At 43.5% G+C, this 72,089-nt stretch overlaps 2 protein-coding genes and 1 long non-coding RNA gene across 8 annotated transcripts; 2 read left to right on the top strand and 1 right to left on the bottom strand.

The window, feature by feature from the left end:
- Positions 1–11,651: 11,651 nt before the first annotated feature.
- On the top strand, positions 11,652–18,633 carry LOC115157119 (aquaporin-4). Of its 2 annotated transcripts, none has more exons than XM_029705093.1 (5): positions 11,652–11,863; positions 12,833–13,250; positions 13,499–13,663; positions 14,317–14,397; positions 18,070–18,633. In XM_029705093.1, the coding sequence occupies exons 1-5, from the start codon at positions 11,775–11,777 to the stop codon at positions 18,343–18,345; spliced, it is 1,029 nt and encodes a 342-aa protein (XP_029560953.1). In that variant the 5' UTR covers positions 11,652–11,774; the 3' UTR covers positions 18,346–18,633. The 2 variants fall into 2 exon arrangements, with proteins under 2 accessions (XP_029560953.1, XP_029560954.1); XM_029705094.1 differs by having other exon boundaries at positions 11,808–12,011.
- Positions 18,634–46,994: 28,361 nt separating this feature from the next.
- LOC115157787 (uncharacterized) lies at positions 46,995–47,656 on the bottom strand. The gene is made up of 2 exons (XR_003868549.1): positions 47,464–47,656; positions 46,995–47,303 (listed from the first exon to the last, which is right to left on the bottom strand). It is a non-coding gene; the product is annotated as an uncharacterized LOC115157787 (long non-coding RNA).
- Positions 47,657–53,162: 5,506 nt separating this feature from the next.
- LOC115157118 (BTB/POZ domain-containing protein KCTD1) lies at positions 53,163–67,331 on the top strand. Of its 5 annotated transcripts, XM_029705089.1 has the most exons (7): positions 53,165–53,689; positions 53,869–53,944; positions 54,585–54,734; positions 60,509–60,687; positions 61,830–61,974; positions 62,865–63,170; positions 65,872–67,331. In XM_029705089.1, the coding sequence occupies exons 3-7, from the start codon at positions 54,705–54,707 to the stop codon at positions 66,034–66,036; spliced, it is 825 nt and encodes a 274-aa protein (XP_029560949.1). In that variant the 5' UTR covers positions 53,165–53,689; positions 53,869–53,944; positions 54,585–54,704; the 3' UTR covers positions 66,037–67,331. The 5 variants fall into 5 exon arrangements, with proteins under 5 accessions (XP_029560951.1, XP_029560949.1, XP_029560950.1 ...); XM_029705088.1 differs by lacking the exon at positions 53,165–53,689 and having other exon boundaries at positions 53,717–53,944; XM_029705091.1 differs by lacking the exons at positions 53,869–53,944; positions 54,585–54,734 and having other exon boundaries at positions 53,163–53,689.
- Positions 67,332–72,089: the final 4,758 nt, after the last annotated feature.

Raw genomic sequence — 72,089 nt, 5'->3', positions numbered from 1 at the left:
TGCCGACATGGCTGCATGTTTCAATTAACCTGATTACTTTTAAGGCCGAAAAGCAAGCAAATGTATGTTAGGTAGTCGGCAGTCCCTTAGCGTAATACATTCAAATGTACAGACTGTAATAATTATACTGATGGGTAACCTGTCTAAAAAGTAATCCAGTACACACAATGGTACCAACTCCCTCTAGGCTAATGAAACACATTGGTTAAAGTGCAGTGAGGAAAATCCACTATCTGCACCAACTGAATTCCAGTCTTAGCCTCTCATTGAAGGTTATACCTAGCTGGCCAATGTCCAATTCTGTTTTGGATTGTATGCCTACAGGGCAGGCTGAAGTAAGTGGTCATGTTACCTGGCAAGACAAGCACCCACACACGTCACTGGAAATATACAAGTGATACGACAACTCAACCAACAGTTCGTATTTGATGAAACAACACTAGTAGTAGTCATATGCTTCCAAACTCAAATATGTTTCAATGTCTTTAAGAATATCTGAATATCTGTAGTCTTGCAAACATACTTTCCCCTTAACAACATTTTCCGTGACCCTAAGGGAGTATGACTTGTTTTAGAATACTATTATTGTGATGTAATGGAAGATGAACTAAGCACTACGGATGTTGTGTGACAATCATTACTAATCAGAGCACTCACACTAAACCATTCTACTTCACATTTAACTGTTCCAATCTGCTGTCCTTGGGGACAGGGTCACCTACAAGCTATAAAAAATGAAAAGGTTCGCACTTTCACTGCAGGACACACTATGGTTGCGTTTACACAGGCAGCCCAATTCTGATATCTGACCAATCACATCAGATCTTTACACATGAGTGGTTTGTCAAAAGACCAATCAGAATTGGGCTGCCTATGTGTTTCTGCTGAACCACATACACTGACAGAGGCTTCATGACAATAGATTTGTCCTGTTGAAAAACTTTTTTGTTGTTGTTTCTCTATAATGCTACTATGAAGCTAGCTTTAGCTAGCCCAGATAGGTTTTCAATCTCCCAATCTCCCAACCTCATAATTAGCTACCAAGAAGCCATGTCAGGCTAACCTGTCTAACTACAGGTAACTGCCAAAATAAAATAAACAGTAACATAAAGTGTGTTTAATAGGGCGTTGGGCCACCACGAGCCAAAACTGCTTCAATGCATCTTGGCATAGAATCTATAAGTGTCTGGAACACTATTGGAGGGATGCGACACCATTCTTTCACGAGAAATTCCATAATTTGGTGTTTTGTTGATGGTGGTACTGGAAAACGCTGTCTCAGGCGCCGTTCCAGAATCTCCCATAAGTGTTCAATTGGGTTGAGATCTGGTATGGCTTACATTGATGTCATGTTCATCAAACCATTCAGTGACCACTCGTGCCCTGTGGATGGGGGCATTGTCATCCTATGGTGGTGTAGTCATAGTAAGCAAAATAAGGGCCGGCCCTAAGCATGATGGGATGTTAAGTGCTTAATTAACTCAGTAACCATGTGTGGAAACACCTGCTTTCAATATACAGTCATGGCCAAAAGTTTTGAGAATGAAACAAATATACATTTTCACAAAGTCTGCTGCCTCAGTTTGTATGATTGCAATTTGCATATACTCCAGAATGTTATGAAGAGTGATCAGATTAATTGCAATTAATTGCAAAGTCCCTCTTTGCCATGCAAATGAACTGAATCCCAACAAGTCCTGCCACAAAAGGACCATCTGACATCATGTCAGTGATTCTCTTGTTAACACAGGTGTGAGTGTTGATGAGGACAAGGCTGGAGATCACTCTGTCATGCTGATTGAGTTTGAATAACAGACTGGAAGCTTCAAAAGGAGGGTGGTGCTTGGGATCACTGTTCTTCCTCTGTCATCCGTGGTTACCTGCAAGGAAACACGTGCCGTCATTATTGCTTTGCACAAAAAGAGCTTCACAGGCAAGAATATTGCTGCCAGTAAGATTGCACCTAAATCAACCATTTATCGGATCATCAAGAATTTCGCGGAGAGCGGTTCAATTGTTGTGAAGAAGGCTTCAGGGCACGCAAGAAAGTCCAGCAAGCGCCAGGACCGTCTCCTAAAATTGATTCAGCTGCGGGATAGGGGCACCACTAGTACAGAGCTTGCTCAGGAATGGCAGGAGGCAGGTGTGAGGGCATCTGCACGCACAGTGAGGTGAAGACTTTTGGAGGATGGCCTGGTGTCAAGAAGGGCAGCAAAGAAGTGTCAAGAGTTGCTAGGAGTGGTGGTAGGAGTCAGGCGCAGAGAGCAGAGGTAAGGAACTTTGTGTTTATTAAATAAAACACAACACAAACGACGCCAACACAACCGGCGTGGAAAAAATGCAAATTGCCCAGAACAGGTGCATAGCATGAATATAAGATAATAGTAGTAGATCGCCAGCACATCCAAATACAAAAAACACAACCTGACGCTAAATAATCCCGCACAACACTGGGCGGGTTAACCAGGCTTAAATAACCAAAATCAATAAACCAAATGAGGAACAGGTGCAAACAATAAGACATACCAAACGAAAAGGAAAAAAGGATCAGCGGCGGCTAGTAGGTCGGCGACGACGACCGCCGAGCGCCGCCCGAGCAGGCAGGGGAGCCACCTTCGGTGGGATTCGTGACAGTACCCCCCTCCTGACGCGCGGCTCCCGCAGCGCGCCGCCACCGACCTCGAGGGCGACCCGGAGGACGAGGTGCAGGGCGATCCCCATGAAGGCGGTGGAACTCCCTCAGTAGTGGGGGGTCCAAAATGTCCCTCCTGGGTACCCAGCACCTCTCCTCCGCGCCGTACCCCTCCCAGTCGACGAGGTACTGTAGGCCCCCCCCCCGAAGTCTGGAGTCCAGAATGGCGCGTATCCTATACGCCGGGGACCCCCCAATGTCCAGCGGGGGGGGAGGAACCTCCGGCACCTCACCTTCCTGCATGGGACCAGCCACCACCGGCCTGAGGAGAGACACATGAAACGAGGGGTTAATACGGTAGTAAGATGGAAGTTGTAATCGGTAACACACCTCGTTTATCCTCCTCAGGACTTTAAACGGCCCTACACACTGCGGACCCAGCTTCCGGCAGGGCAAGCGGAGGGGCAGGTTTCTAGCCGAGAGCCAGACTCGATCCCCCGGTGCAAACACAGGGGTCTCACTGCGGTGCTGGTCAGCGCTCTTCTTTTGCCGTCCACTCGCCTTGGTGAGTGCGTCCTTGACGGCTCTCCATGTGTCCTTCGAGCGCTGTACCCAATCCTCCACCGCAGGAGCCTCGGTCTGGCTCTGGTGCCATGGAGCCAGGACCGGCTGGTAGCCCAACACGCACTGGAACGGTGACATGTTGGTAGATGAGTGCCGCAGAGAATTTTGGGCTATTTCTGCCCATGGCACGTATCTCGCCCATTCTCTGGGCCGGTCCTGGCAATACGTCCTTAGAAACCTACCCACCTCTTGGTTCACCCTCTCAACCTGCCCATTACTCTCGGGGTGGAAACCCGAGGTCAGGCTGACCGAGACCCCCAAACGTTCCATGAACGCCCTCCAAACTCTGGACGTGAACTGGGGACCCCGATCAGAAACGATGTCCTCGGGCACCCCGTAGTGCCGGAAGACATGGGTAAACAGTGCCTCCGCAGTCTGCAGAGCCGTAGGGAGACCGGGCAACGGGATGAGACGACAGGACTTCGAGAACCGATCCACAACGACCAGGATAGTGGTGTTCCCCTGAGATACGGGAAGGTCAGTGAGGAAGTCCACTGACAAGTGTGACCACGGCCGCTGTGGAACGGGGAGGGGGTGTAATTTCCCTCTAGGCAGGTGTCGAGGAGCCTTGCTCTGAGCGCACACCGAGCAGGAGGAAACATAGAACCGCACGTCTTTACCCAAGGTGGGCCACCAGTATTTCCCCCTCAGGTTCCGCACTGTCCTCTCAATCCCAGGGTGACCCGAAGAGGGGAGATTATGGGCCCATCGAATCAATCGATCACGGAGACCAAGCGGTACGTACTGAACACCTGCCGGACACTGCGATGGTGCAGGTTCCGACCGTAACGCCCGCTCGATCTCCGCGTCCAGCTCCCATACCACCGGAGCTACCAAACACGACGCCGGAAGAATGGGAGCCGGATCGATGGCCCTCTCCTCGGTGTCATATAGGCGGGACAGTGCGTCGGCCTTCGTGTTCTGTGAACCTGGCCGATAGGAGATCGTGAACCGGAAACGGGTAAAGAACATGGCCCACCTGGCCTGACGCGGATTCAGTCTCCTAGCTGCCCGGATGTACTCGAGATTACGGTGGTCAGTCCAGATGAGGAAAGGGTGCCTAGCCCCCTCAAGCCAATGTCTCCACACCTTCAGAGCCTTGACCACAGCTAACAACTCCCTGTCCCCCACGTCATAGTTCTGCTCCGCCGGCCCCAGCTTCCTAGAAAAGAAAGCGCACGGGCGGAGTTTGGGTGGCGTGCCCGAGCGCTGTGATAGCACGGCCCCCACCCCAGTCTCGGACGCGTCCACCTCCACTATGAATGCCAAAGAGGGATCCGGATGAGCCAGCACTGGAGCAACGGTAAACAGCTCCTTCAAGCGACTGAACGCTCTGTTCGCCTCTGTTGACCAGCGCAAGCGCGCCGGACCCCCCTTCAGCAGTGAGGTAATGGGAGCCGCAACTTGACCAAAGCCCCGGATAAACCTCCGGTAGTAATTGGCAAACCCTAAAAACCGCTGCACCTCCTTTACCGTGGTCGGAGTCGGCCAATTACGCACGGCTTTAACGCGGTCATCCTCCATCACCACCCCCGAGGTGGAAATGCGATACCCTAGGAAGGAAACGGCTCGTTTGAAAAACTCACATTTCTCAGCCTTGACGTACAGGTCATTCTCCAGCAGTCGTCCAAGCACCTTGCGCACCAGGGAGACATGCGCGGCGCGGGTGGCGGAATAAATCAAGATGTCGTCAATATACACCACCACCCCCTGCCCGTGCAGGTCCCTGAGAATCTCGTCAACAAAGGATTGAAAGACGGCTGGAGCATTCTTTAACCCGTACGGCATGACGAGGTACTCATAGTGGCCCGATGTGGTACTGAATGCGGTTTTCCACTCGTCTCCTCCCCGGATACGCACCAGATTGTAAGCGCTCCTGAGGTCCAGTTTCGTGAAAAACCGCGCGCCGTGAAATGATTCCACCGCCGTAGCGATGAGAGGTAGTGGGTAACTGAACCCTACTGTGATGGAATTTAGACCTCTATAATCAATGCACGGGCGCAAACCTCCATCTTTTTTCTTCACGAAAAAGAAACTCGAGGAGACGGGTGACATGGAGGGCCGTATATACCCCTGTCTCAGAGATTCCGTGACATATGTCTCCATAGCCAACGTCTCCTCTTGTGACAATGGGTACACATGACTCCTGGGAAGTGCAGCGTTTACCTGGAGATTTATCACGCAATCCCCTCGTCGATGAGGTGGTAATCGGGTCGCCCTCTTTTTACAGAAGGCGATAGCCAAATCGGCATATTCTGAGGGAATGCGCACTGTGGAAACCTGGTCTGGACTCTCCACCGTCGTCGCACCGATGGAAACTCCCTTACACCTGCCTGAGCACTCCTCTGACCACCCTCTGAGAACCCCCTGTCTCCACGAAATATTGGGATTGTGATTGGCCAGCCAGGGAATCCCCAGCACCACTGGAAACGCAGGAGAATCAATGAGGAAGAGACTAATCCGTTCTCCATGATCCCCCTGCGTTACCATGTCCAGTGGCACCGTGGCCTCCCTGACCAGTCCTGACCCTAATGGTCGGCTATCTAAGGAGTGCACGGGGAAAGGTTGGTCCAACGATACCAGGGGAATCCCTAGCCTTAATGCGAGCCCACGATCCATAAAGTTTCCAGCTGCGCCTGAATCGACTAGCGCCTTATGCTGGAAAGAGGGAGAAAACAAGGGGAAAGTTACTAAAACGAACATGTGACCAACAGGGGGCTCTGGGTGAGGTTGGTGCTTACTCACCTGAGATGGACGAGGAGTGCTCCGCCTGCCATCCCGATTCCCAGAGGAGCTCCCCCAGCACCGGTCGGTAGTGTGTCCTCTCCGACCACACTGGGGACAAGGGGAGCCTCCTCCTCCGGTTCCCCTGGACGCGGCCCCCCCTAGCTCCATAGGAATGGGAGCTGGAGGACCTGGAGGTGGAACCAACAGGACCCCGTCTGGACGCCCGCGCGCAGCCAGCAGATTGTCAAGACGAATGGACATGTCGATCAGTTCATCCAGTGACAGAGTAGTGTCCCGACAGGCTAGCTCACGGCGGACGTCCTCCCGGAGGCTACACCTATAGTGGTCCATCAGGGCCCTGTCGTTCCACCCCGCTCCAGCAGCCAAGGTCCGGAACTCCAGAGCAAAGTCCTGTGCGCTCCTCGTCTCCTGACGCAGGTGGAACAGCCGTTCACCCGCCGCCCGGCCTTCAGCTGGGTGGTCGAACACGGCCCGGAAACGGCGGGTGAACTCGGGGTAATGATCCCTTGCCGAGTCTGGACCATACCACACTGCGTTGGCCCACTCCAGGGCACGTCCCGTTAAGCAGGAGACGAGGACGCTTACGCTCTCCTCTCCCGAGGGAGTTGGATGAACGGTAGCCAGGTACAAATCCAACTGTAGCAGGAACCCCTGGCACCCAGCCGCCGCTCCATCGTACTCCCTGGGGAGAGCCAGGCGTAGGGCTCCGGGTCCGGACGTCGGTGGAGGGGTAGATGGTGGAGGGGGATTTGGGGCTGGGGATGCGGTAGGGAGGCCACTCCTCTCCCATCGGTCCATCCTTTCCATCATCTGCTCCATCGCTGAGCCGATTCGGTGGAGGATGGTGGTATGGTGAAGGACCCGTTCCTCCATCGATGGGAGAGGAGGGGAGGCTGCTCCTGCTGACTCCATAGCAGGTGCGGGATTCTGTCAAGAGTTGCTAGGAGTGGTGGTAGGAGTCAGGCGCAGAGAGCAGAGGTAAGGAACTTTGTGTTTATTAAATAAAACACAACACAAACGACGCCAACACAACCGGCGTGGAAAAAATGCAAATTGCCCAGAACAGGTGCATAGCATGAATATAAGATAATAGTAGTAGATCGCCAGCACATCCAAATACAAAAAACACAACCTGACGCTAAATAATCCCGCACAACACTGGGCGGGTTAACCAGGCTTAAATAACCAAAATCAATAAACCAAATGAGGAACAGGTGCAAACAATAAGACATACCAAACGAAAAGGAAAAAAGGATCAGCGGCGGCTAGTAGGTCGGCGACGACGACCGCCGAGCGCCGCCCGAGCAGGCAGGGGAGCCACCTTCGGTGGGATTCGTGACAAGAAGCCACTTTTCTCCAGGAAAAACATCAGGGACAGACTGATATTCTGCAAAAGGTACAGGGATTGGACTGCTGAGGACTGGGGTAAAGTCATTTTCTCTGATGAATCCCCTTTCCAATTGTTTGGGGCATCCGGAAAAAAGCCTGTCCGGAGAAGACAAGGTGAGCGCTACCATCAGTCCTGTGTCATGCCAACAGTAAAACATCCTGAGACCATTAATGTGTGGGGTTGCTTCTCAGCCAAGGGAATGGGCTCACTCACAATTTTGCCTAAGAACACAGCCATGAATAAAGAATGGTACCAACACATCCTCCAAGAGCAACTTCTCCCAACCATCCAGGAACAGTTTGGTGACGAACAATGCCCTTTCCAGCATGATGGAGCACCTTGCCACGAAGCAAAAGTGATAACTAAGTGGCTCGGGGAACAAAACATCGATATTTTGGGTCCATGGCCAGGAAACTCCTCAGACCTTAATCCAATTGAGAACTTGTGGTCAATCCTCAAGAGGCGGGTGGACAAACAAAAACCCACAAATTCTGACAAACTCCAAGCATTGATTATGCAAGGATGGGCTGCCATCAGTCAGGATGTGGCCCAGAAGTTAATTGACAGCATGCCAGGGCGGATTGCAGAGGTCTTGAAAAAGAAGGGTCAGCACTGCAAATATTGACTCTTTGCATCAACTTCATGTAATTGTCAATAAAAGCCTTTGACACGTATGAAATGTTTGTAATTATACTTCAGTATTCTATAGTAACATCTGACAAAAATATCTAAAGACACTGAAGCAGCAAACTTTGTGGAAATTAATATTTGTGTCATTCTCAAAACTTTTAGCCACGACTGTACTTTGAATCCCTCATTTACTCAAGTGTTTCCATTATTTTGGCTATTACCTGTATGTTAGCTGGCATGCCTGCTGGCAAGGTTGGTAGACTTTAGATAAGCACGCAATAACTAAATGTACTGAATTAGACTCAAATTCCTTTCAATATGTTACCCACATTTTAGCAGAGATGCAGAGAAGCATAATACGTTTCTTTAAAAAAAAAAAACCACCAGTCAGGTGGATAGTCAGCTCAAGAGGTATGCTTAGATGTGCAGAAAAATATCCATTTTTTATGTAGAATTAAGCATATTGATTATATCTCTAGATTGTAGGGAAAAGCTGTTTCAGGTGTTTGAAAAATGCCAAATTCTCCAACTTCCAGACAGTCCCCCTCCAGACCACCCCCCAGCCATCCTCACATACTTAGTGCCTCCTCAGATTTTTGGGGTGCATGACGCCCCTGTCCACTGATACTAACTACTACTACTACAGTATACATTCTTCTTTTGAATTCCTGGAGGGCACCACCACCACCACCAAACATAGCCTTATGAGAACAGGACAACCTTGAAGAGATTCTGTGGTTCCCGATTCCCTCGTAGCTACAACTTAACAATGTGCAAGACAGTCTGAGACATCTCAACATGCTGCTGGCTTTCTCTTTTCTAATCTAGCAAAAGATTATCTCACACAATGTAACAAATAACAGAAGATGGTATGCTGTTACTGCATCATGAAGCAGAGTCAAAATATAAAATATTGAGAAAATTTTAAAATAAATAAAGGCAATTTTGTAAGTGGTATTTTTTAAATATCTTTAGTTTATCCAATTAACCTATTCTCACCAATCATCTAGCTAAGGAGCTAGTCAGTCAGACCTTACGGTGTCTCCGCATATATATTCAATGCAGGGACAATGGAAATGTCATGTTTCTCCATTAACCAAAACTATCCCATCCATCAGACATGAACATTAATCAGTGGGGGAGTTCATTCGGGTTTAACCTACTTCACTTTTGTTTTGAGACGACTTTGCTGTCGGCTAAAACGGGGCACCTGGCTCACACTGGGAGGCAGTCCTGTTCCAAAACTAATGCAATCAACGCTAACCTGGTTCACTCGGGGCAGGCCCGGGCATTCATTGAAATCCCTTCTAGGACTTCATCAAAGACGGCAGCTGGCAAACAACAAAGAGTAAAAGTCAGAGGTGTGGATGGAAGGCCATTGGCCTCACCTAATCTCTGATAATTGAATGATATTACTCATACTCGTGATTCTCATCAGATATCACTAGTGTTGTAACACAAGCTGTGAGTTGTGCATACTAACTCCATTATGAAGGGTTAAAAGAAACATTGAGGTAGGTCCACATTCACACACTGTGATTAGAAAGATATTTGGAATTTTGGACATTCTGGATGAATATTAGGACAAATTCAGCTAAATAAAAAATATACAGAATTTCTGAGCATAGTGCTCGCAATGCCAGGATAGTGGTTCGATTCCCTGGATCAACCGAACATAAAATGTATGCACACATTTTCAGAACATCAAAAACACATTTTTCAGGCATTGAAAATATGTAATTTACAGACTTTGAAAATGCATCTTTTTTTTGTTAATAGATCCAATGAAGTAAGCACTATCACAATTTTCCAAACCTATTAATATAGGAAAGAGGAGGCAACTGAAGAATATTTATTATTGCTCCTATCTTTTTCAAAAGCTTTAAAACTGGCAGCAATAATGTTCAAAGTGATCCAACCTAGAGAAGAAACCAATAGACCAGCTCAACTACAATAACATTGTCACGTGTGCTCCCTCTAGGTCACCAGGCTGCTTGTTATGGCACACACCTGTCACCATCGTTACGCGCACCTGTGCGTCATTAGACTCACCTGGACTCCATCACTTCCCTGCTTACCTTCCCTATATATTTCACTCCCTTTGGTTCCTTCCCCAGGCGTCATTGTTTCTGTTTCAGTTTCATGTCTGTGTTGTTCGTGTTTCATATTTTGTATTATGTTTTCATGTATTTATTAAATGATTCACTCCCTGAACTTGCTTCCCGACTTACAAACATTCTCAGTAACGGTTACAGACATTTTTTTGCTAGGACTGTGATATGTTGTTTATCTACCTTAGTTGAATACATTGACGGTAAATCACTCTGGATAATTGCGTCTGCTGAATTACAAAAATGTCAATGTAAAAACACGTGCAAAGCATGCTGGATATTATTCAAATGAGCTCCGCCCCCAACCAAGCACACGTTTGGTCACTGCGGACCAGATCCAAATCTGAATGAATCATAGATGTCAAGATTGTTTTCACATTATAGTATGGCACGGTTTAGTACAGTAGAGCACTGTTAAGTACAGGACAGTCAAGTTTTATTCAGTAGAGTACAGTACGGTACAGTAGAGCAAAGTACAGTTTAATTCAGTAGAGTACAGTAAAGTTTAGTTCTGTAGAGAAGAGTACATTAGAGTAAAGTAGGGTACAATACAGTACACTATGCTTTACTGTACTCTACTGTGCTGTATAGTGCTGTACTGTGCTGTCCAAACATTGGCCTGGATCAGACCCAATCTGAACCAATTATAGACATCTATGTTTGGACCAAATAAAAACCAGACCAAAAATAAACGTCCTTGGACGTTGAAATCAAGTCCGGACTGCACAATAATAAAAATAAAAAGACGACCATTCTGGACAGGACCAAAAAAATACGTCCAAAAGACATCGTCGGTAAATGCTTAGTGGGCAATCATCACTCCAATCACAACTAATTTGGGTTGATGTCACCAATAGCACAATAGAGTTAGGTAACCATCACCTCTTTACTTTGATGGAGTAATCCTTGCAATCATCTTGTGTCTTGAGACAATATAGCTATATTGAGAGCCCAAGGGGGCCACCTAGGAGGACAGCTGGCTATAATCTCTAAGCTCTGTTTTAATGTTTAGATACATTATTAATCATCGCTAGCGATACTGTTTTTGAAACCTTTCGAATATAACTGTCAAGGCTCAGGAGAAGACCCAGATGCAGACAGTTTCAAAGTAACAAAAGTTTATTACAAAAACAGGGGGGCAGGCAAACAACAGGTCAAGGGCAGGCAGAGGTCAGTAGTTCAGAGCAGAGTCTGAAAGGTACAGAACGGCAGGCAGGCTCAGGGTCAGGGCAGGCAGGGGTCAGAAATCCAGGGTGGTGTGACAAGGTACAGAACGACAGTCAGGGCAGGCAGAATGGTCAAAAACAGATGCAGGAATGCCCACATGCAGGAACGCACCGAATTGCATGCAGCAATTGCACCCTTCTCTTACAATTGGGAAAATATTGTGTTTGTTTCAGCATGTTTATAATTCTGATAAGAACAATCGTTCTGAGTAGGCTATGAGGACAAAACAATATCGCGGTTGGTCGGGTGACTCCATCACTCTATGCAAGATTTCTGCAAGAGTTCTCGTGGGCGGGAACTGTTCTGCCCTTGATACTGACGTCTCCTCCTCTGCAAGCTGTTTGCTTAATTCTCGTGGGGGTGATTCCCCGTTACTAATGTAATAAAGCTCCTGGATGCAATCCACGGCACAATGCATGGATCATTTTCATCGGACAGACCCACTACTTCTTTCTCCTCCCCTCTCGCACTGTGTCATTACCAGCCAACTGCTGCCTGTCTGTAAGTAGACATTTTGGGACTATTTGTTGGATTTACTTATTGTGCAGTACAGAGAACAGGGAGACATTTCTCTCATTCAATCGGATTGTTGCAGAATGAGTGAAGAGAAAGCAATAGAGGAGAGTGGGAGATCTTGTATTTATTTATGGTAAGTTCTAAATGGAATTAGGAAAAGCTTTATTCGAGAAATAATAACGGGGTAGAACACAATGCAAACCTGTTATTTGCCGTGCTAATGCATATTTTTTTAACCCTCAAAGCAGTTAACTACTGAATACAAGATGTGAGTTGTGAGTGAGTTGATATCCTCAGTTAATGCATAACCTATTTATAAAACATGGAAGCATTTGCCACACTTATCCATGTAAATAAATGTATGTTATTTATGACATATTTAACTTGTTAGACTTAAATATGATATATCTGTCAAACATTTTATCTTCTGATATATAATATTAACTAAAGTCATAAAAGTCAAATATGAGTTCTGGTCAATCATTAGGTCACTGGGGTTAGGTTGTCTAGGGGTCAAGGATGTGACATATTGCAGCTTCCAAGAGAATCACCTGTTTTACTTGACAACCCCCCTCCCCTCTCTCTTTCTCACTCTCTTTCTTTCTATCAAGTATCTTTATGTCCCTCCTCTCTCTTTCACTCTTTCACTCTCTCCATTTCTCTCTCCTCATTGAACCTAGTCCATCGTTAGAGTCCAAGTGTACCCACAATTTGAAAGTAGTCTACTGTAAACTCATTGATTAGAAAATGTCATATTGCATCCCTCTGTGCTGCCTGGCATAGTGTGCATTGGAAAGTCACTGGTTCAATTCCCTAGTGGAGTTATAAATGTTGTGTCCAGGAGCAAGTTCCCTTCCCTGGAAGGGCTAAGTGAATTTCAAGGCATGCAGACAGATAGATATCTTCCAACTGGGGATAATCATTTCATTAATTCATGTATTATTACTTTGCCAGGAGCTGCCTGTCGGCGTGTAACCAGCATCCCATGATGGTGGCATTCAAAGGAATCTGGAATAAGGACTTCTGGAGGGCTGTTTCAGCTGAGTACCTTGCCACCATGATCTTCGTCCTCCTCAGCCTGGGCTCCACCATCAATTGGGCGGCTGAGTCAGACAACCCTCCCCCTGCAGACCTGGTCCTCATCTCATTTTGCTTCGGGCTGGCCATTGCCACAATGGTGCAGTGCTTTGGTCACATCAGCGGTGGCCACATCAACCCAGCAGTCACCGCAGCCATGGTGGTGACCCGGAAGTTGAGCCTGGCCAAGGGTGTGTTCTACCTAGCTGCCCAGTGCCTGGGAGCAATCACTGGGGCAGGGCTCCTCTACCTGGTGACACCAGTGTCTGTCAGAGGGGGCCTGGGAGTGACTATGGTAAAACATATAGATCGGCCTGTAATCACATAAATCTGGATTATAGCCAAACAAGTATAGCAACAGTCAGAGTTGACACTACGCATAAGATAGTATTTGAATCTATTTTTCTCTTTTGGGACTATTCCATCAGGCAAGCTCAATCAAGCACAGCTAAAGTATTTGAAAATATACTATTTGAACACAGGTCTGGGATAGTTTGATGTCATGAAAAGTATTGTTCATTTACTCTTACTCTTGTTTCCCAGGTGAATCCCAAGCTCAACGTGGGCTGCGGCCTGTTGGTGGAGCTCCTGATCACCTTCGAGCTGGTCTTCACGGTGTTCGCCACCTGTGACCCCAAACGCTCTGACGTTAACGGCTCGGCTGGCCTCGCCATCGGATTCGCTGTAGCCATCGGTCATCTGTTCGCAGTGAGTGTGATTCTATCTCTCACTTATTAGTGCTAGAATTACAGCAAACCTGAAGGCCTCAAGAGTCAGACATTACATTTAATTCAATGCATCTATGGAATAAAATGTGTAGTGTGTTGATGTAGATTGATGATGTAGTTTGTACTTTATCATAATGGTGAAATAGTCATAATGGTGAAATAGTACAACAGGTATACTATAGAACATTAGTTCACAGTACAGTAGAGTAAACAAATGTCTCTCAGACCTGCTCTCACATACACATCCTCAATGGGTACCGCTGTTGCAACTCCATGGCAACCAATCACTAGGGAACTACCTAAACCACATTGAGCAAATGAATGCTCCTGAAAGTGACATGCTACCTACCTCTCTTCACAGCACAGCTTGATTTCGATGTGCTGCCTACATGCCACTAGATTATCCCTGCTAAACTAGTACCTTGTATACCTATGGAATACCTGCATTTAAACTACAATTTCCACAATTATATAAGTTTTATTTTATTATGATCTACTTTATGGATTCATGTGGAACAATACGCTACTGTAGGTGTTGTGGCAGTTTGTGGCAGCTCTGCTAGGTCTTGCTCTATGTCTCTCTCTCTCTACAGTCCCCTCATGTTAGCATCTCTATGCCCTGCTTTGTTCTAGATTCCATACACAGGAGCCAGTATGAACCCCGCTCGCTCCTTTGGGCCTGCAGTCGTCACCATGAACTTTGAGAACCACTGGGTAAGAAAGAAACTGCTGCAGCCTTCTCACCCTCAAAGGCCCATCCAAGATAGCACATTTGGTTCCTTGGAAGTTGTGGAAACATACATTTTTGGTTTCCCATTGGTTCTGGGAATGAAGTCATAAGTTTCCCAAACTAGACATTTTCTAAACGTTCTAAGAACAGAAGTAAAAATGTTGCCTGTTCTGGGAACATACATTTTTACATTGCAGGGAGGTTCTGAGACTGTTTTTCTATGGTTCGCTGAAAGTTTTCTTGGAAGGTTTTATTAACTGAGAATGGAAATTCTAGGTTATATGGAGGTTTTTGAATAGCTTCCTTAAAACTTTAATTGAATGTTTCAATTACACTTCTAGATTTGTTTGAATTAACTATTTTGAACTCCAAGTACAGATAGGACACATGGAAATGCTCTCTCTCTGGGCTGGCAAGCGTAGCTACATACAATAATACCAAAGATAATATCATCATGTGAAGTGGCTAGCTAGCTGTAAAATCGCCCCTTTCCCACAGACACACAGGGTGCATTGGGAGATGGTATTTGAAGGATAAACTGTATGGTTATAAATAACATTCTTAGAATGTTCTTTGAACGTTACTAAAGTTCTCTTGTGTTTTTATGGAACGTTTTTTTCAAGTTCTGAGAACATGACTTTAAATAGAACCATGAGGAAACCTGCAAAAAACATTATGCTGAAGTACTGAAATTCCCACAGAATAACTTTTTTCTTAATGTTCTCTGAACAATTTGAGAACATTACTTCAAATAGAACCATGAGGAAACCTGAAAAAAACATTATGCTGAAGTATTAAAATTCCCACAGAAAAACTTTTTTTCTTCATGTTATCTGAACAATTTGAGAACATTATTTTAAATAGAACCATGAGGAAACCTGTAGAAAACATTATGCTGAAGTATTAAAATTCTCACAGAGAGATGTTTCTTATCGTTCTCAGAACAATTTGTGAACATTATTTTAAATAGAACCATGAGGAAACATTATGCTGAAGTAATGAAATTCTCAGAGATGTTTCTTATCATTCTCAGAACACTTTGTGAACATTACTTTAAATAGAACCATGAGGAAACCTGTAGGAAATGTTATGCTGAAGTAATGAAATTCCCACAGAAGAATGTTTCTTTATATTCTCTGAACTATTTGAGAACATTCCCAATGTCAAACCAGTTGGAGAATGTTCCTAGAACATTACCAAACATGTAATTAAATGTAACCATGTTTGAACTTTTAGGAAACATTCTCTTAAAGTAATGAAATACCAAGAAAATAAAGTTGCTTAAATGTGCTGAGAATGTTCCATTCCCAGAACAGAACGTTGTGGGAAGGTTGTATGCAAAATAAATATAGGACAACCATGCTCTCACCAAGCTCCAAGAAACATATGGTTCTCAGAACATTATGTGCTAGCTGGGATACTCATACACAGTTGTGGGTGAAGGGCAGGGATTACATTGGGCTGGGGCCTGCAGGCACCTACGGTATGAGCCAAATGAGAGCCAGGAGTGGATTAGGTTGTGTGAATTTTGTCTACAACAATATCTAATGAAAATCTAATCAGAATACTGGTATTGTACCCCGTGTCGTCCGTCCCGTATCGTCAAGGCATAAGAGACTCTTGTGCACATACTTTTCTGACTGCTCACACAGGCTGTGCCACTACTATAAAATTGCTGCAGACACACCAAGAAAAAGGAACATTACATTTTTTTTGGTCCAAGACGTACTTTGAAGACGCTATTGTCCACATTTACTTATCCTCAGCCAACAATCAGACAACCCCATAGTAGAATAGTTTACGTATTCAATTAACTTGTTGCATTCTATGTAAGAAAATAATATTCCTCTCGAGATGCTTTTAAATTGTGTGTGCCACAGGGAGAAAAACATGCATTGATATGCATATACCCAGCCATTGCACTGTCACGGGAAATACACACATTTGAAGGGGGTTAATGGCCATTGTTAAAAGAGGAGGATCCCAGCTTTCCATTATTACTACATTTTTTTTATTTCTCAACTCCTAATAATGAGTGAACTGCATCATTTTCAAACAGGAGAATCAACAGAATGGTTTAGGTGCGTTTAGCTCTTGCCTTTCACGTTGAGTTTAGCTCTTGCCTTTCACGTTGACCAGGGCCAAATGTTACATGGGTAAAGTGTAACAGGTAGGCCTGCATTATATTTTTGGGACATTCAAGTCATCAATATGATGCTATCTAGCAACAAGATAATGTTTAGAGTTTGTGAGCTAGCTAATGATTAGCCCAATGGGGTAAAAGCAGATGGGCATTCCCATTCTTATTAATTTGCCGTTGTGCCAGCCAGGTGATAGCCTAATGCTTTTTGCTAAATAGCACACCTGCCAGGCATGGACCAATATGTTATTGCACACTTTTATGGATGGGCAAATCATATTTTAGATCGTGCCAGCATCATTTTATTTCATTAAATTGGAGTACAATGGCCTTTTAAAAAGTCACCAGAACTGACCTTCTCACAGTCATTCTACAAAGAAAGAAAAAATGCCACCACTGCTAAAAGATTATCTGGAACACTGACCATCCATTGATGTTTTAGTTGTTAAAGCCTGGACACTTCAAATGAAGAAAGAGCTTCAGGCCAAAAGTGGAGTGACTTTTCATGTTTGAATATAAAAAGTCACTCCACTGAAATGTCATAATCTGAGCATAACACAGAAATCACAAGCTATTTGGTTGTGAAGACATGGGGTAAACAGATGCCAGTTATTACAGAAGTATATTAATAAAGAGCTTGTAGTATACTTTCATGTGTGCTTTTTGTTTATATAGTTTAGGTTAGTGCATCATTGTGTGATAAGTGTTCAGGTCATCTCTGTCCTCCAGTAGCTAATGTTGTCAATATTATAAGTGGGGGGCAACGGTTGGGGTGGGGGGGGGGCATACTGAAACATAATAAGGTCACAGTGCATATCACCATGCCATAGCAGCTACGAAGGATCCCATCGAGTGTCGATCAAGGACATCTTAACCCCCCATAGACAGGCATGAGCGCTACAGACTGACATCAGTAATCCATAGAAACACAGAGTGCTTCATAGGTAGAGAAACATTGAAATGGTCAGGAAATGCTCTTATAAAACATGTGTCATCAATAGTTCACTTGACCCTTGCTACTAGGTATAGATTCATTCATTCCAGCTTCCTATTTCAGAATAAAATGAAAAAGCACATCCATAGTATAGACAACTAAAGACAGGTGTTCTGGACATTACCCACAGCATGTGTTTCTTTAATTAATTATCCAGGGCAATTATTGTCACAGAGGTGTTCATAGTAGCATGGCACAGCATGGTGTGTGTGTGTGTGTGTGTTTATCTGGGTCTTGGGTATAATTAGGAAAGGTCCTCAGAACTGAGAGTGGTGTCATATTATCTGACAGGTGTTCTCTCTCTCTCCGTGACAAATGTTTGACTTGGCAGAATCTAAAGGTACCTGGCTCCAGAGAGGATGCCCATAAACAATGATTGCTGCCCCTTTACAGACATGACAAGACATGACATCTGGTCTAATAATGCATGACAGCTCTGTCAGAACACAGTATCCCCTAGCTCTGCCTGTGGTTATAGGTTCATATTTGTCTGAACAGAGTTTTACCTTACCTGTCTTGCAGGTGTACTGGGTTGGTCCAATCCTGGGTGGAATCATGGCAGCTGCCGTCTATGAATATCTGTTCTGCCCTGACCCTGAGCTGAAGAAGATGCTCCGTGAAGTCTTCCAGAAGGATCCAGCTTCGGGGAAGTACAGGGAGGTGGAGGGCGATATGTACCAGGGTGAACCAGACGACCTGATCATCAAGCCAGGCTCCATCCACCACATCGACCTGGAGAAGGGGGAGAAGAAGGATCCTTTCCTGGACTCGACGGGCGAGGTGCTGTCCTCTGTATGACTACCACGGGCACTGGAGAGGGAGACCAACCTGTAGAGCAGGGGGAGATCCAGAGAGAGACACTTTGATTCTGCGTCCTCCACCCCTGTACCCATACCATAAGCCCCGTACCCCCAAACCCCATGTCCCCATACATACCTAAACCCACACAGACTTACTTCTCAGGCAGGATTGGTGCATTTCCTCGCAATGCAGGTGTATTATTGTATATGGTGGTGAGCTTTCCTCAACATTTGTGAAGTAACTGGATAATATACACTACCGTTCAAAAGTTTGGGGTCACTTAGAAATGTCCTTGTTTTTGAAAAGGCAAACACATTTTTTGTCCATTAAAATAACATCAAATTTATCAAAAAATACAGTGTAGACATTGTTAATGTTGTAAATGACTATTGTAGCTGGAAACGGCAGATTTTTTACGGAAATTCTACATAACCGTACAGAGGCCAATTATCAGCAACCATCAGTCCTGTGTTCCAATGGCACGTTGTGTTAGCCAATCCAAGTTTATTTTGTTTACAACATTAACAATATCTACACTGTGTTTCTGATCAATTTGATGTTATTTTAAAAAACTTGCTTTTCTTTCAAAAACAAGGACATTTCTAAGTGACCCCAAACTTTTGAATGGTAGTGAAACTTTGCACACTGCTCACCCTAACCAATTACCCATCATGTGAAATCTGTCCCAGCTCTGTTTGCTTGTGGCACTGCAGAGTGATAACAAAAGACTACATTTCTGTCAGGGAAAAATGTCCAGGTCAACCAATTACATGGGGTCATGACACTGAATTGGTAAACCAGAGAGGAAACATCAAGCTTATTATTTTTGGATTAGTGTCACATATTGAATATGAATATGATGGCATAAGAGATCTTAACTACATATGGTCGTTAGGCACATTATAGAACTCATGTTGTGAAGGAAAAGTTCTTCCGAACATTTACAATCTTCAGCCCTCTCCTATATTGTTAGTATTTATTTTCCATTTTCAGTGCACATTGGTCAGGGAAAAAACTATTAAACTTTACATGTTTATTTCTTTGTAGAAACATATGTCTTAAAACAGATTTTAATTGCCAAGCAACAGATAAAAGACAAACCATCAGATATCAGTTATAGATATAGATTTTCATAACCATAAGCAGAAAATAGAATCAGCTCTTTTGATACATTTGGAATGATTGCATTATTATTATTGAATGTATTTTCATACTGAAATTATTCTTGTACTTACTTATGAAGTGGTCTGCCTGCTTTACATTGCTTGGTCTTGACAACCAAGGACCCATGAGGGAAATGCTCGCCTCCATACCAACCACTCTGGATTTGAGTATTGCATAGATTTTAATGCTATAATTGAATACTTGAAAACTGTACCTTGCTGCAGTTTCTGTGTTGATTTTGAATTTCATGAAATAAATTGTGATTTCCACATCTTTAGTGTGAACAATTTTGCTATTATACTGTAAGTACATGCAAGCCTTGGTTTGGCTTTTGTTAGTACCTCTCAAAACACAATACCATAATACTGAACGATATACCAAATAGATAGAAAAATGCATTTCTGTCTCTGACATATAGCACTTCTCATAACACAGCTTTCAACATGTTACAGTTTAAAGCCAGAGACTGGGTAGAGAATTGCTCCTGAAGAGTTGTATCACCTCACCGTAGAAGGCAGTAGCAGTTTACAGTAGCAGTACGACAGAAGCCAATCTCAGCCATGATGGATAGCCTCCTCCCCTCTAGATAGTGTCTCCTCATAGCCAGACAGATGGGGATGATGTGTATTATCTTTGAGTAAAGTCTGAGACTATGGCTCATAATCTCATTCTATCAGTGAAACACCACAGGAAACGCTGGGCCACTTTGCCATAAAGAATAGAGGTGATCTGTCACAATCTCACTTTATTTCCTTTGGAAAAATAACAGACAATTGAATGTGGAGGGAAGCCAAGCGAACTGCATATAATGCTAGCTAGGTGATGAAAAACTGGTTGACTTAGGTTGACTGATTGTGTTAATACTGTTTCTTTTCTTCTTTTTTCATGGTTCCACTAGTCACCAGAGACCGTCCTAGAGACATTAACGACACTCAGGTGTGTCCAATTTACTCATTATGATTTCCCTGTTAAAACTTCTCTAGGGTATGTGGGACGCTAGAGTTGCAGAGCGCCAAATTCAAAATACAGGAATACACATAATAAGCATTCATAAAATATACAAGTGTTATACATCGGCTTAAAGATGAACTTCTTGTTAATCCAGCCGCTGTGTCAGATTTCAAAAAGACTTTACGACGAAAGCATACCATGCGATTATCTGAGGACAGCGCCCCATGTAAAAAAGCATACAAACATTTACCAGCCAAGTAGAGGAGTCACTAAAGTCAGAAATAGCGATAAAATGAATCATTTACCTTTGATGATCTTCATATGATTGCACTCACAAGACTCCCAGTTACACAGTAAATGTTCGTTTTGTTCGATAAAGTCCCTCTTTATGTCCCAAAAACTCAATTTTGTTGGTGCTTTTTGTTCAGTAATCCAATGGCTCCAAGGCGGTCACAACAGGCAGACGAATACATACTAAAAGTACTGGTAAAGTTCGTCGAAACATGTCAAACGATGTTTATAATTAATCCTCAGGTTGTTTATTGTCTTTACAATCAATAATATTTCGCCAAATCAGGTCTGCAAACTTCCTCTGTCCTCTGGCTTTTTACTCGTTGTTTTTCAAAATAAAAGCCTGAAACCATGTCTAACCTGTTATGGATAGGGGGCAGTATTTTCACGGCCGGATAAAAAACGTACCCGATTTAATCTGATTATTACTCCTGCCCAGAAACTAGAATATGCATATAATTATTAGCTTTGGATAGAAAACACTCCAAAGTTTCTAAAACTGTTTGAATGGTGTCTGTGAGTATAACAGAACTAATTTGGCAGGCCAAAACCTGAGAAGATTCCAAACAGGAAGTACCCTGTCTGACCATTTCTTGCCCTCCTTGATCATCTCTATCCAAAACAGGGGATCTCTGCTGTTACGTGACACTTCCTACGGCTCCCATGGGCTCTCAGAAGGCGGCAAAAAGCTGAATGGTTGCTTTGCAGGCCCTGGCTGAAAAACATTAGCGCGTTTGGATAGTGGCCGGTCAGAGTACTATGAGACTGAGGCTCGTGCACGAGGGGAGACCATGTTTTTATTTTCTCTCTCTTTGTACTAAAACACGATTTCCCAGTCGGAATATTATCGCTTTTTTACGAGAAAAATGGCATAAAAATTGATTTTAAACAGCGGTTGACATGCTTCGAAGTACGGTAATGGAATATTTAGAATTTTTTGGTCACGAAACGCGTCGGGCGCGTAACCCTTATTTACCCTTTCGGATAGTGTCTTGAACGCACGAACAAAACGCCGCTATTTGGATATAACTATGGATTATTTTGAACCAAACCAACATTTGTTATTGAAGTAGAAGTCCTGGGAGTGCATTCTGACGAAGAACAGCAAAGGTAATAACATTTTTTTTTATAGTAAATCTGACTTTGGTGAGTGCTAAACTTGGTGGGTGTCTAAATGGCTAGCCCTGTGATGCCGGGCTATCTACTTAGAATATTGCAAAATGTGCTTTCACCGAAAAGCTATTTTAAAATCGGACATAGCGAGTGCATAGAGGAGCTCTGTATCTATAATTCTTAAAATAATTGTTATGTTTTTTGTGAACGTTTATCGTGAGTAATTTAGTAAATTCACCGGAAGTTTGCGGGGGGTATGCTAGTTCTGAACGTCACATGCTAATGTCAAAAGCTGTTTTTTAATATGAACTTGATTGAACAAAACATGCAAGTATTGTATAACATAATGTCCTAGAAGTGTCATCTGATGAAGATCATCAAAGGTTAGTGCTGCATTTAGCTGTGGTTTGGGTTTATGTGATTTTATATGCTAGCTTGAAAAATGGGTGTCTGATTATTTCTGGCTGGGTACTCTGCTGACATAATCTAATGTTTTGCTTTCGTTGTAAAGCCTTTTTGAAATCGGACAGTGTGGTTAGATTAACGAGAGTCTTGTCTTTAAAATGGTGTAAAATAGTCATATGTTTGAAAAATTGAAGTTTTTGTATTTTTGAGGAATTTGTAATTCGCGCCACGCCTATCATTGGATATTGGAGCAGGTGTTCCGCTAGCAGAACGTCTAGATGTAAGAGGCTAAAGACTTGACATCTCGCGGAAGCCATAGGAACTGCAATCTGATTCCTAACGAATTGGATTCTCTATAGGCATTGAGTTGAAAAACAGCCACATGAAAATAATTCCACTTCCTGGATGGATTTTTCTCAGGTTTTCGCCTGCCATATCAGTTCTGTTATACTCACAGACATTATCTTAACAGTTTTGGAAACTTTAGAGTGTTTTCTATCCAAATCTACTAATATGCATATCCTAGCTTCTGGGCCTGATTAACAGGCAGTTTACTTTGGGCACGCTTTTCATCCGGAGGTGAAAATACTGCCCCCTACCCAAGAGGTTTTAAAATAGTTGTGTTTTCTGTTGTCCTTTGTGGAAGCTTGAATTGTTTACCGTGTGCGGTCGTTTCTTGAGTGAGTTTGAGACTTAGTGTTAGCTGTTTTTCTAAGTTTGCTGTGATCCTGCGGCTACTGTTTCTCAGTAAAATATTATGTTCATCCTTAGCCACTGATTCCTCGTCTGGTCTCTTCTCTGTACCTGGGTCCAACCTTATCACGTTAGAGCAACCTTCTGCTAAAACGGACCCAGCAGAGATCACCCAGATCAAGAATGTTGGAACCCACCAAGGAGCACTGCTGGGTCGGCAGCAAGAACAACTCTCCCAAATATCATAACTTACCGACTCCATCCAACCACAGTTCAACCCTAACCCAGGAGGAGCCAACGTCCAGGTCTCATCGCCCAGTGCTACAGGCATCGCCGTAGTTCCTCCAGGGAACCTGCACCGGGAACCCGAGATCCCAGCCCTCGAACGGTATGACGGCCACCCAGGAGTATGCAAGGGGTACCTCACTCAGTTCCTCGTTCCTCGTCCTCCTCGTTCCACACCAATCGGGCCATGATCGCCTACATCATCTCTCTACTCTCGGGCAAGGCCCTGGTGTGGGCAACGGCGGTGTGGGAACAGCAGCCACCATCCTGCAGCTCCATATTAGCCTTCATTGCTGAGCTGCGACGAGTCTACGTCCTCCCAGTCAGATAAGCGGTCAGTCGAGTGTTCCAACATCCGCCAAGGGGCCAGACCAGTGGCTGACCACGCCATTGAGTTCAGCACCCTCGCCACCGAGAATGGGTGGAATACAGAGGCCCAGGTCACTGCTTTCCACCAGGGTTTGTCTAACTCTATCAAGGATGAACTGGCCTCTCGGAAACCTCGAGTCCCTGATAAAGCTGGCAATCAGGATCGACAACCGCCTCAGAGAATGTGTGAGACAGTGCCTTTTTGACACCATCCTGGTTTCCCCAAGCCACCTGAACCCAGCATTGAGGAGCCCATGCAGCTGAGACGCATGCGTCTGAGCCCACAGGTGCGTGACAGGCGCATTGCAAAGGCTGCTGCCTCTACTGCGGAAGTCTTGACCATATCTGTGCTACATTCCCAGAGCTGACGGGAAACGCCAGGGCTCACCAGTACAAGGGGAGACCCTGACGAGCTGTGCAGTTACCTCCTGGCTACCCAGTCACCGCAACCCTCTAATGGGACAACTGTCAGCACCAGATTCAAGCCTTCGTGGACTCCGGGCTGAAGATATTTTAATTGATCAGGACTTCGCCAGAGAATTACAAATCCCCTGCGTGAAGTGACCCATCCCTCTGCAGATTCAAGCCCTCGATTGGTGGAATATCAGACCAAGCCCATTCTACTGCAGGTTGGGGTGAACCACTCAGACTCTTAGTTTTATTTTCATCACTGCTCCCAAGAACCCCTTTATTCTAGGGTACCACTGGCTAGAGCTACATAACCCACTATTCTCATGGTCCACAGGACACCTGCTCGACTGGGGTAAGGACTGCCAAAATAAATGTCTAAGACCCCACCAAGAGTCTTGCCATGTCCTCCTGCATCTATTGAAGACCAAGACTTCTCCACTCTTCCTCCCGAAGTGCATGAAGATGGCACCGGAGTTGTGGAAAAATGGCTCCGCAGCCGATGTGAGTAAGACCTTTAAACAGGTCAACATTCACAAGGCTGCAGGGCCAGATGGACCAGGATGTGTACTCCGAGCATGCACTGACCAACTGGCAAGTGTCTTCACTAACATTTTCAACCTCTCCCTGTCTGAGTCTGTAATACCAACATGTTTCAAGCAGACCACCATAGTCCCTGTGCCCAAGAAAGTGAAGGTAACCTGCCTAAATGACTACCGACTCGTAACACTCACGTCTGTAGCGATGAAATGCTTTGAAAGGCTGGTCAGGCCTCACATCAACACCATTATCCCAGAAACCCTAGACCCACTCCAATCTACATACCGCACCAACAGATCCACAGATGATGCACTCTCTATTGCACTCCACACTGCCCTTTCACACCTGGACAAAAGGAACACCTACGTGAGAATGCTATTCATTGACTACAGCTCAGCGTTCAACACCATAGTGCCCTCAAAGCTCAACACAAAGCTAAGGACCCTGGGACTAAACACCTCCCTCTGCAACTGGATCCTGGACATCCTGACGGCCACCCCCAGGTGGTAAGGGTAGGTAACAACACATCTGCCAAGCTGATACTCAACACGGGGGCCCCTCAGGTGTGTGTGCTCAGTCCCCTCCTGTACTCCTTGTTCACTCATGACTGCACGGCCAGGCACGACTACAACACCATCATTAAGTTTGCTGATGACACAACAGTGGTAGGCCTGATCTCTTACAACGATGAGACAGCCTATAGGGAGGAGGTCAGAGACCTGACCGTTTGGTGCAAGAACAATAACCTTTCCCTCAACGTGATCAAGACAAAGGAGATGATTGAGGACTACAGGAAAAGGAGGACCGAGCATACCACCATTCTCATTGACAGGGCTGTAGTGGAGCAGGTTGAGAGCTTCAAGTTCCTTGTAGTCCACATCACCAACAAACTAACATGGTCCAAGCACACCAAGACAGTTGTGAAGAAGGCACGACAAAACCTATTCCCCCTCAGGAGACTGAAAAGATATGGCATGGGTCCTCAGATCCTCAAAAGGTTTTACAGCTGCACCATTGAGAGCATCCTGAGGGGTTGCATCACTGCCTGGTATGGCCACTGCTCGGCCTCCAAAAGCAAGGCACTACAGAGGGTAGTGCGTACGGCCCAGTACATCACTGGGGCAAAGCTTCCTGCCATCCAGGACCTCTATACCAGGCGGTGTAAGAGGAAGGCCCCAAATTTGTCAAAGACTCCAGCAACCCTAGTCATAGACTGTTCTCTCTGCTACTGCACAGCAAGCGGTACCAGAGTGCCAAGTCTAAGTCCAAGAGGCTTCTAAACAGCTTCTACCCCCAAGCCATACGACTCCTGAACAGCTAATCAAAGGGCTAACCAGACTATTTGCATTGCCCCCCCCCCCTCTACGCTGCAGCTACTCTCTGTTATTATCTATGCATAGTCACTTTAATAACTCTATCTACATGTACATATTACCTCAATTACCTCGACACCAGTGACCCCGCACATTGACTCTGTACCGGTACCCCCTGTATATAGCCCTGCTATTGCTATTTACTGCTGCTCTTTAATTATTTGTTATACTTAACTCTTACTTATTTTCTTAAAACTGCATTGTTGGTTAAGGGATTGTAAGTAAGCGTTTCACTGTAGGGTCTACACCGGTTGTATTCTGCGCATGTGACAAATACAATTTGATTGGATTTGAATACTTCTACCTCCGGGAGGCCTTCAGTAAGGCCCAAGGGGCCCAATTCTTCACCAAACTGGACCTCCGCAACGCTTACAATCTGGTGAGAATCAGGGAGGGAGATGAGTGGAAACTGCCTTTAACACCTCTAGTGGTCACTACGAGTATTTAGTCATGCCCTTCGGGTTATCGAATTCAAAGGCAGTCTTTCAAGCATTGTTCAATGACACTCTTAAGGATATGTTGAATTGTTTCATCTTTGTTTACCTCAACGACATCCTGATCTTCTCCAAAACCCAACCGGAACACATACTGCACGTCCGCCAGTCGTGAGACACCTCCTGCAGAGCCAACTAGACTCAGCAAAAAAATAAACATCCCTTTTTCAGGACCTTGTCTTTCAAAGATAATTCGTAAAAAGCAAAATAACTTCACAGATCTTCATTGTAAACACTGTTTCCCATGCTTGTTCTATGAACCATAAACAATTAATGAACATGCACCTGTGGAACGGTCGTTAAGACACTAACAGCTTACTGACAATAGGCAATTAAGGTCACAGTTATGAAAATTTAGGACACTAAAGAGGCCTTTCTACTGACTCTGAAAAACACCAAAAGAAAGATGCCCAGGGTCCCTGCTCATCTGCATGAATGTGCCTTAGGCATGCTGCAAGGAGGCATGAGGAATGCAGATGTGGCCAGGGCAATAAATTGCAATGTCTGTACTGTGAGATGCCTAAGACAGCGCTACAGGGAGACAGGGCGGACAGCTGATCGCAGTGGCAAACCACGTGTAACAACACCTGCACAGGATCGGTACATCTGAACATCACAACTGTGGGACAGGTACAGGATGTCAACAACTGCCCAAGTTAAACCAGAAACGCACAATCCCTCCATCAGTGCTCAGACTGTCTGCAATAGGCTGAGAGAGGCTGGACTGAAGGCTTGTAGGCCTGTTGTAAGGCAGGTCCTCACCAGACATCACCGGCAACAACGTCGCCTATGGACACAAACCCATCGTCGCTGGACCAGACAGGACTGGCAAAAAGTGTTCTTCACTGATGAATCACGGTTTTGTCTCACCAGGGGTGATGGTCGGATTTGCATTTATCGTCAAAGGAATGAGCGTTACACCGAGGCCTGTACTCTGGAGCAGGATACTGCTCGTTCTATGTGTGATTTCTTGCAAGACAGGAATGTCAGTGTTCTGCCATGGCCAGCGAAGTGCCCGAATCTCAATCCCATTGAGCACGTCTGGGACCTGTTGGATCGGAGAGTGAGGGCTAGGGCCATTCCCACCATAAATGTCTGGGAACTTGCAGGTGCCGTGGTGGAAGAGCGGGTTAACATCTCACAGCAAGAACTGGCAAATCTGGCGCAGTCCATGAGGAGGAGATGCACTGCAGTACTTAATGCAGCTGGTGGCCACACCAGATACTGAATGTTACTTTTGATTTTGACCCCCCCCCTTTGTTCAGAGACACATTATTCAATTTCTGTTAGTCACATGTCTGTGGGATTTGTTCAGTTTATGTCTCAGTTGTTGAATCTTGTTATGTTCATACAAATATTTACACATGTTAAATTTGCTGAAAATAAACACAGTTGACAGTGAGAGGATGTTTCTTTTTTTGCTGAGTTTATATGTCAAGATAGGTGGAACTCATACTTCTCTATCCCAAGTTTCCTTCCTGGGTCACATTATCTCTACCGCAGGCATCCAAATGGACCCCGTAAAGGTTGAGGCGGTCGCTGACTGGCCCGGTCCCACCTCACTCTAACAGGTCCAACGGTTCCTCAGGTTTGCCAATTTTTACAGGTGTTTTATACGCAACTTTGGTGCGGTGGCAGCGCCTCTCACGGTCCTAACCTGCAACTCCCAGACCCATTTTTACTGGAATCCCGAGGCTGACAGGGCATTCATAGAGCTCAAGGGACGTTTCATCTCTGGACCCATCCTCATTCATCCTGATCCTACTCGTCCCTTTGTGGTAGAGGTGCACACCTCGGTGGACAAGAGGAGGACAAGAAACTGCACTCATGCGCCTTTCTCTCCAAGAGGTTCTCGCCAGCGGAACATAACTACGATGTAGGCAACCGGGAGCTCTTCGCAGTTAAGTGGGCCCCTGAGGGGTGGAGACACTGGTTGGAGGTCTCCATTCAAGAAGCCAAGAGGTTGAATGCTCGTCAGGCTAGGTGGGCTCTGTTTTTTAACAGGTTCGATTTCACACTACCCGGATCCAAGAATCAGAAAGCAGACGCCCTGTCCCGCCAAAACGATGTCTCTAACGAGGAGAGGGACTCCGAGCCCATCAACCCCAGCTCACACATTGTAGCCCCTGTGATATGGAGTATCGAGACCACAGTCCGCCAAGCCCAGACCCGAGAACCTGACCCCGGCAGGGGACCCACTAACAGACTTTATGTTCTGCGATCAGCCCATTCCCGAGTACTACAATGGGGACACTCATCTAAATTAACTGGGCATCCAGGGGTTAATCGGACACTGGAGTTCCTGAGGCGGATATTCTGGTGGCCCAACATGATTGAGGATGTGAGATCCTTTGATGCGGCCTGTTCCATTTGTGCCCAAAGCAAGTCCTCACGACAGTGTTTGTAGACTTAATCACAGGGTTACCTCCATCCCAAGGGCTTACCACTATCCTGGTGGTCATTGATTGGTTCTCCAAAGCAGCCCATTTCATTGCCTTACCCAAGTTGCCCTCAGCGAAGGAGACCGCTGATCTCATGATTACCCATGTCTTTTGACTACATGGACTTCTCCAGGACATTGTCTCGGATTGTGGGCCCCAGTTTGTCGCACGGTATTGGAAAGCCTTCTGCTCCCTGTTGGGGGAGTCGGTGAGTCTCTCCTCGGGATTCCACCCACAGTCGAATGGGAAAACGGAGCGGGCAGACCAAGAGCTGGAGAAGTTCCTCTGCTGTTTCGTCTCCACCCAGGCAGGCGACTTGAGCTAGTTCCTCGTCTGGGCAGACTACTGAACTCGTTCACTGGACTGTCGCCGTTCGAGTGTCACTTCGGGTTTCCCCCGTTTCCTGAACAAGAGGCCGCACCTGGATCAGAGCGCGATCCGCCTTGCTCCGCTCCTCTACCTGAAACCAACACCAGGCAAACTGGCACCGAAGGCCTCTTCGGCTCCTCCGACCAGGTCAACGGGTATGGCTGTTCACCCGTGATCTTCCCTTAAAGGTGGACTCGCGGAAGCTCGCTCCACGCTACATAGGACCATTCAAAATCCTGAGTCGGATCAACCCGGTTACCTATCGTCTCCAGCTTCCCAGGCCTATGAGGGTCTGTCCATCCTTCCATGTCTCCCATCTCAAGCTGGTAAGGACCAGTCCCTTCTCTCCCCCCACACCTGCACCTCCGACCCCTCTACTTGCGGATGGTCGCCCGGCCTACACTGTCCGCCGTCTGCTGGAGGTTCATCAAGTCCCAGGCACCCTGCAGTACCTGGTGGACTGGGAGGGCTACGGCCCAGAGGAGCGGGCGTGGGTGCCTGCCCGAGACATCCTGAATCAGGGACTTGTTCGGGACTTCAACCAACTATGTGGTGGTCGCCCTGGCTCCGCAGCTGGACCCGCTCCTAGAAGGGGGGGGGGGTACTGACATGGTTCCATCTGTCACCAGAGGATGGCAGAGACCGTCCTAGAGACATTAACGACAGTCAGGTGTGTCCAATTTAATCATTATGATTTCACTGTAAAGAGGTGTGTTTTCTGTTGTCCTTTGCAGAAGCTTGGATTGTTTAACGTGTGTGGTCGTTTCTTGAGTGAGTTTTCGAGACTTAGTGTTTGTTGTTTTTCAAGTGTACTGTGATCCTGCGGCTAACGTTTCTCAGTATAGTATTATGTTTATCTTTAACCACCGATTCCTCGTCTGGTCTCTTCTCTGCACCTGAGTCCAACCTTAACACGTCACAGGTTCTATTTTCACACATGTGGTACATTAACACAACTTAGTACAAAACTCCAAACTGGTCACACTTGTAACACAGCCAGTCTCTCATTGTGCTTTCATTTGGATTGTAAACATCTCTCAGCACACAATCACTGATACAAAATATGTTTATTGTGAAATGTATTGAGAACATTGGTTTAATCACCAAAACACAACATAATATCTTTTCAATTTAGTTGTTTTAACTAAATCAAATCAATTTTTATTTGTCACATGCGCCGAATACAACAGGTTTAAACCTTACCATGAAATGCTTACTTACAAGCCCTTAAAAACTTCTTAAGGATCGATGTCCGCTAGCGAGAAAACTTCTGGTGAAACTGGGGGGCGCGAAATTCAAATAAATTCTCAAAGTTATTATGGATTTTAAACATTTAGGTACATACAGTTGAAGTCGGAAGTTTACAAACACTTAGGTTGGAGTCATTAAAACTCGTTTTTCAACCACTCCACACATTTCTTGTTAACAAACTACAGTTTTGGCAAGTCGGTTAGGACATCTACTTTGTCCATGACACAAGTCATTTTTCCAACAATTGTTTACAGACAGATTATTTCACTTATAATTCACTGTATCACAATTCCAGTGGGTCAGAAGTTTACATACACTAAGTGTACTGTGCCTTTAAACAGCTTGGAAAATGGCTTTAGAAGCTTCTGATAGGCTAATTGACATCATTTGAGTCAATTGGAGGTGTACCTGTGGATGTATTTCAAGGCTTACCTTCAAACTCAATGCCTCTTTGCTTGACATCATGGGAAAATCAAAAGAAATCAGTCAAGACCTCATAAAAACAATGGTAGACCTCCACAAGTCTGGTTCATCCTTGGGAGCAATTTCCAAATGCCTGAAGGTACCATGTTCATCTGTACAAACAATGGTACGCAAGTATAAACACCATGGGACCACGTCGCTGTCATACTGCTCAGGAAGGAGATGCATTCTGTCTCCTAGAGATGAACGTACTTTGGTGCAAAAAGTGCAAATCAATCCCAGGATAACAGCAAAGGACCTTGTGAAGATGCTGGAGGAAACAGGTACAAAAGTATCTATATCCACAGTAAAACGAGTCCTATTTCGACAAAACCTGAAAGGCTGCTCAGCAAGGAAGAAGCCACTGCTCAAAAACCGCCATAAAAAAAACAGACCACGGTTTGCAGCTGCACATGGGGACAAAGATTTTACTTTTTGGAGAAACGTCCTCTGGTCTGATGAAACAAAAATAGAACTGTTTGGCCATAATGACCATTGTTGTGTTTGGAGGAAAAAGTTGGAGGCTTGCAGGCTGAAGAGCACTATCCCAACCGTGAAGCACGGGGTTAGCAGCATCATGTTGTGGGGGTGCTTTGCTGCAGGAGGGACTGGTGCACTTCACAAAATAGATGGCATCATGATTATGTGGATAAATTGAAGCAACATCTCAAGACATCAGTCAGGAAGTTAAAGCTTGGTCACAAATGGGTCTTCCAAATGGACAATGACCCCAAGCATACTTCCAAAGTTGTGGCAAAATGGCTTAAGGACAACAAAGTCAAGGTATTGGAGTGGCCATCACAAAGCCCTGACCTCAATCCTATAGAAAACTTGTGGGAAGAACTGAAAAAGCGTGTGCGAGCAAGGAGGCCTACAAATCTGACTCAGTTACACCAGCTCTGTCAGGAGGAATGGGCCAAAATTCGCCCAACTTATTGTGGGATGCTTGTGGAAGGCTACCCGAAATGTTTGACCCAAGTTAAACAATTTAAAGGCAATGCTACTAAACACTAATTGAGTGTATGTAAACTTCTGACCCACTGAGAATGTGATGAAAGAAATAAAAGCTGAAATAAATCACTCTACTATTATTCTGACATTTCACATTTGTTTCAACAAGTCAAAATATGTTTCTATTTACTCCTCAGACACCCTAAAATGTAATCAAACTATAATATTTATTTCGGAAATAAGCATGTTCAATAGGAAACCAATTTTAGAATGTGCGCAACTTCGTCATGGTCCTCTTACAATTTTTTTATTTCTTAATTGCTTTTGAAGTTACAAGCCATAGGAATTGCTATTTTACAATATGACATTTCTCTTGCATTTCTAAGAGGATAATCTCTCTCAAAAACATAATTCAGGTTGGTTTTTCTTTGGATTTTCTCCTACCATATCTATTGTGTTATATTCTCCTACATTATTTTAACATTTCTACAAACTTTAAAGTGTTTTATTTCCAATGGTACCAATTATATGCATATCCTGGTTTCAGGGCCTGAGCTACAGGCAGTTTACTTTGGGCACGCCATTCTTGCGTAAATTGAGAAAAAAGGGGCCTAGCCCTACTTAACCAACAATGCAGTTCAAGAAATAGAGTTAAGAAAATATTTACTAAATAAACAAAAGTAAAAAATGTAATAAAATCTAAAAATAACACAAGAAAATTACATAACAATAACGAGGCTAAATAGAGGGAGTACTGGTACTGAGTCAATGTGCGGGGGTACAGGTTAGTCGACTACCAGTTAATCCAATAGCAAACAATGCAAGATAAGTGTTTCAAATTGTCCTTAAAACAGCTGAAAGTAATATGCTACAGTACTGTAAATTACAGTTTTTACATTTGGCAATACACTTACATTACCCAACAAAATGTAATCAAATGTAAGAAATGAAATGAATGAAAATAAAACAACATTTAGCACACATTAATTTGCCAGTCTTGAGCATTTGGCCATAAATACTCATCCACATCAGTGAATGTCCTCAATGTTCATGCACCGTGGGAAAAACATTCTGGCATGGCGAATCCAAGCTTGACATTGGTCTGCATTGATGTCGTCGCATGTCTCATCTATGGCCAGAAGGAGAGTGGCACACTCATGGGGATGGCGATTGTACACCTTCCACCTCCACGCTGAAAAAAATCCTCAATTGGGTTGAGGAAAGGAGAGTATGTGGGCAGGTATAGGATCACAAATCAGGGACAGGCCCAAAACCATGTCTGAACCCCCTCTGCATGGTGGAACCTGACATACCACACAATGGCATAGATGACCCCTTCAGCTAAACAGGCCTGCTCAATTTCATTGAGAAACACAATGAGGTGTGCAGCGTTGTAGGATCCAAGTAATGGCCTACGTCCTACCACACTATCTTCAGAGATACAGTGCCTTGCAAAAGTATTCATCCCCCTTGGCGTTTTTCCTATTTTGTTGCATTACAACCTGTAATTTAAATTGATTTTTATTTGGATTTCATGTAATGGACATACACAAAATACTCCAAATTGGTGAAGTGAAATAAAAAATAAAAAAATAGAAATGGAAAGGTGGTGCTTGCATATTTTTTATTTCTTTTTAAAATTTCACCTTTATTTAACCAGGTAGGCTAGTTGAGAACAAGTTCTCATTTGCAACTGCGACCTGGCCAAGATAAAGCATAGCAGTTCGACATATACAACAACACAGAGTTACACATGGAATAAACAAAGCATACAGTCAATAATACAGTAGAAAAAAAAGAAAACAAAGTCTATATACAGTGAGTGCAAATGAGGTAATTTAAGGCAATAAATAGGCCATGGTGGCGAAGTAATTACAATATAGCAATTAACACTGGAATGGTAGATGTGCAGAAGATGAATGTGCAAGTAGAGATACTGGAGTGGAAAGGAGCAAGATAAATAAATAAATAAATACAGTATGGGGATGAGGTAGTTGGATGGGCTGTTTACAGATTGGCTATGTACAGGTGCGGTGATCTGTGAGCTGCTCTGACAGCTGGTGCTTAAAGCTAGTGAGGGAGATATGAGTCTCCAGCTTCAGTGATTTTTGCAGTTCATTCCAGTCATTGGCAGCAGAGAACTGGAAGGAAAGGCGGCCAAAGGATGAATTGGCTTTGGGGGTGACCAGTGAGATATACCTGCTGGAGCGTGTGCTACGAGTGGTTGCTGCTATGGTGACCAGTGAGCTGAGATAAGGCGGGGCTTTACCTAGCAGAGACTTGTAGATGACCTGGAGCCAGTGGGTTTGGCGACGAGAGTGAAGCGAGGGCCAGCCAATGAGAGCATACAGGTCGCAGTGGTGGGTAGTATATGGGGCTTTGGTGACAAAACGGATCGCACTGTGATAGACTGCATCCAATTTGTTGAGTATAGTGTTGGAGGCTATCTTGTAAATGACATCATCGAAGTCGAGGATCGGTAGGATGGTCAGTTTTACAAGGGTATGTTTGGCAGCATGAGTGAAGGATGCTTTATTGTGAAATAGGAAGCCGATTCTAGATTTAATTTTGGATTGGAGATGCTTAATGTGAGTCTGGAAGGACAGTTTACAGTCGAACCGGACACCTAGGTATTTGTAGTTATCCACATATTCTAAGTCAGAGCCGTCCAGAGTAGTGATGCTGGACGGGCGGGCAGGTGCGGCCAGTGATCGGTTGAAGAGCATGCATTTAGTTTTACTTGGATTTAAGAGCAGTTGGAGGCCACGGAAGGAGAGTTGTATGGCATTGAAGCTCGTCTGGAGGTTAGTTAACACAGTGTCCAACAAAGGGCCAGAAGTATACAGAATGGCGTCATCTGCGTAGAAGTGGATCAGAGAATCACCTGCAGCAAGAGCGACATCATTGATGTATACAAAGAAGAGAGTCGGCCCGAGAATTGAACCCTGTGGCACCCCCATAGAGACTGCCAGAGGTCCGGACAACAGGCCCTCTGATTTGACACACTGAACTCTGTCAGAGAGTAGTTGGTAAACCAGGCAAGGCAATCATTTGAGAAACCTAGGCTGTTGAGTCTGCCAATAAGAATGTGGTGGTTGACAGAGTCGAAAGCCTTGGCCAGGTCGATGAATACGGCTGCACAGTAATGTCTCTTATCGATGGCGGTCATGATATCATTTAGGACCTTGAGCGTGGCTGAGGTGCACCCATGACCAGCACTAAAACCAGATTGCATAGCGGAGAAGTTACGGTGGGATTCTCAATGGTCGGTAATCTGTTTGTTAACTTGGCTTTTGAAGACCTTAGAAAGGCAGGGTAGGATAGATATAGGTCTGTAGCAGTTTGGGTCTAGAGTGTCTCCCCCTTTGAAGAGGAGGATGACCGCGGCAGCTTTCCAATCTTTGGGAATCTCAGACGATACGAAAGAGAGATTGAACAGGCTAGTGATAGGGTTTGCAACAATTTCGGCAGATCATTTTAGAAAGGGAGGGTCCAGATTGTCTAGCCCGGCTGATTTGCAGCTCTTTCAGAACATCAGCTATCTGGATTTGGGTGAAGGAGAAATCGGGGAGGCTTCGGGCGAGTTGCTGTGGGGAGTGCAGGGCAGTTGACCGGGGTAGGGGTAGCCAGGTGGAAAGCATGGCCAGCCATAGAAAAATGCTTATTGAAATTCTCAATTATAGTGGATTTATCGCTGGTGACAGTGTTTCCTAGCCTCAGTGCAGTGGGCAGCTGGGAGGAGGTGCTCTTATTCTCCATGGCCTTTACAGTGTCCCAGAACTTTTTGAGTTTGTGCTACAGGATACAAATTTCTGCTTGAAAAAGCTAGCCTTAGCTTTCCTAACTGCCTGTGTATATTGGTTCCTAACTTCCCTGAAAAGTTGCATATCACGGGGGCTATTCGATGCGAATGCAGAATGCCACATGATGTTTTTGTGCTGGTCAAGGGCAGTCAGGTCTGGAGAGAACCAAGGACTATATCCGTTCCTGGTTCTACATTTTTTGAAAGGGGCATGATTATTTAAGATGGTGAGGAAGGCACTTTTAAAGAATGGCCAGGCATCCTCTACTGATGGGATGAGGTCAATATCCTTCCAGGATACCCGGGCCAGGTCAATTAGAAAGGCCTGCTCGCTGAAGTGTTTTAGGGAGCGTTTGACAGTGATGATGGGTGGTCGTTTGACCGGGGACCCATTACGGGTGCAGGCAATGAGGCAGTGATCGCTGAGATCTTGGTTGAAAACAGCAGAGGTGTATTTGGAGGGCAAGTTGGTTAGGATGATATCTATGAGGGTGCCCATGTTTATAGATTTGGGGTTGTACCTGGTAGGTTCATTGATAATTTATGTGAGACTGAGGGCATCAAGCTTAGATTGTAGGATGGCCGGGGTGTTAAGCATGTCCCAGTTTAGGTCACCTAGCAGCACGAGCTCTGAAGATAGATGGGGGGCAATCAGTTCACATATGGTGTCCAGAGCACAGCTGGGGGCAGAGGGTGGCCTATAGCAAGCAGCAACAGTGAGAGACTTGTTTCTGGAAAGGTGGATTTTTAAAAGTAGAAGCTCGAATTGTTTGGGTACAGACCTGGATAGTAAGACAGAACTCTGCAGGCTATCTCTGCAGTAGATTGCAACTCCGCCCCCTTTGGCAGTTCTATCTTGTCGGAAAATGTTATAGTTGGGATGGAAATTTCTGGGTTTTTGGTAGTCTTCCTGAGCCAGGATTCAGACATGGCTAGGACATCCGGGTTGGCAGAGTGTGCTAGGGCAGTGAATAAAACAAACTTAGGGAGGAGGCTTCTAATGTTAACATGCACGAAACCAAGGCTTTTACGGTTACAGAAGTCAACAAATGATATCGCCTGGGGAATGGGAGTGGAGTTAGGCACTGCAGGGCCTGGGTTAACCTCCACATCACCAGAGGAACAGAGGAGGAGTAGGATAAGGATACGGCTAAAGGCTAAAGAACTGGACGCCTAGTACGTTCATAACAGAGAGTAAAAGGAACACATTTCTGGGCGAGGTAGAAAAGATTCAAGGCATAATGTACAGACAAAGTATGGTAGAATGTGAATACAGTGTGGGTAAACCTGTGCATAGAGTGACGATGAAAGAGATATTGTCTCTAGGAATATTATTTAAACCAGGTGATGTCACCGAATGTGTTGGAGGTGGAATTAACCCTTTCACGCGTGAGTTCCAAATATCTCTAACGGTCGCCCCAGCGTGAGTTTTTTTATGCACGTGATGTTCGAACGTTCTCTCCATTCCAGGATGTGATTGTTACATAAACAACAACACTGAATGGCTCAGAGTGGGAGTGAGAGGTTACCGTGATTGACTGCCTGCATGCGCCATTTGTATCAATAAAACACTATCAGAAAATGTTTTGTGTGGTATTATTGATATATTTAGTATTTTATTTACGTTTTTCAATTACCCGTGATAAATCATGCATTCCGATTTTTGCATAAATTGTAATGGGCGCATAGTATGTGTGTAAAATAATGTTTTGAAGGTTGTGCTGATTATGATGAGCTAAGCTAATTCCAGCTATGTGTATGGAGCCATGTTTGTTGACATACAATGCATTCTGGGTTTCACGTAATCATCCGTTTGACCAAAGATGTTATAACAAAATGAGGTGAGTAAGAGTTCACTCATTTTTTGAGGACTTCTGCAAATGAATGGTGGGATGTGAACGACAGTAGATGACACACCCCTTCAACATGCATACTGTAAACAGACCAAACTCATCTTGTCTTCTCTTATTATCTTTGGTTTCTGTGAGGAAAAAATCATGGCTGCGCGCTGAAACTAATCGACGGATTATTTTCAATTTCTAGAAAGTGTTTTACCTAATTATTTCGATCAATGGTGAGCTCACTCGTGATGTGATTAATTAGACATAGTAATTGCTATTAGCTAATTCATGGTATAGTTTACGTCAGCCGAGAGTTAGAAAATATGACCGCTTGTGTTGCGTCAATCTTTCCTCAGTTAGCGCTAGGACAAATGTAGCCTACATTTTTCCAGTTAGGATGATTGTGTTATGCTATAGATACTTCTGTGAATATCTGAACATTGCATCCAAAAATAAACTGCTCACATTCTGGACATAACTTTGTAAGGACTGTTTGTGTAAATAGTTTCTGAAAAAAGTGTGGCCAGCTGCGCGCTGAAACTAATCAACGGATTACTTTCAATTTCTAGAAAGTGTTTTACCTAATTATTTCGATCAATGGTGAGCTCACTCGTGATGTGATTAATTATACATAGTAATTGCTATTAGCTAATTCATGGTATAGTTTACGTAAGGACTGTTTGTGTAAATAGTTTCTGAAAAAAGTGTGGCCAGCTCAAATGCTGATTGTTGCGTCATTCGAAACTGGCCGTTCTAAATGAGTGTTCTAAATGAGTGTTCTAATCACACGGGGTGTGATCGTACGCTTCAGGGACCACTGTAGAACGACCACACCCCGTGTGATGGTACGTGTGAAAGGGTTAAAGTGTTCACTAAGGTGTATTGAGCAGGGCTAGAGGCTCTACAGTGAAATAAAGCTATAAATACTAACCAAAACAGCAATGGACAAGGCATATTGATGGTAGGGAGAGGCATGTGTAGCCGAGTAAACATCCCTTTGCTACCCCTTTGCTACGAAGCCCCTAAATAAGATCTGGTACAACCAATTACCTTCAGAAGTCACATAATTACTTAAATAAAGTCCACCAGTGTGCAATCTAAGTGTCACATGATCTGTCACATGATCTCAGTGTATATATACACCTGTTCTGAAAGGCCCCAGAGTCTGCAACACCACGAAGCAAGCGGCACCATGAAGACCAAGGAGCTCTCCAAACAAATCAGGGACAAAGTTGTGGAGAAGTACAGATCAGGGTTGGGTTATAAAAAAATATCAGAAACTTTGAACATCCCACTGAGCACCATTAAATCCATTATTAAAAGTGGAAAGAATATTGCACCACAACAAACCTGCCAAGAGAGGGCCGCCCACCAAAACTCGCAGACCAGACAAGGAGGGCATTAATCAGAGTGGCAACAAAGAGACCAAAGATAACCCTGAAGGAGCTGCAAAGCTCCACAGCGGAGATTGGAGTATCTGTCCATAGGACCACTTTAAGCCATACACTCCACTGAGGTGGGCTTTATGGAAGAGTGGCCAGAAAAAAAGCCATTGCTTAAAGAAAAAAATAAGCAAACATATTTGGTGTTCGCCAAAGGCATGTGGGAGACTCCCCAAACATATGGAAGAAGGTACTCTGGTCAGATGTGACTAAAATTGAGCTTTCTGGCCATCAAGGGAAACACTATGTCTGGCGCAAACCCAACACCTCTCATCACCCCAAGAATACCATCCCCACAGTGAAGCATGGTGGTGGCAGCATCATGCTGTGGGGATGTTTTTCATCACCAGGGACTGAGAAACTGGTCAGAATTGAAGCAATGATGGATGGTGCTAAATACAGGGAAATTGTTGAGGGAAACCTTTCAGTCTTCCAGAGATTTGAGACTGGGACAGAGGTCACCTTCCAACAGGACAATGACCCCAAGCATACTGCTAAAGCAACACTCGAGTGGTTTAAGGGGAAACATTTAAATGTCAAGGAATGGCCTAGTCAAAGCCCAGACCTCAATCAAATTGAGAATCTGTGGTATTACTTAAAGATTGCTGTACACCAGCGGAACCCATCCAACTTGAAGGAGCTGGAGCAGTTTTGCCTTGAAGAATGGACAAAAATCCCAATGGCTAGATGTACCAAGCTTATAGAGACATACCCCTAGAGACTTGCAGCTGTAATTGCTGCAAAAAGTGGCTCTAGAAAGTATTGACTTTGGGGAGGTTAATAGTTATGCATGCTCAAGTTTTCTGTTTTTTTGTGTTATTTCTTGTTTATTTCACAATAAAAAACATTTTGCATCTCCAAAGTGGTAGGCATGTTGTGTTAATCAAATGATACAACCCCCCCAAAAATCAATTTTAATTCCAGGTGGTAAGGCAACAAAATAGGAAAAATGCCAAGGGGGTGAATACTTTTGCAAGCCACAGTAGCTGCGCACATGGAGTTGTGTCCCCCACATTGTACAGGCACTTGGACGGTTGCCCATTGGCCGATGAGGTTACGCCCACAGCGCCAGGTTTTGGCCAGGTTGAAGACCGCTTCATCAACAAAGATATGCTTATGATGGTTCACAGCAGCATCAAACAGCATCACCCTCTAAAAATCTATTTGGTGAGTTATTTTTATAGTATAGTTCCAATATGGTATTGTGAAGTAGCATGTGCATCAAATAGTAACAGTAATACAGTATATAGTGCTGTACCTGAAAATACTCGGCCAGCAGTTGTTTCACCCGGTCGTTGTTTCTTTCAAAGGGCACCAAGTAAAAGTGTTTCATAGATAGCTGGTGCCTCTTCAAAAAGTAGTGATTGTTGGTAGGCTGATGGATGTCACATTGGCAAAGGTGTCATCGTTCTCCTCAATGGCCTGCTTTATTTCGGACAGCAGTATGTCATTCCTGGCCCTCACCATTTCCACCACTGCCAACTCCTGCTGGACGGTCAGCACACAGCCATGGCCACCACCATGGGGTCTTCTGTCAATTCTGAGGGTAGAACAGAGTATACTGTCAATACATCATACTGTAAGAATACTGTAACATGTTTTGTGAATTTGACACTGTAAATATAAGGGTAAAGCATTGTGCATATCCTGCAGACTTGTCCTCATGATCAAATTGACAGTTGATCTTTTCAGATTGGGGTGAACTACTCTGCCAGTAAGGCCAATGTTTACCACATGGTCAATGACGACGGTCCGGACTTCATTAGACAACAGTTCGCTGCCATCTGCCTCCCTCTCTCAGATGTCCACCTCTTTGACGGGGTCCATGCCCACCTCTTTGATGGGCCCGTTGTCCACGAACTCTTTGATTTCTTCCTCTCCCTTGCTGTCTATCCTGCTCCATGTTGAAAGAAAATGCAAGTTTTCACACACCCTTTTGTATGGTGACCAATTGTGGTTACCACTATGGGAAATCAAATAGCAATAACGAGTTGTCATTATGTATGGTTATCATGTATCATACATGTTATTTAGATGTTTATACTTTACAAACACACCTTTTATTTCTGTAGTTCTCCAAATCCATATAAAACAGTTTAAAATCTATAGGTTTACCAAACGGTTCATGTATTTAAACAAATGAGAAGAGAATCACATGAAAAGTATTGAGAGCATTGCATTGTGAAAGGAAATGACTTTATATGAAAGGTATTTCTAGATGAAACACTGATTAGGTTTGGTTAAACATTTACTCTGATTTTGTGTGTTGTACTTAGTCAATTGAAAATGTGCTTAAAGTTAAGAAAAAACAGCCTTTTTGATGATCTGTTTTGAGTTTCGTACTAAGAGTTGTGAAATTTTACCACACACTTGTGAACATAGTACAAAAGCAATAAAGAAACTGTTCAAAAGGTAAAGATAGAAAGCTTACCTATAACAATATTACAATAAGGACAATCGTATACCATTTTGTTTCACTCCCCTACCTCCCTCCCCAACTTAGTTTATGATATTTCTACATGCCAACAGCGCCACCCTCTGGGCACCATTGTTTTTTGAGGAAAGTAAGGTAGAGTATGATTGGTTTCATGGGGCAGCAGACAGCCTACTGGTTAAGAATGTTGGGCCAGTTACCGAAAGGTTGCTGGTTTGAATCCTTGAGCCGATAAGGTGAAAAATCTGTTGATGAGCCCTTGAGCAAGGTACTTAATCCTAATTGCTCCTGTAAGTCATACCCCACATTTTGTCAACTTATTCTTTAAAGTTGTACTAGTAGAATGCACAAAGTGCAACTTCGAAATTGGGTAGCGCATCATCAGTTCCTCTTGTCATGTAAGTCATTGCATACCTTAGAGCGATATTTCCAACTTGTCATAAATGTCCAGATCAACTATCCTATGTCAGCTAACATTTGTTAGCCCATAAATGTTGTTGTAATATTTGAGTCACTTAAATATCACATGAATACACATTAGACGCGGGATGTTCCCTAATAATGGAAGGGGAACCTGAGTGAAAAAGTTTGAGAACCCCTGTGCTAAATGACTAAAATGTAAATGTATCTGCTATTAGACTGTTAACCAGAGGAGGGCAGTCACAAGCCTCACAACAGACTGTCATGTCTAAGGAGGTGAGGGGGACTCAAAGGGAGATTATCATTTGAGCAAAAGACCGTCCTCTCTCCTCGAGGGGTCAAGAAGATTGTCAATTCGTTAGTAGGTGAACGGAAGTGTCCTCTCCTCCTCGATAGCCACCTTTCATCAAGGATAGTCATGTGTATCCTACCATCACGGAAGAGTTCTGAGATCCGCAACACTCCCCTTTGAATCAGCTGTTGTTTTCCTTTTATCTATCAAATGTCTTGCACAGTAGTTACATTTGTTTTGATTGCTTCATTTATTTTGGGATCCAACCTGATGACGCATGAGTGGAGGAGAGGCTCATTACATACAAGTACATTTGTTTCCACATTTCCTCTCCTCGCCTCCTCTCCTCGATTACCTTTGACCTTCTATCAAAACGAGGCAAGGAGAGTACAGAGGACGTAGGATTTAGCAAAGCTAATTGAGTATCTCCAAAGGCAACTTGATTCCAATGCCTGTTCATGAATTGATTATCCTGTTAGGGCTAGGGGGCAGTATTTAAACGTACACGATTTAATCTGGTTATTACTACTGCCCAGACACTAGAATATGCATATAATTATTGGCTTTGGATAGAAAACACCCTAAAGTTTCTAAAACTGTTTGAATGGTGTCTGTGAGTATAATAGAACTCATATGGCAGGCAAAAACCTGAGAAGATTCTGTACAGGAAGTGCCCTCTCTGACCATTCCTTGGGCTTCTTGACTCTGTTTATTGAAAACTTAGGATCTTTGCTGTAACGTGACACTTCCTACGGCTCCTATAGGCTCTCAGAACCCGGGAAAAAGCTGAATGATGTAATTCCAGCCCCTGGCTGAAAAACATTAGCGCCTTTGGTAAGTGGTCTATCAGAGGACAATGAGCCTGAGGCGCGTGCACGGGGCGACCTCATGTTTTTACTTTCTCTCTCTTTGAACTAAAACACAGATTCCCGGTCGGAATATTATCGCTTTTTTACGAGAAAAATGGCATAAAAATTGATTTTAAACAGCGGTTGACATGCTTCGAAGTACGGTAATGGAATATTTAGAATTTTTTTGTCACTTAACGCGTCGGGCGCGTAACCCTTATTTACCCTTCGGATAGTGTCTTGAACGCACGAACAAAACGCTGCTATTTGGATATAACTATGGATTATTTGGGACCAAACCAACATTTGTTATTGAAGTAGAAGTCCTGGGAGTGCATTCTGACGAAGAACAGCAAAGGTAATAACATTTTTCTTATAGTAAATCTGACTTTGGTGACGGCTAAACTTGGTTGGTGTCTAAATAGCTAGCCCTGTGATGCCGGGCTATCTACTTAGAATATTGCAAAATGTGCTTTCACCGAAAAGCTATTTTAAAATCGGACATAGCGAGTGCATAGAGGAGTTCTGTATCTATAATTCTTAAAATAATTGTTATGTTTTTTGTGAACGTTTATCATGAGTAATTTAGTAAATTCACCGGAAGGTAGCGGGGGGTATGCTAGTTCTGAACGTCACATGCTAATGTAAAAAGCTGGTTTTTGATATAAATATGAACTTGATTGAACAAAACATGCATGTATTGTATAACATAATGTCCTAGAAGTGCCATCTGATGAAGATCATCAAAGGTTAGTGCTGCATTTAGCTGTGGTTTGGGTTTATGTGACATTATATGCTAGCTTGAAAAATGGGTGTCTGATTATTTCTGGCTGGGTACTCTGCTGACATAATCTAATGTTTTGCTTTCGTTGTAAAGCCTTTTTGAAATCGGACAGTGTGGTTAGATTAACGAGAGTCTTGTCTTTAAAATCGTGTAAAATAGTCATATGTTTGAGAAATTGAAGTAATAGCATTTCTAAGGTATTTGAATAACGCGCCACAGGATTCCACTGGCTGTTACGTAGGTGGGACGATTTCGTCCCACCTAGCCCAGAGAGGTTATTGTTGTAAATTGTAATGTTATAGCAAAAAAAGCTGAAAATAACATTGCATCCCATCTATCACTTGTACAACTACCATAAGTGACTTCATGACACTACAGAATTTCATTTACTCTGTAGCTGATTTGAAAACGATCTTAAAGCTCTCCTCAAATAGATATTGGCCTGAGTCCCCAAGCAGGCTGGACAGGTCATAGTACTACAACCCCCCTTCCCCCTCCACTCCTCTCTCCCCTGCCTACGGGCGTCCCTTCAGGGCATTAAGGCCAAAGTCCAATACTCTCAGTTCACCCTATATCATCTTTATGGCCCAAATAAATTAGCATCTGAGGGCGACCATCAACGATTTCCTCATGTAATAGGGTACAGGGAAAGCTCTGTCTGCCACAAGTACTGATTTACAGATCTAGCTCATCATAGGACCAGGCCGAAGGGAAGGGAGTGGACAGGTAGAGAGCCGCCCCAATTCAGATCAGGCCCTAATATAATTAGTAACTACAGGTTTAATATAGATAAGAAAAAAATATATGATCTATCACACTTTATTGCACTAAGGAACAGTATTTCATTGTCCATGTTTGTGAGTGTAATGCATGACGACCTATGTTCTGTTCAACCCTGGAATAATTAGATTCCACTGCAGGGTTTTGTATCCAATCACCTTTCCACACACATAGTTAGATAGAAACATCTCCCTGTATTCCTCCTGCCTCTGCTGCTGTATTACATACACTGTTTGATGTTCCAGACTGTAACACCAAGCTTGCGCCAGACACCAACAGTATTTCAGGACCAAGTAAATACAAAGTGACATTGAATAATGGGTTCATGCTTCTTCTGTTCAGCTGCTCAGGTGATGAAATGCCTAATGAGCCACCAGCAAGATTTCATTTAAGATGATGGTTCTTACACAAAAAATGTAGTGTTAGGTTTGGCAAAATAACTGTATTTTTTTTTTTTACATTGATGCCTATTTGATGAGGCAAAGATGGCCTGAACAAGGCTTTCGTTAACTTTACGTGACAATAAGGCTATAGGCATTGATAAAATGTAATAAACAACCAAGTAAAAAATAGTGTAACATTTGTGAAAATTCACAAAAACGTCTGTCCTATAGTAGACCCGACTGAAAGAGAAGTTTATTTGTGCTATACCGAACCAATTACCACATCATGCCTATTATACAGAAGGAAACGCATTATCTAATTCCCTCATCTAACATTCAACACTTTTACTGTATGTAGAATTTTCTAAACTTAAAGCTTCTGATGCAAAATGCCTCTCAGCAGCCGATACAGCTTAGGGGGGCACAAAGATAAAACACACACCTTAAAGATCATTAGCAATTAATATTTGGGGATTCATGAAGAAAAACAGCGTTAAACACTTGTTTAATAATTCATACTATAAACAAGAAAGTCTCTCACTTCCTTAATAATTTAGACGTAAGCTAATGTTGATTTATTCAGGAAGGTCTCTGCCACCAGCGCTGCCTGGAGTGCCCAAATTTGAATTAAAGTAGGACAGTAGCAGGCGAGTCTGTAATAACATTTGTATAATTTTATTATTGCTCTGGGCTCAGTTCATTTCCTCCTCCAGTAGCTGCGTGAAATTGTTTGATTCTGGAAACCGCCTTGAGTCTGCAGCTCTGGGGTTAGAGGGTGGTACAGGAACAGGAAGGAATGCGACACACTCTCTCTCTCTCCATCTCTCTTTCTCTACCTCCCTCTCTCTGTCTGATTCTCTGTCTGACACATATACACACACTCACACACACACACATAAATAACCCTTTGTTATTCGGGGCTTCATAATACTGTTACACTGGCTCACTTAATAACTAAATCTGTCTGGAGAATATGATTGATATCCTCACTCACCTTGTCGCTTATGATAAATATTGTGCTATATTTGCATGAGAGAAATGGGAGAGTGAGTACAATTGGCATTTATCAGATTTATCAAATAACGCCGAAATTAAGTTTTGTGTTTGTGCACTATTTGAACACACACTTTGCCATTTTCAGTTAACATTGGCCCCAGAATTGATCAAGTTCAACCATTGTCAGTCATTCTAAGATACAGGTTTCTAGAATACATTCCTAGGTTACAGAGTACACCTCACGTCTAGGATACAGAGTACACCTCACATCTAGCATACAGAGTACACCTCACATGTCTAGGATAGAGAATACACCTCACATGTCTAGCATACAGAGTACACCTCACATGTCTAGCATACAGAGTACACCTCACATGTCTAGGATAGAGAGTACACCTCACATGTCTAGCATACAGAGTACACCTCACATGTCTAGCATACAGAGTACACCTCACATGTCTAGCATACAGAGTACACCTCACATGTCTAGCATACAGAGTACACCTCACATGTCTAGGATAGGGAGTACACCTCACATGTCTAGCATACAGAGTACACCTCACATGTCTAGCATACAGAGTACACCTCACATGTCTAGCATACAGAGTACACCTCACATGTCTAGGATAGAGAGTACACCTCACATGCCTAGCATACAGAGTACACCTCACATGTCTAGCATACAGAGTACACCTCACATGTCTAGGATAGAGAGTACACCTCACATGTCTAGCATACAGAGTACACCTCACATGTCTAGGATAGAGAGTACACCTCACATGTCTAGCATACAGAGTACACCTCACATGTCTAGGATACAGAGTACACCTCACATGTCTAGGATAGAGAGTACACCTCACATGTCTAGCATACAGAGTACACCTCACATGTCTAGGATAGAGAGTACACCTCACATGCCTAGGATACAGAGTACACCTCACATGCCTAGGATAGGACAAAAATTCAGCCCTGGCATTTTAGCCACTCCAGCCCACATCACATTTTAACCAGTTCATGTTTAAGACAAATACAACATGTATAAACACCAATGGAGATACAACTCACCACTGTAACTGTGCCGCTGTTGCCTCCCTGTTGTGCAGTCTGTCTCTGCATCTTCTCTGGTGTCACTCTGTCTGTGCTTTTCCTTGTTCTCCTCTGTTGTCTGTCTGTCTGTCACTCCTAAGTGTTAATTGATATTACATATAGAGCCAACAAATTAAGGAACTGGCAGTACATCTGTGTCTCTGTTTTCTTCCTACCTCCACTGCACTGACCTCTGAGCTGTCTCTGCTAAGCCTAGCATCCTTTCCCACAGCACTGATACCAGAAGACCAGGGGACCACACTGCCTTTGCTGGGCCCAGCAACATCCTAGTTGTGAATGAACAAACACATTTATTAGATAAAGAAGAAAAATACTAAATAAATGCCTAATTGATTACCATTAGCTCATAATACCTTACAAAAGCCTAACTACTTTTATTGCAAATATAAGTGCCTTGATTTCATATCCTAAGGGTTAATGACTTACCAGACAGAACCACCATCCAATCTGCAGCAACTGTGTGATGCCATCACATCAGCATGGACCAACATCCCTGTGGAACTTTTCCAAGACCTTGTAGAATACCCCGAATAATTCAGGATGTTCTGGAGACAAAGGGGGATCCGACCCGGTACTAGACTGGCCGGTGAGTGTATTTCAAATTAGTGCATGTCATGTGTTCCCCCCTGCCCACTTAGCTAAGTGTTTAAATATTAGGCTACATATAATGAAAATATAATAAAAACAGAGAGAGTAAAGAGAGACGGCCAGTTCCTTAATGTTTTGGTTGTATAATACAGCCAATGGCTACATTAAGGAACTGGCAGTCTCTCTCTCTCCCTCTTTCTCTGTTCTATTGAATTCAATATAAAGCCTTCTGTGTTTGTCATAGAATGATGCTGGCACTAGTTGATGTGGATAGATTTCCAGTGTTGTGCTACGTTTGACAGTATGCATATCTTGCTGCAGAGAAGTGACAGGCCTTTCAGCAAATGAAATAAGTGGGAAATTGGTGGGACTTTCCAGCCTCCAGTGGCAGTGGCTATGTAATGTAATCCGACACCAGAGTCATTCGTTACTACAGCTCATAAACTAAGACCCACTCGCAGGCTGAAGAGACTGAGATTCAGAATCAAATAAATGTTGATAAAACAATTAAAATACACAGACTCCCCGAACAAAAACATGGTCCTGCCCATCTGGCATTTGCCAGAATTGCCAGATGGCCAATCTGCCCATGGAGAGTACACTTCACATGGTCTAGCATAAAAAGTACACCTCACATGTCTAGGATACAGAGTACACCTCACATGTCTAGGATACAGAGTACACCTCATGTTTATCTTGTAGCTCATACAGCAACTTACAGAATGATCATAACGAGATACATTATCCTTACAGTTTTGCTACAGTTATCCTTGTTGTTGTGTTGTTGTACCTCTCTTGCATTGCAATTTTGTTGATTTGTCAGTGATTGGACTTTCATTTTCCAAAATGGTAATTTACAAAACCCAGACTACACTAACACACAAACAATCAAGTTTAAGCGCTATTAGCCTGTGTAGTGCACACCTGAGACCCCGGTGGCTTAGCGACAGGAAGAGGGTGGAGAAGCTCTGATTGGTTTCCTCAGGGCTTGATTTCTCTCAGTTCCCACCCCCACATTCCCTCACTCCTTCTCTCCCTCATCCCTTCCTCCTTTATCCCCCATTCCCTCTATGCAGAACAGCCCAAACTCTAGTTTGATGAAACACATTTGTTTGGCTTAACTCTTCCATTGCCTTTACTACGGCCAAATCTCGGAGGCCTCAGAGGTGAAACGTGGCCCATCAGCCATTTAGCTAATGAGACGATATATGTAGGACTATGGGACTTCACCGGAGGACCTGTTTTCCATTTGGGTCTGGCTTGCACTGCCGTGTTATTAGGGAAACCTTTATTATTGTTGCCCTCTAGTGGGAAACATAATAGGATTACATTTTATTGAAGCCTCCCAGCATTACCCAACCAGCCTCCCTTCTCCTCGTCTCTCCTCTCTTCCTCTTATTGCAGTGTCATTACGTCTTCTGTCCACTGTGGGTGGGGTGGGTGTATGGCTGGTTTTGAGATGGGAAGGAACGGATGTATGGATGTAGTTGTGATAAGATAAGAGTATTCGTGAAGATAGGAGGGGTTCTATCTTCACGAAGTTGTTCAGTCTGTCTGAGCAGTGAGCACCTGCCTAGCATCTTTCTGAGGGCTACCTCATTGAATGGTGGTATGCTCCTATGTGTATTATTTTACTATTATATATCTTGTATATTCCACTATCGAAACCATAATGAGGGCTAAACAAAAGAGAACATTTTCATACAGATGCAAGTCATAAAGATATTTAATTTGTTCTTCGTTATAGGTATTACCATCGATGGTACCAATCCCAACATAAGCCAACTGCACAGTTCACTTTACCAAAACAAGCTAGCTGCTACAGAGCCTTCCTTCAAAAGTTATATATCCCAGTGCCAAAAATACTATGTGATGATAAACTGCAGGCAGCCCTTAACTATACATGGCCGTAGGGCAGATTGAGTCAGATTCTGGAACAATCTCAACCCTCTCCCTTTCCAACCCACTCCCTTACATAACCACGGGCCATTACAGGGGTGTGGTGTGCACAGAAAGAGTCATTAATGTGGTCTGAGGCAACATAACAGCAAGATCTCTCAGTATGTTCTGAATGAGGATAACTGTAGCCACTGTGTGACTGAGTTCATTAGAACTATGGGGAGAGCTGGCATCTAACGGAGAGACTGGCCCTAATCATAAGTCATAGAATGATAGAGCCATGGACATACTGACTGAGGGGAATGGATATCAAGCCACCACTACTCAGTACACACTAGTCTGAACTGAAGATGCAAGAAGAAGCACAAATTAACTTCTCACTGATGACACATCCAGAAGCTATGAGTAATTCACTTATAGTAAAAAAAGGATAAATAAATATTGCGAAGAATCAGAATAATAAAAAGAGAGCCATCTGTCTCAAACAGAGAACAACTGATAAATATATATTAATTGTGAGATACAATTAATATACAGACATAAAGAAACAATGGCTTTGTATAACTGTGGCTCAGTTTAATCCTGTTTTCCAGAGAGTTGGAAAGTAACTCAAGCCTCCATACAGTGTATGCATGTATAATAACCACGGGCATGATGTCATCAGGCACTGTCGCCTGGCTGGGTCTGTTTGGGGCGAATCACATCTGCAAGCCATTTCACTAATTTGCCCACCAAAATATAGCTCTGACAGAGCTCTCCTGCTGTTGCTGCTGCAGCAGCTAGGTTCCTTTCCAAGTGAAACACACCCCACAACCACAGTATTAGAACAATGGACTTGTCTTTGGCCCCCGAACACCAAGCAAGCATATTCAAAAATCCCCACTGGCTAGCTGGTTTTCGTTTCTACAACATCTAATGCATATCTTGAATACTGAATCGTGAGGGCCCCATTATGACTTGGCTCCATTTGTGTGGAAAACTGGAACATATACGATTTTGAGGCCTGGGGTGCTCTCAGTTTGCTACAGTTTGTCAGCCTGATGGCAAAGATAAAAAAAATGCAGGAGGACGGGGAAAATAGCAAATGCAAGGCTTGGTGTTTGTGTGCCAGCCGGCAACCTCCGGGGCAAATAACTCCACCGTAACACTTTAATCCTGTGTTTGTTTTTTCCCGTGGGATACATTGGTCAAACAGTGGAAAGTTAAAAAGGCCACTGTGCTCTGGATGGTCTAAGGATAGCAGGCCCTGGCCCTTCCTCAAAAGCAATCTCTGGTGATGATCTCTGTAGAATGCAATGGGATGAAGTGACTTGTTTGATCTACATATTTTTTTTTTGTTGCAGTTATGGGGTGTGGGGTCGTTGTCTGAGAATCCGACCCTCAGAGTTGGTCAGTGGCCAACTTGCTACAGTCAGAGGGAATGGCTATGAGTGGTCACACTATGAGTGATCCTGGATAATGTGGTTCTATGTTTCCTAAATTCTTTGTTTTCCATGTCAATTTCAGAAAGCCATGACACACACCATCTCATATTGTTCTGAAATCGTTTCAGTAGTTAGAAACAGGTAAGATTGGCATTCCAGAAACATTTTGTTGAAATATAATTAGATCTTTAAGAATTTAAGCTAATTGATTTCACCCAAATTGGCAATTTTAATTTATATGATTCAGATAATATTAACTTCATAGTACCCAACATCTGATTTGGACCAACCTTCTTCCTACCAATGAGTCAGACCTGAGGAATCCCCCCAAAATTGTCAAAAGCTACTCACAGACACCCCATGCCAATCCAACCCCAACAACCAGTATACAGTATCAGTTCTCTAAGTTTGACAAGTAGGATGATGCGGCTTGGAGAATTGCTTCTCCATACTATATAATGTATTCCCTGGTTTTTTTTTACCCTGTTCAGAGAAATTAGTCATTGAAGTCGCTTTATTTACCATAAAGTGCTGTAAAAGTACCAGGTTTTGACCACTAGATGCAGATGTTCCTGCTATACCACCACAATTTATTTTCATAATGAGCCAAATCTATTGGTTTTCTAACCCAAAGTTGCAAAATAAATGTTGTGATATATTTAATAAACACAATAGACCAGCAAAATGGATAAAAAAATAGTGTGGCTGTATAAATCAAATCAAATTTTGTCACATGCGCCGAATACATGCTTAGTTACAAGCCCTTAACCAACAATGAATTTCATGAAATAGAGTTAAGAAAATATTTACTAAATAAACTCAAGTAAAAAAATGTAATAAAAAGTAACACAATAAAATACATAACAATACCGAGGCTATATACAGGGGGGACAGGTTAGTCGAGGTAATTTGTACATGTCGGTAGTGGTAAAGTGACTATGCATAGATAATAAACAGCAAGTAGCAGCAGTGTAACATTTGATTAATAGTCTGGGTGGCCATTTGATTAATAAGTAGAATTGCAGGAACAGTGGCATTTACTGGTCAAAACCTGGTACTTTCACACTACATTATGGTAATGAATTACATTGTATGCAGAAGCAATACTACAAGCCAGCTTCATACTACTTGTCAAACGTAGAGAACTGATACTGTATACTGGTTGTTTGGGTGGGATTGGCATGGGGGGGGGGTCCGTGGGTGCTTTTGTACTCATTGTCAATGTAATTCAATCAATGTAAAATCAATGTACTCATTGGTAGCTGGAAATTTGGTCCAAATCGGATGCTGGGTACTATATTTATTGAATATTATCTGAATCCTATAAATTAAAATGGCAAATTTGGGTGCCATCAATTAGTTTAATTTCGCATAGATCAAATTCTATTTCAAAAAATTATGTTTCAGGAATGCTAGTCGTATTTGTTAATAACTACAGAAACGATTTCAGAACAATCTGAGATGGTGGGTGTCAAATCCTATTTTTTGTGCTTTTGAGGTGGAACAACCTAATGGTACATGGAAAACGTTTACTTAAAAGGCACCTGCTTTAACAGAAATATATCTATCTTCAAGCAATACTATTATGACTTTCAGCCATGATGTGTCAAGCACTAGCTACACAACTGTATTCATCCTTTCTTCTCATTAGAGTTTTGAATAGCTTAGTTCAGGAAGGACAGACACAGCAGATGAACATCAACATCATTAGAAATGTTTGCTGCGGTTATGGAGAAATTAACCGCATATTATTCTGAAACCTAAGATGGTGAATATATTTGCATAAACGTGAGATCCTTGTATTCCCCATTCAGAGCAACTAGTGGTTTTAACAGCAGGGGGCGAGAGAGAGGATGGAATAATTTTTATTTTATTACTGTGCTTATTTGTAAAGGGGGGTCAACACTGGTGTTAATGTATATGCAGTAGATTGGGTTCACTGTTGAACATAGTTCTCTCATACTAAAATGTAGGGTGAATAAGTTATATCTGGCATGTGCCTCTGTTATAGGGAAAAGCCATGTAAAAGATAAGGATATAATTAAAAGTATTGTACATCCAGGTAAGGTAAAAATGTCATGTTCTGCATTTTATATATAAATCAATGAAAGCAAGAACTTCACTCAGATGGCACAATGCCCTTTGCTGTCAATATCCCGCAGTTTGATACTAAAAGCTTAAGAGCCTCAATCTTCCTGAAATTATGCATGGTTGAACGTTTGAAATGAGCTCGTGCATCAGCCCCAGGCCCTGATTCAGACTTGATTGGGGCAAAGCAGGCTGCAAGTGCTTATTTATATAACTACGTCATTTGGGAGGTTGGCCAAAGAAATAATAATAATAAAAGCAAGTGTCGATTTTCCATTAGAATCCATCGACTTAAAAAAGTTGATTGTAATCAACTAGTTGTGCGATGCACATGCTGTGTCCGTTTATGTTTGAGCTCCATATCTTAGACGACACGTTTGGAAGAAAAAAAATAAAAAAGACTCAACCAACAATCTATATAATTATCATCTGCTGCTGCTTTTCCTCCCTGGCAAAGAAACACTTCATCCATTTGCAGAAATCGCCCGCGGGAATGTTACATCAAAACTAATCATAACGATTAAAATCTGCTTTTCTGTGCGAGAGGAAGGCAATGGGCGAGGATGTTGTATGCCGAAAAAATAGCAAGATATCTTTATACGATTTTATGAAGAAATATAAAATACAATTTCCAGAAAGGCCGACGCACTGCTGTAAGTGATCTGCTCTTTAGCTCGGAGTTTTATTGTGGAGATTGGTTTAGACTGGGGTAGAGACATGAGCTAATTGTATCCTGATCTTTGCCTTGAGGGGTTTGGAGCCCTGGAGCAAGTACTCTCTGTATTTTGTTCTGTCTACCTTAGCCAAGCTATTGCATTTCTCACCGGTGTAGGAAGGGAAGCAGCTCGCAGGCGAAATCGGAGGGAAAGGGTTCTCAAAAAGATACTTTATGCCCATCCATGTTTCAGGTAAGCAGAGAATTATTTGGTTTGCTAATATTTCCGAGGCTGGTTTGACTGGGACATTCAAGGCGCAGCCGCTTTTACGCATGTGCCAGGCGATGAGCACCATAGTTCTAACAAAAAATATTTAACCACTTCCTGGATATTGTTCGGTGTTTAACAACTGTATGTTTGTTAAAGTGCCGACGACTGGCTTCAAATGCTTATTTGTATTTTCACCGAATTGTACGACCTTCGTTGAGCAAACACCGTAGCTATCCGCCCGTGTGAATTCGCTCCTGGCGCATTCGCCTACTTCAGCCCCAAACACATTATCGTCTCCGTTTTCCCCGTCGGACTTCTTGTCACACTCTTATTACGAACCGAGTTTAGGCATTTCGATACAGGCTTTTCCTATATTCGTTTGTCCTAAACCAGTTTCATTTCCTGAGTGCCCCAGATCTGGCTAATGAAAGACGCCATTGTGGAGTAATTTTGCCGGAGGGGATTTCTTATTTTGTAAAACAGGACGTACCTATTCAACACACGTCAATGCAGATTCCGTGAATAATCTCATTGTATTCGCCATCATTTTGTAACGAGAACCTTATCTATGTAAGCCAAGACAAATGTAGGCTACAGTATTTTCCTTTTGCTTCCCATATAGATCTCTTGCGGGGCTGACCTATACCCGTGCGCAGGGAATTCCACGGTACAGACGCGCCACTGCAAATAATTAAACTCCCGGGCGGAAGTCTGGATCTATGTTTGCATCTTTGTAGCTGTGATGTTATGGAGACAAAACATGATATATATGGTTAGTATTATCAGTGTACAAATTCACATTTTACATTGTTCTTGTAATAAATTAGCCTGCTAGTATGATATATGGACACAATGAACACACTAATGCAACTTTGAACCTCTACTTGCCTTTTGCCAATCTAAATCCAACTGTATACAGGCTGCTGGTAACAGATTTGTACGGCTATCCTACAAGTTTACACAGATGTTTATGTGCTCCATTATGACACCCGCTATGTAATTATCTAATTCTAACCAAGACACACTGGTGCAATGCATGTGATTACGTAACAAAATAATATTCTCAACCTTTTAATGCCAGAAAGTAAAACGCGCGCAGATGTTGGAACAGTGAAGTATTCCAATTCCTTACTTTTGAGTAAAATGCGTGGCTGTAGGAGCGTTCACTGGAGGGCGCTGTTATGACGAGCAATATTGGCATCTGTGCTTAAAAGGGCACCATGTCTCACATTGCATTTTAGTGTCCACTTAATTTACAGAATTTAGACGTAAACAGACATGGTTATGATTTCGATCCCCAATTAGAACTATATCAATAAGTAATGTTGGCATTCAGCATTTTTCCTCTTATAGTAAATTAAATACATTTCCATGCAGTTACTACTTGAGTAATGTGCTTCACTTCTTGTCACACCTGAGAGGAGCTCCAAATGTACAATGGGCACATTTTATTTAAATGGCCATAGGCAATAAAGTGGACACAACTGCCATCCTGTAAACACTTGGCTAGTGACTACCTGTGACTTGGCATTTCCAATCAGGCCATTTACACCAAGTGCATAAAGTGTTCCAAATTACAAGGTACAGTTGCACTATGGGAAATGAAGGGCTTCTTAAAGTGATGATGCTACACCCATTATTGGATTATTACATGTTTAACATTTTTAGGACTTGATGGGAGGGAAGATACCTACGATATTCCTTCTTGTGCATGTAGCCTTATTACATTTAACAATGCCATGTAAAGTATTTGTTGAAAACTGAACACCGAAACGGAGTGCAGTCCGACAACAAAAGCGTTGATCCATTGTGCCAACTCCAGATTTGTTTGAACAGGTTGGGGTGTGGATGCGGTCAACACAATTACACCAGACTAGGATAAACAAGCAAGTCACTTGCGACAGCAATTCTAAATTTGTTTAGCGTGTTCTTGCAGTATAAATGTAGGAACTTGTGTAGCAAGGGAACATTGAACCACTAACACAGGGTAGAGCATGTGTTTTGTATACACATTGCTATGTGGTAGGCCTAGATTATTCAAAATGGCAACAGGTGGGAAGACTGACTGCAGCAGTTCTGAAAGGAAAAGGGATGAAGGGAATGGGTGTAGTGTGTCAGGCCACACATGGCATTGCGCCATCATGGAATCCGTGCTATTGCGGTGCTTTGCATCGTGTTGCTTGTCAGGTTCTACTGATGATCTTACCACCTCCGTATTCTGGGTTATAGCTACACATAATCCTCCTGGTGGTCCATGCCACGGTAGACATGAGTTTTAGATTTGTACTGTATGGGTTGAAGGGTGCTCCGACTGTTTGAAGGTAGGAGTAGTCAACCTGAAAAATAATCCACAGGACATGGTTTTAATTTGAGTTGGGATGAAGTGGTTGTGCTACAAGTACTCAGTCCTATGCTCCCTTTCTATCTCCCTCGCTCCATGGCGCGCACACACACACACACACACACACACACACAAACTTTCAAGATTCTTAGCAGATTCTCCACTCCATCTACTTTCATGATGACAAGGCTCTGAGGAAGCCAATTCCAGTGAGCTGGTTTACAGGACTTACTTTCTCCACACACACCATCTCCCACAAATTAGTCGGGGAACAAATTACCTGCATTCTGAGTGTGATCCCACGCACTTTGCTGGCTGCCTTACACAGGTCCCCCTTTTGAAGAGCGGCCGTGTGATTTCTTCCTCTTTGTTCACCCCGCGGGCCCCTCTGCCTTCTGCGAGAGGGATTCTGGAGTTGAATTTTAAAACTATGCATGGCGGCTGGCTGCCTGCGCTTATCAGCTCGTGCACAAACGAACTGCATGCAAATCAGGGCAGGATCACACACCACAGTGGAGGCCTGCACTCAAAGGCAGGCTTAATTGCTAATTGGGTATCTAGGTGTGAAACCCACACTGCCAAAACTGAGAAGTGAAAACATGGATGTTTTAATGCCAGTTAAGGTTGTTTTTAATTAATTTATTCCATTTTAACTTATTTAAAATGAGTGGATTGGATTTCCTGACTGTTTTGGGGAAACTAACCCAGGAGAGTGTAATAGTCAACACCAATACTTCTAACATGCAATGTTTTTTGAGATTCTGTTTGGTATACACTACAATAAGAGGTCTGATGTTGTGGATTCAAAGGTATCATATGATCTGTTCATCTTTGGACATGTTTTATACCTCTTTTTGGAAGTGAAATTGTCATTGTGTCTCTCTGATTGGCCATTTTAGATTAGGTCTAGAAGTGACTGAGAAGTCTGCATTTTTCTGGTATATACCAAGACCATAATGCTTTATATGGGGAGCTGTTTTTTGGTCTGTGTGAGAATGGTAGGTACCTGACTACTTGCAAGAAGGGCACCTGCACATAAGTATTAATGAGATGAGACTAAAGAAAAGCCTATCACAGACACGCCACTGTGAAACAAAGTAGAAATGTATCCACAACAGTGACACATCAGGATCCTGCTAGTTTATGTAAAATGGGTGGGAGGGTCACTGTTTTCATTTGCTCTTAATCTCCACCACAATCTTAACAGCCCTCCTGAATATGGCCCATTGTTCTGTGAAAATACTATGTGAGTAAACAGGTCTTTAGATGGTGTGCTACAGACTAAAAGGATCTGTGGAAAAGTCAAGTGTTCATCCAGGGTCGCCAAAACACCCTGGGGGCTAGTGTGTGTGTGCCTGTTTTAAAATTAAATACATGCTATTCAATCGATTACTGCTCGCCCGTCCAGCATCACTACTCTGGACGGCTCTGACTTAGAATACGTGGACAACTACAAATACCTGGGTGTCTGGTTAGACTGTAAACTCTCCTTCCAGACTCCCATTAAGCATCTCCAATCCAAAATTAAATCTAGAATCGGCTACCTATATCGCAACAAAGCATCCTTCACTCATGCTGCCAAACATACCCTCGTAAAACTGACCATCCTACCGATCCTCGACTTCGGTGATGTCATCTATAAAATAGCCTCCAACACTCTACTCAACAAACTGGATGCAGTCTATCACAGTGCCATCCGTTTTGTCACCAAAGCCCCATACACTACACACCATTGCGACCTGTACGCTCTCGTTTGCTGGCCCTCGCTTCATACTCGTAGACAAACCCACTGGCTACAGGTTATCTACAAGTCTCTGCTAGGTAAAGCCCTGCCTTATCTCAGCTCACTGGTCACCATAGCAGCACCCACTCGTAGCACGCGCTCCAGCAGGTTTATCTCACTGGTCACCCCCAAAGCCAATTCCTCCTTTGGTCGTCTTTCCTTCCAGTTCTGTGCTGCCAATGACTGGACCAAACTGCAAAAATCTCTGAAGCTGGAGACTCATATCTCCCTCACTAGCTTTAACCACCAGCTGTCAGAGCAGCTCACAGATCACTGCACCTGTACATAGCCCATCTGTAAACAGCCCATCTATCTACCTACCTCATCCCCATACTGTATTTATTTATCTTGCTCCTTTGCACCCCAGTATCTCTACTTGCACATTCATCTTCTGCACATCTACCATTCCAGTGTTTAATTGCTATATTGTAATTACTTCGCCACCATGGCCTATTTATTGCCTTAACTTACCTCATTTGCACTCACTGTATATAGACTTTTTCTTTTGTTCTACTGTATTATTGACTGTATGTTTTTGTTTATTCCATGTGTAACTCTGTGTTGTATATGTCGAATTGCTATGCTTTATCTTGGCCAGGTCGCAGTTGCAAATGAGAACTTGTTCTCAACTAGCCTACCTGGTTAAATAAAGGTGAAATAAAAAAATATATAGATATATATATCTGTCTCGAACAAAAAACAAACTGGTATCTGCTGTGTTTTGATGTCACTGAATACTCTGCACTGTTAGTGTTACTGTGAGCTTTGTATTTTCACCAAGGACTTGTTGCCAGACTTCTGGAAAAGGTTTACTTTCTGATTTCAGGCTAGATGGAAAAGTAATGTTCAGCCTTTGTTAGTGCTTGAGAGGCAGCTGGAACAAATTATGACTGGGGAAAATGGAGGGTGAGGAATAGAAAGGGCAAAGGCAACGGCGCAAATCCAGGTATGCGTCGGGGTTTTGGGGAGGTCCAATGTTGAATCTGGTGTCCGATTTATAGGATATGCACACCTTTTAGCAGACATGCAGTAAATGCGACAATACCTGCTTTTAAAACGGCGACAACCTTAAGAAACCCCGAGGCACTAGAATGCTAATGTTGTCCGGGGCTTTGACTTATCCATACACCATTGCGAAAGTGGCAGTGACTGCCACAGCATCGCTCTTGTGTGTGTACTGCTGCCATCCATTAACGCATCTCCGGAGTCTGCAGGTAAAAACAGACATCTCCAACTTGAAGCCTGTTTTTCGTGCGCCAGGTTTGATAATGGACGCAACGGATATCATGGATTTAACGCATCAGAAAACGAGAAAGCGCCCGCGTCCAATCAGTTCTTTGGATGAGTCCGTAGTACACGCGTCCCTGAAACGAATCTCAATGCGAACGGCGGAATGCGGGGACGGTCCGTTCATGTACTCAAGAGGCGACCCCTTACCTGCAGCATCACTGAAGCAGAATGATCATTCTGTGTCTTCCTCACCAGCCACAGTTTTGTCAGCGCAGGTAGGCTAACGGAGATTTAGTCCAATTCGTTTCAGCAAACTATGGTCAAGTTACTTGCGACCTGACATGGTTGCAATTCATTGTAGGGGCTTTGTTTGATGTCTACTTCCTAGTGCCTACCCACCAATAGTGGAAGTTGTTGGATATTTATTTGACGTGAATATCATCAATGCCAAATTGTCTTGAATGTATTTTCCCACATTGATAAGATCGATTCAGCAGAGCAAATATCATTTGATTTAATCCCAGGTTTTTTAAATATTTTGCACATCCCTGTGTAATTACTACTTAATAAAAAATATATAACATTACATTTCTCCATCCAATGACATTGTTTTCATATTGTGTAGAGATGGACCTGTTTTCTTTTCTTATTGGCTCAGAGGGGGGTCTTGAACTTGTTGTTAAGAAACTCAATTTGTTCTGTGTGCCATTAGATATTGCCAGCTAATTGTGTTTTTAGGTTAGCAGGGAACGTTTCTTCTAAATCTTATTACATTATTCAAATCTAGACCGACTATTGCTCTTTTACAGTGTGTGAAATTGCTGTTCCAAATGAATTTGGCTTTGGAAGATGATTATGCCCAACAGATATGGGGGGGTGTGGTTGGTAACATTCTAGTCAAGGTCAGGAAATACTATGCTAGTGTAACTCAGAGACCTCTATTCTCTTAGTCCTGACAGAAAAGAAGTGTTGAACCGTAGCCAACTATTTAACCATCATTTATTCAGAAAGATGAGGAATATTGTCTGGCCAATCGGAGACCTGCAATGTTTTTAACTGGTGCACATTTACCAATGGAAAAATACATATTTACATCCATATTATAAACAGATCATTTTCATGGCTTGACTTTTCAGTCTGTACTGTCCACCATATTGATAGTCATTTGTTGATAATCATTCATTTGTGCTAGGATAACCGTTCCAGCATGTCCAGGCCCATGATCACCAGATCACCAGCATCCCCCTTGAGTAACCAGGGCATCCCGACGGCTGCCCAGCTCACCAAGTCCAATGCCCCTGTGCACATTGACGTGGGTGGACACATGTACACCAGCAGTCTGGCCACGTTAACCAAGTACCCAGAGTCCAGGTAAGCGCATGTGACCACTCACCTATTAATGCAGTTCCTCAATTGCAAATTACTAAACGTATGTCATTGTTTTGGTACCTGTAGGTACAAAACGCCAGTGTTTTCATTATATGTGGCTCTAGAGGGGGTTTGGGATGATTCAGAGGTTGAAAGTGAGATGATGAGCCTAGCCCATGTCAGCTGTGTTTATCTAGATTTGGTCTCTGACTGCATAATGTCATAATTTGACAGCTCAGAAAAGTCAAAGTTCACCCAATCACAATGATTCAGCACTCAAATGGATGAATGAGGTGGGAAAGATTGGATTTGAACACAGGGCTTGATATTACACATTTTCATAATTCAAACTCATATGATTATTAAGGCTATTCTACATTACGCTAATTACTATGAATCAGCACAATATTTCGACGCAATACCAAATACAAAATGGCCACCTTTTTTCAAGCCCGCCCCAGAGTTATTTTGAGCAGTAAACATTTGCAGGGCTCAAAAGTCCAAACTGCAGACAAAAGCATCTCAGTTATTCTGACAGATGTCCCAGCAGCAGTAAAGGGCCAAAGGGCACGGGGCCATCTGGAGGCAGGAGGGCCACTGCAGCCTGAGGCCGGGCCCCCAGGGCGCCATCCTGCCTCGGGCACCTCTCTACCAGCTGGCCCTGACCCCTCCATCAGACCACAGCATAGCTCTCTCATCCATGCCGCTTCATTTCTATATTTATTTATTTCTCCCATTCTATTTCCCTCTCATTCTGTCTGTTTGTCCCTCTTCCTCTCTTTCTGTCTGTTTCTTCCGTGCGCGCTCACTGTTTTTCTCCCTCCCTCCCTCCCTCCCTATATCTCTCCCACTCTCTTTCTCTGCATGGAGCAGAGTAATGTGTGCATCACTCAACAAAGGTGTGAAAGAAATCAAACACTCCTGAGTTCACCCACATCCAGTGAATCATAGAATCTGCACATGAGTCACTGTCCTGTAGCCATTTTAGGTGATATTTCCCTGTGCTCAAAACCACACCTGGTGTACTGTCAATTCAAAATGTATAGCTCAACTCAACAGTAGCTGTAGTTTGTTTGGCCCTATAACAAATGCTATATTGAAGGAAAACAAATAACTGTCTCTGGCTTTTCTTTCTCTCCCTCTAGAATCGGACGTCTCTTCGATGGCACAGAGCCCATAGTGTTGGACAGTCTGAAGCAGCACTACTTCATAGACAGGGATGGACACATGTTCCGCTACATACTCAACTTCCTCAGGATCTCTAAGCTCCTCATCCCAGACGACTTCAAAGTGAGTGTCCCTTCCACTGCAATCAATCAGCTAGCCATCACTAGTCCCCAAACGTTCAGGGGAACAAAGTGGACACCTTAGTCATGGGCAACCCTCAGTACTTGGTCTCCCTAGGATTGGTGCTGACAGATTACATACTGTGTGGAGACAAGTTCTGAAATAGTGTTTTTTTTTTTTTTTTTACATATACCTGTGTTTCTAGATAAAGTAATCTTAAAACAGGTGTTAGAGACCTTAGTTTTGCAGTAGTATGTTCTGTACTGAGTGTCCAGAAGAATCACTCATCCTCACTGTAAGTGACACATTTGTATTCTGTTTGCTAGATGTTTGTGTCATTTAGCCCTTAATTACAAACTTGCCCCCAGAGAAAACAAATAATCACATTATCTGATGGACTGTCCACACAGTGACTCAATCAGGGGGAAAGGATATCAGCTAAAATAAGCAAAGACTAAAGACTAGCCCAAGTTCACACCGAGGCCAAATTAACCCTGACAAATGTGCAGATGTGACACTGAGGAGTCTGAGAAATTGAAAAGCCCCTCGGTCCTATGGGTAAGATATCCCACAAGGCCTCAGTGTGTTTTTTGGTAGCCTAGATACCTGCCTGGTCTTCACACAGTTTGTTCGTATGAATGTCTATTATTCATGTTTGTTCTCATTCCTGTTATGGTTGATGGAACTCTTCCAGCATCCTCTTTGGCCATTTATTTTACTAGGATATAGAAGTGGAGGCATTGTGTTGGGAACCAATAGTTCTTTCACCCATATGAAAGAAATGAGACCTGAGGAAAGGAGATAAGAAAGCTGTAATACAGTATTGAGACTTCCTTTGCCTCAGCTTGACTTGTCCTATCCTCACTGACTTGTCTCTGTGCTGCCCCCTGCAGGACTACAGCCTGCTGTACGAGGAGGCCCGGTACTTCCAGCTGCAGCCCATGCTGGCCGAGCTGGAGCGATGGCGCCAGGACCGCGACCTGGCCCGGGTGTCACGCCCCTGCGAGTGCCTGGTGGTACGCGTGGCACCCGACCTGGGAGAGAGGATCACGCTGAGCGGAGACAAAGCCCTCATCGAGGACGTGTTCCCAGAGATTGGCGACGTCATGTGCAACTCTGTCAACGCAGGCTGGAACCACGACTCCACACATGTAATCCGCTTCCCGCTCAATGGATACTGCCACCTCAACTCCGTCCAGGTGAGGGCCGAAGACACCAGACACGCGTGGCATGGCCACTATAAGGTCTACACCTGTTGTATTCGGCGCACGTGACAAATAAACTTTGATTTGATAAGGAGACTCCATGTTCACCCAATATGTTATCAGTTATGATGAAACCATTGTCTCAGTCAGAGATGCATTAATAAATGAAAGCACAGAGACATTATTAAATATGTAGGACAACGTTTCCTCATCCTTACTGTATATTGCAGGAAGCTTTTCTCTCGCTCATACACAAACCACTCAAGTGGATGCAGTGGAGAGAGGGACCAAGACAGAGAGAGGGGGAGAGAGAGCTCCATTCAGCTCCCTGGCAGGTTGTCCTGAGGCAGGGCCCATAATTCTGTTTGGTTATTAAAGCATGCCGGCGGTGGATGCTGTATCTGGGCCTAATGGAGGCAGGGTGTGTGTGTGTGTGGGGGGGGGGACTGCCAGCAGTGGGGGGACCTTTGTAGTTCTGGTGGGGCTCTGGCCTGGGGCAGAGGGAGAGCAGGGCGTGCTGAGCAGCCCACACTGAACCAAGTGGCACCGAGAGAAAGAAAAGCCCTACTGCTCCCTGGGGCCTCTTTGATGGAATGTGATCCTGCCGCCCTCCGGACACGTCTGTAAATGTCTGCAAGCCTGCAGGATCAGGGACAAATCTATGCACGCGCAGAGACACGCACACGCAGAGACACACAGATCTTCAGTTTCTTGGCAATTTCTCACATGGAATAGCCTTCATTTCTCAGAACAAGAATAGACTGATGAGTTTCAGAAGAAAGGTCTTTGTTTCTGGCCATTTTGAGCCTGTAATCGAACCCACAAATGCTGATACTCCAGATACTCAACTAGTCTAAAGAAGGCAGGTTTTACTACTTCTTTAATCAGAACAACAGTTTTCAGCTGCGCTAACATAATTGCAGATGGGTTTTCTAATGATCAATTAGCCTTTTTAAAATGATACACTTGGATTAGCTAACACAACGTGCCATTGGAACACAGGAGTGATGGTTGCTGATAATGAGCCTCTGTACTCTTATGTAAACTCAGCAAAAAAAGAAACGTACTCTCACTGTCAACTGCGTTTATTTTCAGCAAACTTAACGTGTAAATATTTGTATGACCATAAGATTCAACAACTGAGACATAAACTGAACAACTTCCACAGACGTGACTAACATAAATTGAATAATGTGTCCCTGAACAAAGGGGGGGTCAAAAGTAACAGTCAGTATCTGGTGTGGCCACCAGCTGCATTAAGTACTGCAGTGCATCTCCTCCTCATGGACTGCACCAGATTTGCCAGTTCTTGCTGTGAGATGTTACCCCACTCTTCCACCAAGGCACCTGCAAGTTCCCGGACATTTCTGGGGGGAATGGCCCTAGCCCTCACCCTCTGATTCAACAGGTCCCAGACATGCTCAATGAGATTGAGATCAGGGCTCTTCGCTGGCCATGGCAGAACACTGACATTCCTGTCTTGCAGGAAATCACGCACAGAACGAGCAGTATGGCTGGTGGCATTGTCATGCTGGAGGGTCATGTCAGGATGAGCGTGCAGAAAGAGTACCACATGAGGGAGGAGGACGTCTTCCCTGTAACGCACAGCGTTGGGATTGCCTGCATTGACAACAAGCTCAGTCCGATGATGCTGTGACACACCATCACAGACCATGATGGACCCTGCACCTCCAAATCAATCCCGCTCCAGAGTACAGGCCTCGGTGTAAAGCTCATTCCTTCAACGATAAACGCGAATCCGACCATCACCCCTGGTGAGACAAAACCGTGACTCATCAGTGAAGAGCACTTTTTGCCAGTCCTGTCTGATCCAGCTGACGGTGGGTTTGTGCCATAGGCGACAACATTGCCGGTGATGTCTGTCTGGTGAGGAGCTGCCTTACAACAGGCCTACAAGCCCTCAGTCCAGCCTCTCTCAGCCTATTGCGGACAGTCTGAGCACTGATGGAGGGATTGTGCATTCCTGGTGTAACTCGAGCGTTGTTGTTGCCATTCTGTACCTGTCCCACAGGTGTGATATTCGGATGTACCGATCCTGTGCAGGTGTTGTTCGGCGTGGCCTGCCACTGCGAGTACGATCAGCTGTCCGTCCTGTCTCCCTGTAGCGCGGTCTTAAGCGTCTCACAGTACGGACATTACAACTTATTGCCCTGGCCACATCTGCAGTCCTCATGCCTCCTTGCAGCATGCCTAAGGCACGTTCACACAGATGAGCAGGGACCCTGGGCAATAGTCATTTACAACATCAATGTCTCCACTGTATTTCTGATCAATTTGATGTTATTTTAATGGACCAAAAAAAATATGCTTTCCTTTCCAAAACAAGGACATTTCTAAGTGACCCCAAACTTTTGAACGGTAATGTATATCCCTTCATTTATCTTGTCATTATTATTTTTCTATAGTATCTGTTCCTCTCGGTTCTATCATCTCTAATGCCACTCCCTTTCTCTTGTGCTAGACTTGGGCACATGTTGTCACTGAGTTTGTTTATAACTACTTAATACTACCCGCTCTAACATGATTGGTTCTCTGTGTGACGGGAAAACACTTGTGTTTCTCATCATCTCTCTCCCTTCTCTGCAGGACAGCTAAATGTTTCTCTTTGTGTAATATCTAAACAGTGTTAGCTATCATGTTACCTCAACACCCCTTCTCTACTTGTGTCCACCAGGTCTTGGAGCGTCTGCAGCAGCGTGGCTTTGAGATCGCCGGATCCTGCGGTGGGGGCGTGGACTCATCCCAGTTCAGCGAGTACGTCCTGAGGAGGGAACTGAGAAGGGCAGGCCAGCGAGGAGGGCCTAACTCAAACCGTATAAAACAGGAGCAGCTGGACTAGACCTCCCAGACACCTGGGGAGCTAGACTTTTTTTTCGGTGGCAGCCAAGCACTAGACGGGACGCAGTAGAGCTCTGTGGATTCTGGGTATAATGCTGCGCTCATGTGCTAATTAGTACTAGGAAACTCTGAAATGTACTACTTGCTAACTGGTTGAACGTGGCACATGTATAATTACAACCACTTTGCATGTCGAAAATGTCTGAGTTTCCTAGCTCCGACTAGCACGTGAATGCAGCTTTATCGTTTTGTTTGATTGTCATTAAACATTTTTTTTACTTGAGAAGAACCACAGAGAAAGAGAGTGACCAAGCCGCGACAGGAGGTTTTTTTTTTGCCATAAGAAGATACAGAACATTTTGATAAGTTGATATCTCAAGGATATTTGTGATTGTTCAGGCCCCGCCCCATCAAAATATATAAAAAAAAGGATTAATACTTTCCCAGGGTCCCCAAATAAAGTTTGTTTTAAAACTTTGAACCTACATTAGGTTAGATATGATTTCCATGATTAAGACCGTACAAAATGTAAATGGTTTGATCGCACATGTAGTGCAAGGCCATTCACTAGTGATTTGCAGTTTTTATTTACCCATTGGCATATTTACCAAGTCGAATTGTTCTCCCATACTATAAAAACGTTCACTGTGTTGCTAGAGGCAGACAAACAGTGCTATACATCATGGTGTTGTGAGAAGATCTTGGTTAGCATAAACACCATTCTTTTTAACAGAACTGAAACATTATCCACACTCTTGTTCACACAGGATGTTAAGTATCGTGATACATACAAATGAAGTGTTTTTACTTTAATCAAAGTTACCTTATTGGATTTTATAATATGAAATATAGTTCACATTAGTATTATCAATATTTTATGTCATAGACCATTCTATACTCACTAAATGAAAATGATTAAGTAAATTATTATAAGAAATGTCCCTGCATTGCCTCTGTTTTGGGTACTAAACCTAGAGAACAGAGGTGATTAATTCAGAGGAGCCACAAGATCCTATTGAGTGACCTACTGTAAATGATATTTGCCATTGTATACGTTTTGTTTTTTTACATTGAAATGGACACCTTTTTAACCGGCATAATGTTGCCTCATAAATGACTGAACAGATCAGGCTAATAGTATAAGACCCAAATTTAACATTTATTCTTAGGACATTGATGATGTGAAGTTTGATTATCATAAACTATTTCTAACGTGATCTACCTACGCTCCCTAGATTTGAGTAAAGAGGAATGTAGCACTAAAATGTGAAATAAATCTTCAACTGAAGTTGTACTGATGGCTGATCCATTGTGTGTTGTTATGGTGCTAACAGAGAGAGTAGAGTGTTTCATTGTACATGATATCATGGAATAGGTGTTGGTTCTTGTATGTTCAACACAAACAGGCCAACAAAAATCGATTGTTGCTTTGCATTTCATCAATTTCACACACCCTTAAAGGATATTCCTTTAATATAGTGTTGAATAACACAGAACATTTATTATTTTGTGAACATATGTTTAATTTTGGTGTTATAAGGTTGGTATCTACATGGAAAATAATTTTAGAATTCTGTTGCAACTCAAGTCAACTAAATAATCCACAATGCAATGCTCTGTCAATGGCTGGCTGGCTAGCGAGGTAGCTAGCAAACAAAGCTAAACACAATAATTCCAAAGACCATATCAGCATGTAAAGAAGCTAGTTAGTTGTAAAATTGCCTAAACAAACTATCAATTTAGGTGTCTACAATCTCACCATGTTCAACCTGCAGATCGACGTGATTAACAGACTGAAGTCTGACATTTGCAATGGCAGATATACTTTTGAGGAGATGGGGAAACGCTGCCCATGCTACGTCAATGGTGCATTCTGGACGATTCTAGGACGAGGAGGGCTCTCCTTCAAGGAGTGAACGGGAGTCTATTGGGCGCTAGCTAAAATACCCAACATGAGCACAAATTTCGTCAATAAGAAGTTCAACATCACAAATCTTTTCCGACATGTGAGATTAACTTGCTGTCTGTAATATTGTATAGCTTTAGAATTATGACATTGTGTACTTTCGATGAAAATAGGCACTTTTCTCGACATACACTGATTTAGAGAAGGGATTGCGTGGCGATTAGTTTAGCAACCGCGTGACGCGTCATGACCACGTGAACACGATTGGTTGACAGTCTGCTGGGTGGGGCGTTTATATGTTCCTTCATTCATTGGATTCCTATATCCTTTCTATAATATCTCTGGCAACGACGCCATGCAATACAACCTGAACTAAAGAGGTGGAAAAATGTGCTAGACCCTCCGTTAAATTACAAATTACTCGAGGTAGGAACATTGCAAAAATATGATCAATGGCTCATTTGAGAGAACATCCTGCCGAGTTATGACATCGGCCAGTATTGAAATCTGACATGTATGTTAGACGTTTTTGCGATCTAAAAGTCGTATTCCTATTAACTTCCAGTGTAGTGAAGGCGACTTTATCACGCTGCTACGTCATACCGGACGGATTGCTGCCTGCTTGAACCCCAATAACTCAGACACAAGTGAAACATGAAATGATCCAGGGAATCGATAGAACATCACTCAGATGAACAAAAACAATTTAACATTCAAAATGGGTGAACCTTTCCTTTAAGTGAGTGGTTATGAGAATGTTAATAGATATCAAGTAAATTTCACCCCCATTCTCCAATGCTTTCAAATCAAACGAAAGTTTATTCGTTGCATACACAGATTAGCAGATGTTAAACCAGGTGCCACAAAATGTTCGTGTCTAGCTCCAGCAGAGCAGTAAGCATCTAGCAGTACAGTACTAACACAAATAATTCCCCACCCCCAAGAAATGAAGAAATATCAGAACAAGCAATGTCAGAGTCCAGAATATAAATATGTGGTGTGTATAGACAGTATGGACAATATTTAAACAGGAAAAGGTATGTACAGCAGTAGTTATATAGGCTGAGATATGTTAAGAATACAGCATGGACATATAAAGTGAGTAATCAATTAGCTTAATTTCTCAGATCAAATAAAATTTCAACAAAATAATGTTGCAGGAGTGCTAATCTTATCTGTATCTAACTACAGAAAGAATTAATTATGGAAACATTATTAAAGTGACCGGTGTTCAATGACAATGTACAAAACATAGGGCAGCAGTCTCTAAGGACTCAGACACCGATAGCGTTTGCTGGCCGAGAGTACTTACCACCTCTGAATGTAATTTGCACACTGTGTGCGCACCAATTTTACATGTAGAATATTTAGAAAAATGTAAATAGAAGCTGTTTTTCAGACGCTCTGTCCCACCTGTACAGTCTCCACCTGCTAGATGGTAGCAGGATGAACTGGCCGTGACTCAGGTGGCTGAGGTCCTTGATGATCTCCTTGGCCTTCCTGTGATAACGGGTGCTGTAGATTTCATGTAGGGCAGGCAGTGTGTGTCATCAGCAAACTTGATGATTGAGTTGGAGACTTGTGTGGCCATGCAGTCATGGGTGAACTTGGAGTATAGGAAGACCCAGTTGCACAGGGAGGGGTTCAGACCCAGGGCCCTAAGCTCAGTGATGAGCTTGGAGGGCACTATGGTGTTGAAGACTGAGCTGTAGTCAAGAAACATAATTCTTACATGGCTATTTCTCTTGTCCAGGTGGGATAGGGCAGTGTGCAGTGCAATGGCGATTGCATTGTCCGTGGCTCTGTTGGGGCGGTATGAAAATTGTAGTGGGTGTAGGGTTTCTCCATCTCTGTCATCTCTCCCTTTCACTACTGTGGCATATTCTTTATACTTTGTGCTGGCAGGAGGCACATAAACTGACTTTGCTTTACATCATGGTGTTGTGAGAAGTGTGAGCTACAAAGGTAATGCTTTGCTTCAGACTCCGAGGCAATACCTGCTCAAGGATTTGTTTTGTGTAGATTGGTGGCTACATTGGTCTTTACTTTAGATATATTGAATAAAAACGACAGCTCCAGACACGTCCTGACAGTTGTGTTTCCACATATCTCTCCAGGATCACAATATAAAGTGAAATCCCACACAGAGTGCTGTCGTACTGTCTTCATTCCTCTTGGCACAATGTCCACTTTCTTTTGCCTTTTTCTGCGCTTTTCTTTGTATATTGCGTTCCAAATGGCATCTTGTTCCCTACTTTTTACCCAGGCCCGTAGGGTTCTGGTCAAAAGTAGTGCACTATAATAGGGTGTCATTTGGGACAGTCACTAGAGTACAGTGCATACGGAAAGTATTCAGACCCCTTGATTTTTTTCCACATTTTGTTTACATTACAGCCTTATTCTAAAATGGATTGTAAAAAAATAAATGTCCTCAGCAATCTACACACAATACCCCATAATGACAAAGCAAAAACAGGTTTTTAGAAAAACTGAAATACCTTACTTACATAAGTATTCAGACCTTTTGCTATGAGACTCGCAATTGAGCTTGGGTGCGTCCTGTTTCCATTGATCGTCCTTGATGTTTCTACAACTTGATTGGAGTCCACCTGTGGTAAATTCCATTGATTGGACATGATTTGGACACAGTGGCCGCCATCATTCTTAAATGGAAGAAGTTTGGAACCACCAAGACTCTTCCTAGAGCTGGTCGCCCGACCAAACAGAGCAATTGGGGGAGAAGGGCCTTGATCAGGAAGGTGACCAAGAACCCGATGGTCACTCTGACAGAGCTCTTGAGTTCTTCTGTGGAGATGGGAGAACCTTCCAGAAGGACAACCATCTCTGCAGCACTCCTTTATGGTATAGTGGCCAGACTGAAGCCACTCCTCATGAAAAGGCACATCACAGCCCACTTGGAGTTTGCCAAAAGGCACCTAAAGACTCTCAGACCAAACAAGATTCTCTGGTCTGATTAAACCAAGATTGAACTCTTTTCCTTGAATGCCAATGTCACATCTGGAGGAAACCTGGCACCATCCCTACGGTGAAGCATGGTGGTGGCAGCATCATGCTGTGGGGATTTTTTCAGCGGCAGGGACTGGGAAACTAGTCAGGATCGAGGGAAAGATGAACGGAGCAAAGTACAGAGAGATCCTTGATGAAAACCTGCTCCAGAGTGCTCAGGACCTCAGACTGGGGTGAAGGTTCACCTTCCAACAGGACAATGATCCTAAGCACACATCCAAGATAACGCAGGAGTGGCTTTGGGACAAGTCTCTGAATGTTTTTGAGTGGCTCAGCCGGAGCCCGGACTTGAACCCGATCGAACATCTCTGGAGAGACCTGAAAATAGCTGTGCAGCAACGCTCCCCATCCAACCTGCCAGAGCTTGAGAATATCTGCAGAGAAGAATGGGATAAACTCCCCGAATACAGGTGTGCTATGCTTGTAGTGTCATACCCAAGACTCGAGGCTGTAATCGCTGCCAAAGGTGCTTCAATAAAGTACTGACTAAAGGTTCTGAATACTTATGTAAATGTATTATTTCAGTTTTTTTATTTTTTAAATGTTTGCAAACATTTCTAAAAACCTGTTTTTTCTTTGTCATTATGGGGTATTGCGTGTAGATTGATGAAGGGGGAAAAAATGTAATACATTTTATAAGGCTGTAAGGCTGTATCGTAACACAATGTGGAAAAAGTATTCTAAATACTTTCCCGAATGAACTGTATGTCTTCAGCCCTCTTGGCCCAGATTTTCTTCTGAGCGGTTGTTGTTCTTATAGGTCAGAGGTAATACTGTGAATTGCTCCTATTGTGCATAACAGGCACCCCTCATGCCTTCAACTTTAGTAATTTTCAGGTTTGTTAATAAATTGTAATTACGTTCTATGTGTTTAAGGAAATTGCTAGTGTTACGGAAATACCACCACACATCCCCAAGTTTATATCACAAATTCAGTTTTGCTCCATAAGTAACAAATTAGTCATTTAGCAGACGCTCTTATCCAGAGCAATTGCATACATTTTCATACGGGTCCCCTGTGGGAATCGAACTCAAAACCCTGGCATTGCAAGTGCCGTGCTCTACCAACTGATTTACACGGGACCATGTTTAGTCTACCTGAAGTGTTGCCATGGGGGTAG

This window comes from Salmo trutta, chromosome 21 (genome assembly GCF_901001165.1).
Source record: "Salmo trutta chromosome 21, fSalTru1.1, whole genome shotgun sequence".
Taxonomy (NCBI): domain Eukaryota; kingdom Metazoa; phylum Chordata; class Actinopteri; order Salmoniformes; family Salmonidae; genus Salmo; species Salmo trutta.
Note: the sequence above shows the minus strand (reverse complement) of the source record. Positions and strands in the feature narration are given on the sequence as shown.

Coding starts and splice junctions, on each gene's coding strand:
- LOC115157119 (XM_029705093.1), top strand. CDS start 11,775: ATGCATGGATCATTTTCATCGGACAGACCCACTACTTCTTTCTCCTCC. Junction 11,864..12,832: donor CAGCCAACTGCTGCCTGTCT/GTAAGTAGACAT, acceptor TTACTTTGCCAG/GAGCTGCCTGTCGGCGTGTA. Junction 13,251..13,498: donor GGGGCCTGGGAGTGACTATG/GTAAAACATATA, acceptor CTTGTTTCCCAG/GTGAATCCCAAGCTCAACGT.
- LOC115157118 (XM_029705087.1), top strand. CDS start 59,178: ATGCTAATGTTGTCCGGGGCTTTGACTTATCCATACACCATTGCGAAA. Junction 59,592..60,508: donor CCACAGTTTTGTCAGCGCAG/GTAGGCTAACGG, acceptor CATTTGTGCTAG/GATAACCGTTCCAGCATGTC. Junction 63,171..65,871: donor GCCACCTCAACTCCGTCCAG/GTGAGGGCCGAA, acceptor TGTGTCCACCAG/GTCTTGGAGCGTCTGCAGCA.